Source organism: Notolepis coatsorum, assembly GCF_963971535.1.
Source record: "Notolepis coatsorum genome assembly, chromosome: 9".
NCBI classification, from domain to species: Eukaryota; Metazoa; Chordata; class Actinopteri; order Aulopiformes; family Paralepididae; genus Notolepis; species Notolepis coatsorum.
The window spans coordinates 128656262-128717209 of NC_140173.1; the positions used below are offsets into that span (position 1 = coordinate 128656262).

General features: G+C 43.8%; 4 protein-coding genes across 8 annotated transcripts in view; 3 read left to right on the forward strand and 1 right to left on the reverse strand.

The window, feature by feature from the left end:
* Positions 1 to 3887, forward strand: part of ndnfl (neuron-derived neurotrophic factor, like) — a gene marked incomplete at both ends in the record, with an annotated part of 7452 nt that extends 3565 nt beyond the window's left edge. Inside the window, 2 exons of the mRNA XM_084321263.1 lie at positions 35 to 159; positions 2416 to 3887. Coding sequence (XP_084177389.1) covers positions 35 to 159; positions 2416 to 3887 — 1597 coding nt within the window. The remainder of the gene's footprint in view (positions 1 to 34; positions 160 to 2415) is intronic.
* Positions 3888 to 8763: 4876 nt separating this feature from the next.
* dnajc9 (DnaJ (Hsp40) homolog, subfamily C, member 9) lies at positions 8764 to 14974 on the forward strand. The gene is made up of 5 exons (XM_084321366.1): positions 8764 to 9146; positions 10648 to 10788; positions 11790 to 12044; positions 13395 to 13481; positions 14604 to 14974. Exons 1-5 carry the CDS (start codon positions 8973 to 8975, stop codon positions 14706 to 14708), a joined length of 762 nt encoding a protein of 253 aa, XP_084177492.1. The 5' UTR covers positions 8764 to 8972; the 3' UTR covers positions 14709 to 14974.
* A 124-nt stretch (positions 14975 to 15098) lies between these two features.
* On the reverse strand, positions 15099 to 39507 carry fam149b1 (family with sequence similarity 149 member B1). Of its 3 annotated transcripts, XM_084321363.1 has the most exons (16): positions 39322 to 39507; positions 38640 to 38756; positions 35977 to 36124; positions 34652 to 34797; positions 34060 to 34203; positions 32768 to 32929; positions 31915 to 32096; positions 31354 to 31499; positions 27957 to 28025; positions 26996 to 27102; positions 25845 to 26078; positions 20646 to 20769; positions 19047 to 19175; positions 18668 to 18749; positions 18291 to 18428; positions 15099 to 16118 (listed from the first exon to the last, which is right to left on the reverse strand). In XM_084321363.1, the coding sequence occupies exons 1-16, from the start codon at positions 39366 to 39368 to the stop codon at positions 16036 to 16038; spliced, it is 2058 nt and encodes a 685-aa protein (XP_084177489.1). In that variant the 5' UTR covers positions 39369 to 39507; the 3' UTR covers positions 15099 to 16035. The 3 variants fall into 3 exon arrangements, with proteins under 3 accessions (XP_084177489.1, XP_084177490.1, XP_084177491.1); XM_084321364.1 differs by lacking the exon at positions 27957 to 28025; XM_084321365.1 differs by lacking the exon at positions 19047 to 19175.
* A 466-nt stretch (positions 39508 to 39973) lies between these two features.
* ecd (ecdysoneless homolog) lies at positions 39974 to 59122 on the forward strand. Of its 3 annotated transcripts, XR_014620095.1 has the most exons (15): positions 39974 to 40105; positions 40401 to 40633; positions 40751 to 40868; positions 42662 to 42749; positions 45219 to 45397; positions 45823 to 46015; positions 46826 to 46954; positions 47148 to 47273; positions 47400 to 47485; positions 49047 to 49150; positions 55267 to 55486; positions 56206 to 56273; positions 56393 to 56613; positions 56787 to 58125; positions 58208 to 59122. XR_014620095.1 is itself a non-coding variant. In XM_084321550.1 (14 exons), the coding sequence occupies exons 2-14, from the start codon at positions 40426 to 40428 to the stop codon at positions 57003 to 57005; spliced, it is 1959 nt and encodes a 652-aa protein (XP_084177676.1). In that variant the 5' UTR covers positions 39974 to 40105; positions 40401 to 40425; the 3' UTR covers positions 57006 to 59122. The 3 variants fall into 3 exon arrangements, 2 of the variants coding, with proteins under 2 accessions (XP_084177676.1, XP_084177677.1); XM_084321550.1 differs by having other exon boundaries at positions 56787 to 59122; XM_084321551.1 differs by having other exon boundaries at positions 56790 to 59122.
* The last annotated feature ends 1826 nt before the right edge of the window (positions 59123 to 60948 follow it).

Consider the following 60948-nt stretch of genomic DNA (forward strand, 5'->3'; position numbering starts at 1 on the left):
ATTACTTGATGTTATGAGCCATTTTTCTCCACAGGCTTTACTTCACACTGAAGAAGAAGGCCGCCGGGATGGAGGTGACCGTCAGTCCATGTGATCTGTCCATTGAGTGGAGCCTGGCCGCGCGAAACCTCAAGGACAAACCCCTTAAGAGTGTGCAATGTGAGTGAAAAAAAAACTATAATCGTGATCGCTTTATCTGATTATGCTAAATGGTTTATCCGTTATGATTTATCATAGGATAATTATAATCATACTGGACTAACAGGCAAAGAGATTAATGAGTGCACATTCCTAAGATGATTAATGTTATATTCATATCACCCACACAGTGGCAGCCCAGAGAGACTTTCTTTTTAAAAACCAATCCCTCTGAATCTCTTCAGCGCTAACCGCTAGATGCTGAATACAGTTTGTCTATCTTATCTCCTACAGAGAAAGTATTTGACTTCTTTGCTGCGCAAAACTTCAGAGTAAGGGGAGCCATTATATTCCTAAATGCCAACCACTATCTCTCTCTATCTCTTGAATGGAATAGGACTAATGTTCATGAATTGTGATCATATCTATTATCACATGAATGTCTTTCAATTAGTACAGCATTCTTACACTGACATACTGTTAAAAAAACACACACACACACACACACACACACACACACACACACACACACACACACACACACACACACACACACACACACACACACACACACACACACACACACACACACACACACACACACACACACACACACACACACACACACACACACACACACACACACACACACACACACACACACACACACACACACACACTTGTACAGTAATGTGGCAAAAACCACTGCCTAAATTCAGGTGTTGAACCAAATAGATACTGGCAGTGACATTCTCCGCATGCCAATAGTTGACTGTTTGACTCCCAACTCCTTTTTTTTAATCTACTTTTTCTCCCATTTTCTATTTTTCTCCCATCCCAATTTCGTATCGTCTAATTCTACCCTCCCCTGTCTCGAACGCTGTTAGGCCATGCCTCCCACAAGCCGGCTGCAATGTGGACTAAGCCTTACATCACGTGTCCCCTCCGGTACTCGAGGAAGCAGCCGTCGCATCTTTTCACCTGCACAGCGCGATCTCTCAGCGTCGGGGGTCTGCGTGGGAGGGACACGCCGCCCCCGTCGCTTCCTGATTCTGCTGTGCAGGCGCACCAACCGACCTGTAGGAGTCGCTGTCCACAACGTCCGATCCCCACCCATCAGCTTCCCACCCCCTAATACTGCCAATTGTATTAGTATGAACGACCAGCCAAGCTGATAGCAATGCGGAGAGCTGGGCTCGAACCCAGCGTCTCCTGCATTGGTGGCGAGCGCCTTGCCCACTACACCACCTAGCCGCCCCGACTCCCAACTCCTAAACACTGCACGGACTCTGGCGCAGTGTGCTATTACAATGTGTGTATACTATGTGTGTATACTATTATCGATAGAGCATGCACTGCCTATAATGTATTGCTATTGCTATTCTATTCTACTCTCTTTTTTTCCTACCCCCATGCTGCTATGAATTTCCCAAAGGGGATTAATAAAAACAAAGGGTACTTGACACTCTAGTTCTGTTTTACGTCTGTACAAGGCCTCCAAAATAAAAACCCATATGATGAAACGTCTGCTAGAATAGCGAAATTGATACATGGTGGCAAAACTGAAGTTGAGGTAACACACACTCCAAACTCAAATCTGTCTCATTTGTATTGCAATGAGACACTGTATTATTTGCAGCAAACACAAAAAAGGTAAAGACCTATTCTGCAAGCCTGTACCTTCCCTGGTTAAGTGAACAGGGTATCCTAGATGGTAAAACAGCATTATGAAGTTATAAAGTGACATATAAATGATTCAGCGGCTGGCTCACGGGTTCCCCATTGCAGGCCTGAATTATTCACTTTGATCACTTTGATTGTGTCAATCTATTAATAACATTTTCATTCAATCAATCACCTGCGCGGTGATTGATTGAATGAAAATGTTATTAACAGATTGCAGAATAGGTACAATACAGTACGGCTCAATACACACAATTGTTAAGGGGATGCAGACCAGAGAAATACTTTCGTCTTGTTTACATCAGAGTCCCTCATTTTCAATTCATAATGAATTGTAAGGGTGCAATTAGCACCGTGCAATCCATTCTTTGTGGATCTAGCCCTGCAGTCTCATTTGCGGAGACATATCTCAGCTTGAGAGATTTGAGGAGACACAAGCAAAAGTGTCTGGATGGTGAGATTTGATGAGACCTTTTTTTTATCAAAGACAAACCAGAGTTAGAATATATAGAGATAATAAATGCCCTTTATGTCTGAATGAGACTGACTACTGATAAGCTCTGTCTAACCATGTAGGTATTTTATTCTGAACAGGGAGCAGCAAGAAGAGCATGCCTGAAGTGTGGTGGAGAGGTCCCGGAGCAGAGGAGAAGATGTACAGCTTCACAGGCAATTCCCTAGACACCTACACGGGTCCGTCCTATGCCCCTGCTGCCATTTACATTCTGAGGCTGCGGTCAAAGGAGCAGGACACCAGAGCTATGGTGTACCTCCACGAGGGCCCTGGACTGTCGGGGGCCTTCCCTCTGCTTCCCCCCGACCCGCGGGTTCACACCCTGGGTGTGGGGATGACCAGCGTCACCCTCAGCTGGGCCCCCAGCGCCACCCTGACCAAGCTCCCGCACACCCAGCACAGCTACGATTACTGTGTCCTAGTCAACCCCGAGCACAACTACCCCAGCCTCTGTGCCGCCAAAGAGAGCGTCAGGAAGGAGAGGGAGAGAGATCAGAAACGACAGAAGAAGGAGAAGCGGAGGAAAGTGACCGTGTGGCCGATCCTGAAAGACTGGTGGTGGCAGCAGTGGGACACCTTCGCCGAGCCGCAGCGGTCCCCGGCCTCGGCGGCGCTCCCCGACCCGGCGTACGACGACCTCCGGTGTGTTTGTAAAGGGACGGAGAGCGTGTGCACCGTCTCCGAGCTCCTCCCCGACACCCGGTACTACTTTGACGTCTTCGCCATCGACAGGTTGAACGGGACCAGCGCGGCTTACGCCGGGACGTCCGCTCGCACGCACGAGGAGGCCCGGCCGGCCATCGCCCCGCTGAGAGAGGGCGAGCTGAGGTGGGTGACCTTTCGGGACGGAGAGACGGGCTCGGGTCAGTTCTTCAGCTTCCGCCCCCGTGGCGGGCAGCAGAGCGGCCTGCTCACCCTGCAGAGCTGCGGCGGGGGTCAAAAGGTCACGGTCACGGTGTCCAGTAGCGGCCAGGTCTTGACCTCTCAGGCTGTGGGGGAAGACCTGGCCCATATCTGGCTCCAGGGCAGCCCATCCTATCTCATACACCTGGAGAGAGAGGGAACCACGGCAGCCAAGGCCCTCGCTGCTGCTGCTGCTGCCGCCCCAGCTCTGCCAGGAGCTCTGAGGGGTTCTGTCAAGATGCAGACCTCCTCCGCGTACCACCGCAAAGGGGTCCCCTCGCTGCCCTCCACCCTACAGATCAAATCCTTCAACCGGCTGCGGACCTGCAAAAGCGTCACCTTGGCCTGGATGGGTACGGAGGAGAGGAGCCTGTACTGTGTGTACCGCCGCAGGCTGGGCAAGAGTGAGGGTGACGCCACAGCCTCCACTGCCACAGCGCCTTGCCTGGGGCCCGAGTCGCGCTCCGACACAGAGAGGGTTCTCTGTAAGTACTTCCAGGAGCTGAACCCTCGGCGAGCCGTCACCACAGCCGCGATCGGGGGCCTGGAGCCCGGGGAGACCTACGTGTTTGATGTCTATCTAATGAGACGCTGGGGTATTCCCATCAAGTATGCCAGCAAGATGGTCAGGACCAGGAAGGAATGCTGAGCTGCTGCCCCCTACAGGAGGTTTTTAGACACTCCTGGTCTGGGGAAGAGGATGCAGCAGACAAGAACTCCATACATAGAGTTGATCATATAAAGACTGATGATTGACCATTGCCGACACAAAGCCATTAAACTATGGCGGAGAGACTGTTAAGATAATGAGATATAGTGACCCCCTGGAGGGCTGTTGGTTATATTCAAACACTAGGCACGTGGCGTTACCTAGGTGGCTAGGCTACCTAGTGGTTAGGCTGTGGATGGTGAGAATATGAGAGGGACCCGCACACCAGCAACATTCATAACATTTACTATACAACTGCTGTGCTTTTGTCGTTCTTTTCTCTTCTGTTGTTGTTGATCATGATAATGATGTACCAGTTGTCCAAGTGCTTATTTCGTGTCCCGAGTACAACGGAGAGAAGAGGTTTTTGATGACAGAAAATAGAAAACAAAAATAACAACAACAACAACAACAACAAAGACTGTGCCAAATATGCAACAGAAACAGATGGTCTGTAATTGGACAGTAATACATCGGAGAGAGGAATCTACTGTGTATCTTTAATGATGCATATTGTACAGGCTTAAAAAAAACACAGATGGGTACAATCTAAAGATGCTTAGCTCAAAGTCTGTGTGTTTCCTTGTTGTTCTGCTGTAGCATGGAGCAGTGAAAAAGAGTTAGTGACTAGCCTTATTGTCTTTGATGTATTCTTGTGCTGCTTCAAATGCACCAATAAACACTAGGGTATCTGTAACTTGAAGTCCTTAACTCATTCCCTGCCAACAACGATTTAATACGCGTTTGTCCGCCAATCGTTGAACGCCAACCACGTATATATACGTTATTTGAGCATTATTTCTTTCATTCGCTATTTCCAATCGTTATCCATCCAGGGAGCCTGTGTAACCATAGGGAATGAGTCTGAGATCGCAAAAGTCTAATACCGCCGCCTGGTGGTATGCGGCCGATGTTGCACTCCCTTTGAGACTCTGTGTATGTGGCTGTGTGTCGAGGAAATTCATCCGGGCGTAGTTTTCTAGTAGCCTGGACCGAGGGCTCTACCCAATCGCATTGAATAGTTTTCGGGACCCCCGATTCATTATGCTGTGGTGGGCTGTGTCGTGGCCCAAATGGACATACGATCTACCGGATGGCAATCAAATAATTGGAATATTCTTTTTGGAATCTCACCAGCCACAGGTAAGAGCAATTTAACGTAAATTTCAGCTTGATCGTGCCTTGTTTTCATAGCCATCGCCCTGATCAGCGTATGTTGTACTAACAAATGCCATTATTGACAATCAATTAATCAGAAACGACCCCCCCCCCCCCTTTCATGCATTCATGATGGAACATAATATACCGATCATATGCATTTGAATTTTTTATTGTAGCGTGTATAGGGACGAAATGCCAATGGATTAAGTATAATATGCGTTGCAGCCTATTACTAGCCTCCCAGGAATTACCGTAAACCGCTCTAAAACCATACTTATATTCACCACGGTATAAAACGGGAATGTATGGATGGAAAAATTATTTATTTTTCACATCTTGAATGATAGATACTCGATGCCAAATGGGCCATAGTATTGCATCCATAGCTATAATATATATATATATATATATATATATATATATATATATATATATATATATATATATATATATATATATATATATATATATATATATATATATATTAGTGCTGTCAATCGATTCAAATATTTAATCGCGATTAATCACATGATTATCCATAGTTAACTCGCGTTAAAACGTTAGGAACTTGTTACATTCACACACACAAAGGCTGAGTAATCACACCCCCCCCCCCTCTCTCTCACACACACACACTCTCCCAGCTCTCTTTCTCACCCCCCTCTCTCTCTATATATATCTCACACACACACACACACACACACACACACACACACACACACACACACACACACACACACACACACACACACACACACACACACACACACACACACACACACACGCACACACACACACACACACATCAGAAACAAACATAGTATCAATGAGAGCATCAATAATACACCTGAGTGAAGTATAGTAAAAAAAAAAATTATAAAAAAAAGTTTAAATTTTTTTTTCTTTTTCTTTTCTTAAAAGTTAATCGTGAGTTAAAAAATTGTGGCGTTAATAGAATCGGGCGATAACGCGTTAATACCGCGTTAACTTTGACAGCCTTAATATATATAGTTATAGCCCTGCAAACAAGGTGAGCGACTCCATAGACACATAGCGTGTCAGCACATAGTGATATCCCGTTGCCAGCATGGCGATCAATGAGTTAATCAGTGAATGATGCATATTTTAGTTAGTTATGCAGAATTATTCATTTGTATTGGGGACCGATATGAGTAACGCTGTTAAGAAATTATGTCCTTGAATAGTTGCAATATTACCTACATAACAGTGACTTGAGTTGCGGATGTCAAGGGGTGGGTAGCAGGGGCAGATTTAGGATTGTAGGAGATCCGGGGCTTAGCCCAGATAGGTGCCCGCTTTTTTTTTTTTTGGGCCGGCGGTTTGGAGGGGGTCAGGCACGACCCCCTCCCCGGCATTTTTTTTTTTTAATTTAATGAACCTGTACGTGCAATTTCCTGCAATATAGAGCCTTCAATCTTGACCAATAAAGCTGCTCTTTTCACTATAAAACTCGGTTAACCATAACGTAGTTATGGTTAGATTTATATATTGGGGGGGGGATATATCATATTTTTCATATGATCAAAAAGTGGTGGAGCAAGAGCATACCTTTGCTCCCCCAAGTTCAATAGTGGGAGAGCAGAGATGCTCCGAATGCTCTTATGGCCAGGCGTCTATGATTCACTGATACAAAGTAAAATAGTGCAGTGCAATAAAATAGTTAGTAAAATAGAATAAAATAATGCAATAGTGCATTGCAATAAAATAGTTATCGTATTTTTTCGGGAGGCCGGTAAGGAGTGCATTACAGTAGTCGAGTTGGCTTGAGATAAAGGCATGGATCTGGTTTTCAGCGTCCTTTTGATTTATAAATGGCCGTACTTTAGCTATGTTTCTAAGGTGGAAGAATTAAGTTTTTGTCAACTTGTTGATTGTGATTTAAAGCTTAGGTCTGAGTCTACCATAACACCAAGACTTAACTCACTCAAATACAGTTAGCAGCTGGATAGACCACAGATGGAAATTAGCTTCTGCTAAATCTGGTGCAAACATATTTTCATGTAACAATGATGAATTGTCAAAAAAAAAAAAAAATCTTTTTTAAATAGATTCAGGGCTTTTCAGAAAACATTCGGGGCTTGAGCCCAAGTAGCCACCCCCTAGCCCCGCCCCTGGTGGGTAGCATGATGTAGGAGAGTACCTGCCTATTTGGGAATGTGTGGACCGATATGAGTAACGCTGTTAAGAAATGATGTCCTTGAATAGTTGCAATATTACCTACATAATAACAGTGACTTGAGTTGCTGAGGTCAAGGGGTGGGTAGCATGTAGGAGAGAGTACCTGCCTATTTGGGAATGTGTGTTTTATGTCTTGCTTCCATTGTGGCCATGAGGGGTCCCGCAGCAGGATTCATTTACCAGATAACTCTAAAACCCATTATGAAATAACTTCATATTGTTCAGACATGAGATCATCAGTTGGTATGGCTACAAGACAGCCAAAGTGCCAGGAAATCATAATTAGGCTATCATCTTCATAGTTAACGATCTGACTGGGAAGGTTAACGCTTACCTGATTTGATACTGTGTACAGTTGAGCCAAGGTAAGTATCCCCGATAGAATTGGTAGCGTATGCCCTCCGGCGAATGTCCGTGGACTGTGGACACAGCAGAACGCAGCCCGGGGCAGATTGCTCACAGGTCCAATAGCATAAAACCGCAGTGCCGCAGCCCCATACATAGGAGGGGTCTGTATACTGTGCGTTGGGGGCCTGTACTGTGCGTTGGGGGCCTGTACTGTGTGGTGCACTACTGCGCATGCGAGAAACAAAGTAAAGTAATTCTAATCTAGTCTAAGGGTTAAGTTTAGGCCCTCATCCAGAAGAGGTTAAGTTTATAGTAACAGTCAGGGCTGGTAATCCAATTGATATTCAGTTTAAGATAAAAATTCTAGTCTATAGACAATTGGTTGCATTGAATGCTTTATTTGGTTACACTCCTAATCCAATTGATATTCAGTTTAAGACACAAATATTTTGGACATTAGGTCCTATTTTCCGAATGTTACTTTATGTTTCTAGTGTCCTATATTATTATGTTACTTTGTTTCTCGCATGCGCAGTAGTGCACCGCACAGTACAGGCCCCTCTTATGTATGGGGCTGCGGCACTGCAGATATACCCTACTCCACAGGTCGGCTCAGGAGGGATTTCTTCACAGGGGGTAGTGAAAGGTGAGTGTAGCACAAAATATCCTATTCGTGACTGTGTATGCATGCCTTGCTTTTCAAAGCAAGGCATGCGTACACAGTCACGAAAGGGGCTAAAAATATATCCCTGTCTGAGACCTTGTAAAATGCAAATATCTACATTTATTTAACTGGATATTATATGTTATGATGATTGGAAAATGTTTCTGAGATTGGACATAATTTACAAATTAAATAAATTAAATAATGTATCATATTAGTATTTGCCCTTCATCAGAAACATTTTTAAACCGTAATTTGGTTAGATTTTATGATGAAATAATTACAACTAGAGTTCTGTCTACAACTTATGACGAATGCCAACGAAGGAAACCAATGGTAAAGCGTTTACGTATAGACGTAATCACGTAAGCTTACGCAGTCACACGTGACATGTGACGCTCATCACAAGCGCGCGCGCCAAATCATTTTGTAAACAAAGGAAGCTAGAAAAGGTAACGCTGGTTCGCTGTGTGGTTAGTTGACCATAGCAATTTGATCCACTTTTGTAACATTACATCAACTTAAAGAAGTACCGTTACGGTGTTGGTGGTGGCACGCAATACTGTGCTTTCCCGGCCAAAAGGCGGACTTCTAAACGTTAGCTTAATTTAGTATTCGGTCAATTCACTCAATAATCGCAGTTGCTAGCTAGCATGGGTCTGCTCGACCAGTGTCAAGAGCTGTTCAAGACCTCCAACCTGTACGAAGTGTTGGGGAGCTCGAAGGGGGCCACGGACGCGGAGATCCGGCGGGGTTACTACAAGGTGTCGCTGCAGGTCCACCCGGACCGGGCGGCCGAGGACCCGCAGGCCACAGAGAAATTCCAGGTATCTGTAGTCTGAATGAATGAATGAATGAAAACTTTATTTAACAGATTGCAGAATGGGTACAATACAGTACGGCTCAATACATACAATTGTTAAGGGGATGCAGACCTGAGAAAGACGTTTGTCTTGTTTCCATCAGGGTCCCCCATTTTCAATTCATATAGACATATATGACATACATGACATACAGATAGTCAGTACTGCTACATCTATACATTTATGACATACCAGATTTGCAAATACAGTACTGTTTGTGATACAGAAGGAGTCAAGAAAAGGGAGTATATACATTTGACGTAGAAACTGTACATTGGAGGTTGGGTGGGGGGGGTTGGGTACATTGGGATATTGACAACCATACTGGGTAATTTACATTGGAGGTGGTTGGGGGGGGGGGGGGGGCGGGGGGCATACTGTATAAACAAGTAACACTGTACATTGAGGGGGGGGGGGAGGAGACACTGTACAAACAAACACAATTGTACATTGAACTATTGACAAAACCATACTAGGTAAATGACTGTACATTGGAGGGGGTTGGAATGATTGGGTTAGGATATTTACAGGGGCCAGTGTTGAATTGCAGTCTCCCGTAGGTGTCCCTTGAGAGAGGTTTTGAAAGTGGGTAGTGATCCACATTCCTTTACAGCTTTGGGTAGGGCGTTCCACATTGATGTGGCATAATTGCGAAACGTGTTTAGTCCCTTATTTGAGCCGAATCTGGGTTTGACATGATTTGTGGAGCTCCCTCTGGTGTTGTGATCGTGGTATTCACTGACCTTTGGGAAGTATTTTGACATGTACATGGGTACCTTGGTCGTGTAGTGTATCTTGTAGACCAGGCCCATTGCAAGTTGTTGTACTCTGTCGTCTACTCTAAGCCATCCTAGGTTGTCGAAGTGGGCAGGGGTGAGGTGGGTTCTAGGAGTAAGGTCAAGCAGTAGTCTGACCAGTTTGTTTTGAGATGTTTGTAATTTTGTTTTTAGCGCCTTTGAGGTGCTTTGGTACCATGAGGTGCAAGCATAGTCGTAGTACCCCTGAATGAGTGCTCCTGCCAGAGTCTTCAGGGTGTTCTTGTTTACCAGAGAGGAGATCCGGTACAAGAATCGAGTTCGTTGGTTGACTTTTTTTATTACATTGGATGCCATTTTGTCACAGGAGAGATTAGCCTCTAGGATGGACCCCAGGTAGGTAATTTCATCTTTCCTTGTGACAATATTGTCACCCACTGTAACTGAGAAGCCGTCGGTCTTGCTGAGTTTGTTATTTGAACCGAAGAGAATGGACTCTGTTTTGCCCATGTGTAATGATAGTTTGTTATCAGCGAGCCATATGCAGATTCTGCCTAGTTCCAAGCTGAGTCGTCTCAAATACAATGAAATTATTAACACTAGCCGTGTGGATCATCATCATCACCGTTTATAATAATAACGCTACATATTGGTGCAAGTGTTGCATCTGACGCTGTGCCATTGATTGCCTCTCTACTCTTTTAATTAAGGTGCTGGGGAAATTGTATGCAGTGTTGAGTGACAAGGAGCAGAGGGCTGTGTACGATGAGCAGGGTGTGGTGGACGAGGAGAGTGACATGCTGAGCCAGGACCGATGCTGGGAGGACTACTGGAGGGTGCTTTTCCCTAAGGTAACAGTGGTTCCTATATCACCGGACAGGACAGGCCACCACAATATCAAACAGGAGGCCTACCACAAATAGCATGGCATGTATCAGATTATGTCAATAATAACCCACCAAGCTTTTACTTTGACACTTCCTGTTTTCTGACATCTTCCATGTTGTGTCACACAAGTTCACCTTGTGGTAAAACTAAACCATTAATCGCAAATGTAAAACTAAAGCATGAGAGTGCACATGGTAGGAGCCCGACAGCACGTTTGAGCATCAAAACACCTTACTACTACTACTACTACTCGACACACTCTAGCCTGCAGTACAGACCCCCTTTACCCTAAGAACATGTGGGACACCGCATGGAATCTCAATGACTCTGACTAGTAATGAGTCACACAGGTGTCAATCATTGGTCTTGTCCTCCATATAATGATCAAAGATCTTTGGTCATCACCTGAAGTGAGTCGAGCGTTTTCCAGGAATTTCATCTTGAGTGACATCATTGTTCAGTTCCAAGGTCATTGAGTTCTTATGGTCAGTGTTGTCAACGCGTCAAAATAGTATCGGCAGGCTTTCTAATTTCTTCTGTAACAATGTGGTTGATTTGATTCCCTCTGTCTGAGGCCACCCAGACTAATGCATGCTTGCATGGTACTATAAGGCACATTGAATATAAACATTATTATTATTAGTGGTAGTATGAATAATAATATAACTGCAGTACTTCTCACCAAATGGTTTGAATTGTAGTGAATTCAGGGGGCATCCGGGAATTGGTCTCTCAGACCACAGGCAACATCGCTAGCGGCAACTAAAAGGTCCGACCCATTAGCCAAGGGCTAGCGACTCTAGGCATCCGTGGTCATTACAGTATGAGTGCTAATAAAATCCTTCAACCATGACAAACTACTGAATATCTGTCAAAAACGGTTGATTTATTTTCTCTATACATACATACCAACTGATAATGTTATCTATATGCACCTGCTCTCTCTCTCTCTTTCATGCCTTAGATCACGGTGCAGGACATCCTGGAGTTTGAGAGCAAGTACAAGGGCTCTGAGGAGGAGCGAACGGATCTGATCCAGCTTTACAACCAGCACCAGGGAGACATGGACGTCATCACAGCCTCGGCCCTCTGCTGCTCCCAGGAGGACGAGCCCAGGCTCGGTGACATCATCCGCAGTGCCATCAAGTCGGGAGAAGTCACCGCTTACCCAGCCTTCACACAGGAGAGCAAGCGGAAGAAAAATGCCCGCAAGCGGAGGGTGAGGAGGACTATGTGTGGTCAGAGTACCAAACACGGCAGGGAAATTAGATGCATTCACCAGGGTTTCCGCGCTGATCCACGTGTCCGAGAAGATTTCAATGTCCCGGACAAATGGGACGAATTCCGGTCAAATATTTTTTTTTTTTTATTTTCCCAGTGGGCGATGGCCACTAGAACACTTTTTTGGTACACATCAGGTAACTTAGAATGAGCAGAAGTTGGAGGAAAGAGGGGAGACAGAGAGAAAAAGGGAAAAAAGAGGGAGAAGAAGAAAACATAAAAGATAAAATAAAAAATAAACAAACAAACAAAAATAAGACTCAATAATAAAAACAAAGACAAAATAAAACTAAGAGCCAAAAAAAAAATAAAAAAAAGGGGGACATCACATAGGGTCAGACATCGGTCAAATATGATCTGTGTTTATTGAGCTTATTGCAATAACATTATACCCAATGCTTGATGTCAATTAAAAAAAGTCGGTTACCATTTGTAATAATTAATTACATGAATCCATGACCTCCACTCTGTCTGCACTGCAGCAGCTTTCTCCACTCGTAGCACAACTCAGTTAGCCACAACTTCAGCGTATCCGTCCGTATCGATAGTAATACTTAACGTTACATTACCTCCACTCATGGAACGGTAGATTTCTTTGAGAAAAGGGTGTTTTGTTACAGCCAGGATGGCTCGGGTGTTTGGGTCCAAGTAGCACAAGCTAGCCACAAACGCCTCATGTGCGTCCATCCATCCGTATCAATAGTCTAGGAACGCTACACGACAATCGTACAAACACAAACCATTGGTTTTATCTTTTAGATAACTCTATGGTAGCTGTATTCCAACACAACAAACGTTTCATGGTAATGTTACTCCAGTCCATAGAATCCTTGTTAGTTTTCCTGACTCACACACACATCTCGTGAATCTAGTTGCATCGCAATGTAAAAACGCACACACACACGCCTCACAGGATTTCAGAGCGAGACTTCCGTTTGAGCTAGATTTCTGTTTCAGTGGCAATAAGCACTTTTAGTGGACGTACGTTACTTGGTAATCAAATAAAAATAAGAGGCAATTATTTTCAAAGGACATTATGAGCGGAGATCTTCAAATATGTCGGACTTCAACAGATCTTGGAAACCCTGGCATTCACGCTAACACACGTTCACATTTGGGTACACCTATGGACAGAATAGAAATGTCCACGACCACACAAGGCACATGACCATGCTGTATACAGTACACAACGTATACACACACACACACACACACACAGAGGAGCAGGCAGTACAAGTATTATTCCACTTGGACTGATCTCGGTGTCATGGTTGTGTTGCTCCTTCAGGCTGATAAAGAGAAACTGGAGGCTGAGGAGATGCAGGAGGAGATGGGACTCACCGACCAGGACGACAGTCTAGCCGTGATGATAAAGGTAACACACACACACCAGGGTTTCCCATTAATGACCTAGACTGGCGGCCCACCACAAAACAAATGTAATTAAATGATCTATTTTACAATTTTTTTTAAATATAAAGTTTGCCAATAGGGATGTATCAGTAGTAGTCGTAATAGTAATCCACTATATATATATATATATATTTCTTTTTTTATTATCTTTTTCCCCCTCCTTTTTTCCGATTTTTCTCCCATCCCACTGTTAGTCGTTATGCCAATTCCCAACCCCCTTCCTGGTTGTTGCGCACCCCCCCCCCCCCCCCCCCCCTCTCCTACTGTTGGTCCGGGAGGCCGGAGACTGTCACATGTTTTCCTCCGACACATGTGCAGCCAGCCGGCAGCCAGCCTGGCAGCGCAGATTCTCACCGGGAGAGTGTAACGTGTGGAAGGTCACACTACCTTTCTCCAGATCCTACCCTCGCTGAGCAGGCTCCCCGACCGAACTGTAGGGGTCGCTGTCCACAACGCCCAGGACCCACCCACGGCTTCCCTCCCCCTAACTCAGCCAAACGAGTTACCGGTAGTATAGCGATCAGCCCAGAGTCATTTTTTTTTTTTTCTAAAAAATAAACCAGTTAAACACAGGTAACCACTTTTGCTTCATTTCTTTGAAGGCTCAAATGTATGCTCTAGTCCAGTGGTTCCCAATCCTCTCCTCGAGACACCCCAGCCGTTCCATGTATTTGTTAAATTCCACCACCAGCACACCTGATTCAACTAATAAAGGGCTAGTTAAGTTGAATCGGGTGTGCTGGAGGTGGAATTTAACAAATACATTGAACGGCTGGGGTGCTTCGAGGAGAGGATTTGGAAGCACTAGTCTAGTCGATTTTGTGTTTTGAGCGCAAAGAGCGCATCATAGATCTAGCCTCTTTATTTTGCTCTCAAAGTGCACCAGATTGATGCATTTAACTTTAAAATGTATAAAAAAACAATTACGGGGGGGGATGCACCCGGACCCCCTTAGAGGGTCGGAGGTTCACCCCCCATAGTCTCTGAAAATCCTGTGGGAAACACTGCACGCTGTCTGTAACTGAAGGTGACCTAATACCAAAGAAACATCTCAATTCAAGTTCTTTTCTTCTCCTCCTTACAGCAAAGGCAGCAGTCCAGAGAGCAGAACTTTAACTCCTTCCTGTCTGACATGGAAGCTAAATATTCCAAAAAAGATTCCAAAAAAGGAGGGAGAGGAAAGAAGTGAAGACCTTTCTCGCATGTTGGTGGCCTCCTTTTTGTTTTGGAAAAAAACAGACTGTCAGAGTAATAAGAGCACTTCAAGCATATGGGGATAAACATCCTGATCATTGTCTCATTTGCATCCACATATATACTTTTTTTTTTTTTTTTACCTTACATTCAGCATCGTTCTGCTATACTAAAATTAAACATAGAACTACGGTTACATTTTTAATGTTAGGACTTCCAAATATGCAGGGGACAAAAGACTGAAATAAATATTTATTTCAACATTGTTTGTACACAACTCTGTATTCTTCTGTATAAAATACAAGCTTGAACTCAAAAAAGGGAAATGCATTAGACAACTTCGTATTTCGAGCTTTGTCACGTTTATAGCAGTGGTGTCCAACGTTCTGTTGGGACTGAGAGAAAGGGGGGAAAAGTAACTCGGTTCACCTGATGTTGGTGCCGTGTTTTAAGATGAGCTGCTAAAAAGAAATCATTGGCCCAGATGTCATGAAGGAATGGTTTTTAAAAACTGCATTACAGTGAATACTTTACTCTGTACAGGGCAAACACATCTTGAAAGGATACTCTTTTGAATGTGTAAAGTACAGGAAGGTACAGCTCTGAAAGCGGCACGCGGCACATACCGCAGTGTCTCTGCTGATACTTCACTAGTATTCTCTCGCATGTCTCCCATGGCTTAAATTTAAGCCCTAATCGCAGCAAAGGGATGGGCAGCCAAAATAATGTTGGGGGGGGTGGGGGGCGTTCCATTTAGATAACGTTCCATTTTAGATGGCGTTAAATCCCACTTCTGTCCTTGTGTGAAGCTTAGTCTCTGGCTTAGGAGTTGTTGCTTTTTGTTTTTACAGGGGAGTTATAAGTTGTGTCTGTATAAAAGATACAGTACAAAGCAGCTGAAGACGGCATTGTGTAAAAAGTGCTTTTTCTCCCTCTGGTTGGATGTGCAAGTCCCTGCATAGGATCTTTTACCAATACGGAGACAAACCAGCGGGCAATGCACAATATACAGTACACTGAGTGAGGTATAAATACAGTATATACATCCAAATCATACACGTAATACAAATGTACACATACAGTACATGCATGAAAACGGGGGGGGAGTTACTGCAGACCGTTGTCCGTCTTTGGCAGCTGCGTAAGCGGGAGTTTTCGAGGTACAAAAAAATGCCACTGATAAGTAAAATCACTGAAAGATAATACAAAATCAATTCTGCCACTGTAAAAAAAAAAAATGAAATGTTGAGGGCACAGACGGGAGTGTCGTGCCATGGTCAATCGAAGCCAAGGTGGTGGTGGAGGAGGTAGGTGGGGCGAAGCTACAAGCCAGGTCTGCTGCCTCTGGACGAGACGCCCCCTCGTGGGTACGGGCGGGACGGGACCGACACGGGCACCAGTAGAGCTGAGGGACAGCGAGAGGAGTTAAAGTGGCCGGACCACTGGAACCCAGCAGCACAATACAGTTTATTTGTTTATTAGCAAAGGATCCCCATTAACTGACGCCAAGACGTCAACTAGTCTCCCTGGGGTCCGAGACAACATTAAAACATTACAACATATACATCAAATTAATTTGTAAGGCCCGACAACACACGTTAATGTCCCCATGGGCCATACACGTCTTCTTTAAACAGGTCAAGAAGAAACTACAATAAGTCAAGTTAATTGCATATACATTGCAATTAAAACATAGCAAGACATACCAACCGAGGAAACACAACAACATTAACACACAAACAAATTATATCTATATATAAACATCAACGGTAACATATTGCATAACTCAACATTATCAATATTGGCTCACATGTAAGATTTTAATTTATTTTTGAAGCTTGCTACACCTCGTATGTCACTTGGAAGATAATTCCATGCCCTGATAGCCCTATATAAAACTGTTCTTGGCATACTGTTAGTATTTGCATGGGGTAGAATAATCTGCCCTCTGGTAAAATGCATGTGCACATTTGAGCTGTAAATTATTTTATCCGTGATATATTTAGGACTGTGGGTTGTGATCACTTTATGAAAACAAATTAATAAGTTGGCAGAAAGTCTTTTCTCAACACTCCGCCAACTAAGACGTTCATGCATTTGAACAACACTAGTCCTATATGAACAACCAAGAACGAGTCTTGCTGCCTTATTTTGTACCACTTGTAACCTATTTAGCAACTGTTTTGAAGCAGAAGCCCACAGTCCCATCACAAGAAGAGTTAACCTAGTGGGTCTAGTACTAAGATGGGTTTTCTACTGACCTGGACGTGGGGTATAGCGACAGGTTAACCCTTTACTATCACACAACCGATGGCGACCGTCGGTTGTGTGATAGTAAAGGGTTAACCTGTCGTGTGGCAGTGAAAGGGTTAAGATTGGTCTCTACTGATCTGGACCTGGGGTACAGTATTAACATGGGTCTCTACTGACCTGGGGTACAGTATTAAGATTGGTCTCTACTGATCTGGACCTGGGGTACAGTATTAACATGGGTCTCTACTGACCTGGGGTACAGTATTAAGATTGGTCTCTACTGACCTGGGGTACAGTATTAAGATGGGTCTCTACTGACCTGGACCTTGGGTACAGTATTAAGATGGGTCTCTACTGACCTGGGGTACAGTATTAAGATTGGTCTCTACTGATCTGGACCTGGGGTACAGTATTAAGATGGGTCTCTACTGACCTGGGGTACAGTATTAAGATGGGTCTCTACTGACCTGGACCTGGGGTACAGTATTAAGATGGGTCTCTACTGACCTGGGGTACAGTATTAAGATGGGTCTCTACTGACCTGGACCTGGGGTACAGTATTAAGATGGGTCTCTACTGACCTGGGGTACAGTATTAAGATGGGTCTCTACTGACCTGGACCTGGGGTACAGTATTAAGATGGGTCTCTACTGACCTGGGGTACAGTATTAAGATGGGTCTCTACTGACCTGGACCTGGGGTACAGTATTAAGATGGGTCTCTACTGACCTGGGGTACAGTATTAAGATGGGTCTCTACTGACCTGGACCTGGGGTACAGTATTAAGATGGGTCTCTACTGACCTGGGGTACAGTATTAAGATGGGTCTCTACTGACCTGGGGTACAGTATTAAGATGGGTCTCTACTGACCTGGGGTACAGTATTAAGATGGGTCTCTACTGACCTGGGGTACAGTATTAAGATGGGTCTCTACTCTCTACTGACCTGGGGTACAGTATTAAGATGGGTCTCTACTGACCTGGGGTACAGTATTAAGATGGGTCTCTACTGACCTGGGGTACAGTATTAAGATGGGTCTCTACTGACCTGGACCTGGGGTACAGTATTAAGATGGGTCTCTACTGACCTGGGGTACAGTATTAAGATGGGTCTCTACTGACCTGGACCTGGGGTACAGTATTAAGATGGGTCTCTACTCTCTACTGACCTGGACCTGGGGTACAGTATTAAGATGGGTCTCTACTGACCTGGGGTACAGTATTAAGATGGGTCTCTACTCTCTACTGACCTGGGGTACAGTATTAAGATGGGTCTCTACTGACCTGGACGTGGGGTACAGTATTAAGATGGGTCTCTACTGACCTGGACGTGGGCTCTGCGTGTCTGGTTCCTCCTCGTCCTCGATGGGCGAGTGGCCCAGGGGGTGATGGGAGAAGGAGTCCAGGAAGGAGGAGCTGCTGATGCCCAGGCTGATGCCAGTCACACCGATGCCCAGGGAGTCTGAGGAGGAGAAATGATTCATAAACTCTGTGTACAGTCATTGAACAGGTGTCAACAAGAAGAGGGTTCAAATAGGGCCAGGAAGATTGAGTGGTTTAGGATTAGTCATCATCCGTTGGTCGTTTTGTGATCGCTACTGTCTGTGGGACATGAAGCTTCAGCATAAAAGACGATACACCCAGAGGCAGAGATCATCCATGTAATGAATAGTGACCCGTGTCTGAGCAGGATGTACTGACCTGTGCCCACAGACGCCCTGCCTGGCCGGCCCGGTCCAATGTTATCCAACACTGTGAAGGAACGCCGGTATGGGGTGTCGGACTGAAAGCAAACCCACAGAGTTCAAGTTCACTGTGTTACACAAACCATATGAAGAAACAACGATATCGTGGGCCACCATACAAAACACCAATACGGGTCAACTATTGACAACCCCTATCGATTAGGCAACAGAGCTGCCAGTGCCGACACATTTTTCAACATTGTGGTGTAACTCGACGACACCTGGGATTTTCATTTCTACCTTCAGAATGAGCAAGATGGGAATAACAGGCAAAATCCAAAGCTCCGCTCCTATTACTAAAGGAAGGCAGATCAGATCGCTATTGCTCTTCCTACCCGGTATGTGTGAGTGGTGTTGGGGCGTGAAAAGACATCCAGTAGTAGGTGATGGCGATCCCGCGGGAGTGAGCTGGCAGCTTTGTCCGTCACAGCGCTGTGGGCACGGCTGGTTGAACCCCTGTGACGCTGGACGGACAGACAGACACACTCAGCCTACTGAAACTGATTTTTTTTTAATCCATTGGCCACAGTGGCTGGTAGGTTAATCAATACTTGAATTACTCTACCAGCTAATTAAAACCTTTGAATATAAAATAGTCTGGGTGTACATATTGGATTCAAAATTGGATCGATACAGAGAAGATGAACATGGCGTCGAAGTGATCCTTATTTTAAGAGTATGGAACTCTAACAACATTCCAGAACATACTGGAACATTCTAACTGTAAAAACGACATATTGGAATAATCTAGAACATCTAAAACATTCTTTGATATAGGGAACATTCTGGAATAACAGCAATACATGGCCAGACGTACAGCCAGATTATTCGGGGGAATAATCAACAGCATCTAGCTGCAGAATCACAGAACCACCACAGCAGCGACCGGCTGAGGACCGGTGGGCCCATATCGGAATAACATTTTTCACAACGGATCATCGCCCACCCATTTGACTGGCAAGAGGCCTGGGCAAATGTACGACTTGCATCAAGGAACCCGGACCATCAACAAATCAATCTTAACTATATTCACAGGACATACTTAACTCCTATAAGACTGAACAAAATGGGTCTTAAACAAGACTCCAAATGTTCCCTATGTATAAATGGGGACGAAGGGACATTTATGCACACCAGTTAAGATATTTTGGAAAGTGACCCAGCAATTAGCAAATCTCTTAACTCTGGATATACCTGTACACCCCTCTGTATTACTGCTAAATGATGTCTTTGAGCATGCAGTACCTCCACAGCTAAAGAGATTGGTTTTATCCGGTATCACAGTGGCTAAAAAGCTGATAGCATCACGATGGTTTCAACCGGAAAAGATTTGCCGGAAGGTCTGGACTCTTACATATCTCGATGTGATCTATCAAGAAATATCTACAGCAAGAATTTTGGGTCTCAATGAATCCAAAATGACATTGTGGTTAGAAGTGGTGGAGAGAATAAAAGCTAGCATATAATGGTAGTGTCTGGTTAGGAACAAGTTATAATGGTTGATTATCCAATGGGGGGTCCGGGAGGGGGGGGGTTCGAGCTGGAGCATATGTATGTAGGTTTTTAGATAACAGGTATTAGGGGTATATCCTGTATAAGACATTTGACTAAATGGTAATTTCATTGGATATGCACTGTGAATTAATGCTTGTATATCTTATCGTGTGTTGTCATGTTTGTTTATATGTCTGTTTAAAAAATACAAAAATAAAATACAACAAATAGTCTGGGTGTTGCTGGGTGCCTGCCAATGTGTCTAGTAGAGCAGACAAACGTACATTGCCAACCTTTGGATAGTGGCTTGTCTACCAGCCCCGGTTGTAACTGATAAGATAGGATATCCTGGCATGTCAGTGATGTACTGCTACTATCCCGGCGCTGAGGCAGTGTTTGTATGTAATAAGGGTTGGTATAATATGGTTTTAGTCCGTTACCTGTGTGGGTCTGTAGAGCTGTCCTGAGTGAGAGGACTCTGGGTCTCCGGTGCTGATGGGGGGGAGCAGAGTGGTTCTGCTCAGAGGCATCAGAGGAGAGGACAGGCGGTCACTGGCAGTGGGTCTGTGGAAAAGCATGCATCCACACCAGGGTAAGATTAGTTATTTATTTACACACCAGGGTAAGACGAGTTATTTATTTACATACCAGGGTAAGACTAGTTATTTATTTACACACCAGGGTAAGACAAGTTATTTATTTACACACCAGGGTAAGAAAAGTTATTTATTTACACACCAGGGTAAGACTAGTTATTTATTTACACACCAGGGTAAGAGGTGTTATTTATTTACATACCAGGGTAAGACTAGTTATTTATTTACACACCAGGGTAAGACGTGTTATTTATTTACATACCAGGGTAAGACAAGTTATTTATTTACACACCAGGGTAAGACTAGTTATTTATTTACACACCAGGGTAAGACGTGTTATTTATTTACACACCAGGGTAAGACAAGTTATTTATTTACACACCTGGGCCCTATTCCCCGTACCTGGTTCAACTAAGTCGATCAAAAGTCCCATTAGCCAGTGTTATGTACCATGAGCCTGATCATTCCTGTGTCACTGGGCATGCAGGTGAGGGCTACTAATTAGCTAATTGCTGCTGATTGGTTACCTGCTGGCAGGTTAAAACCAGCTGGCAGGTTAAAACCAGCCTTTCAGTCACACATGCAGCCTGTCTGTGGCTAGAGGGAGAGTTGTCACGTTCTTCTATCCTTTGTTCTTTAGTTTGTATCAGTAATTCATTGTTAGAGTAGTCTTTTTGGGTTAAACACAGGTTTTGGTGTCGGTTTGTAGATAGGTTGCGAGCCTTTGAGCCAGGGTCGTAACAGCCAGATTCAATTAACCCGATGATTGAAACGAGGCTATCCCTGTTCCTCGAACGCTGATTCACTCGTTAATTCGAACCAGACTTGATACTCAGGATAATTGCGCGCTGCCGCCTCACCTGAAAAGACAGCAGGTGTCGATTGCAGAAATCCTGATTTTCTAACGGCATTGATTGATTGATTGAAAACTTTATTAACAGATTGCAGAATGGGTACAATACAGTACGACTCAATAGCCTCGCCGACAAGTTAAATGCATATCTATAGGCAAATTTTAAGTCCCTCATTACCCCAATCAATCAGATTATATTTCTTTAAATGTGCCTGCTGGCAGTAGGCTTAATGGAATGAATAATGGAATGAGATCTTGCTAGCGAAAATAATTAGTTCAACTCTTTCAAAATAAGTAGATAAAAACAAGCCCAAAGAGTATCTAATTGATATGAATTAATAGATACTTATGAGGATATTTGTACTGTATGCACTTAGGTATCATGTACTATATAAATACATGGTTCTCAAAGTTTTCAAGGCGTGACCCCCAAAATAACGTGTCAGAGGCTTGGAGGCTATACAGTTTCACTATTAATCATCAGGTTTTAATCTGTTTCGGACATCATCCATACATGATACATACATTGATTAACCTTTGGTTTATACCAGTGACACCAGTCATGTTCATCACCCTCTTGTTCATCATCAGATAACAGTGCTTGAACAGATAAATGCATTTTCTCAAATTCATTCATCAAAACGTCCAAGGCTTGCAATTGCTCATTCACTTTTCTCAAGTCACGTCCACGTCATCAAATCCATCAAACAGTGCATCTCCTCAGACATTTTAATCCCAGTTACAATATCACAATAACGTGATACGAGTGACAATGATACAATTCAACAATCCACAGATTCAGATTCGTCATAATTCACATCCACAATCCACGCATAAAGACGCTTCAATTTATGCTTGAATGAAACACAATCCGGGCGCTCCGTTAAGCAAATACATCCACAGCGGAGAATATGAAACGAATCAGAGCCAAACGCCCGATAGGTTTCATTCATTAAAAATATCCCGCGGGATTCACATTTGGAATGCTCCGTTATTAACCCATTCTCTGCCACCACTTTGATCATCCTAAACCATTATCTGCCAGCGCTATTTGTCTATGGAGATGTTCACCTTCTTTGCAGGGCTATAACTTTTTAAATTGTATTGCTAAATTGACATTACTATGGCCCAATCAACATCAATTATCTATCGTTCAGGATGTAGGAACGTTTAACTTTTTCATTCACACATTCATACGAAAATACCGTCTAGAGTATAAATATGTTTTTATCGTTTTCTGCAGTATTTCATAGAACGTGAGATATAGGCATAAATGCATATATTAGATTATCAAATGCAGTTTGATACCGATCCATGCTATATTAAAAATGTAAACTGTACATGGTCCTAAACGTTACGACTGATCATCTGCGGGTGAACAGAGGGGGGGGGGGGGGGGTCGTTTATAATTCCGTGACCGACGTTAAATGATTTATGTAGTATGGGTGATATATTGATCAGAGCAGTTTGTATCGAAAATGATAAAGAAAAACGCTGAAACTCACGTCAGTCTCCTCGTACCGTTGGGCGATGAGAGTGGAACAAACAGATCCCAGTTATGTGGTGGGGGTCGAGGCGATCCAGTTCCGGTTTGTATAATACTAATATACGCCCAAATCATGTTGTTTATTGAGTTATGGCAACGATCCATGTCCGGGACGATAAACGAGTGGCCGGACGGAATTAGGGGACGGACCGAGCTGAAACGGGCATTTTCGGTTTGGCAACTCGCCGATCGGCCACCAGGTGGCAGTATTGAAGCGTTGCAGAGTTGTGATGGCTCCCGCAGCATATGACAAGGCTCCGTGGGTGAAATATGAATTCCATGACGAAAATATGAAATATGACCTTGAAACACGCTGTACAGCGATATTGGCAGACAACGCATGGCGGGCAATAACGCTGAACAGCGATTTTGGCGGGTAATGGGTTAAAATAACCACATGGTGTGTGTCGCGACTCGCGAGCGCCGTATAGCTATGACGTGCATTATTTAGGACAAAATAAATCCATAGGCTGAATATGATTTATTATCAGCATTTTAGGTCTATTATTTTACATTTCAAAAGCCCTCTCTAGAAAAACGAAGCACAAAAACATAATTCAGAATGGTATAATGGGATCTGTGAGGAAGGGAGCTGGCATTTTTTTGCGAGGGCGTGGCCAGTTTATCCAGCTAACTGAACTAAACCCTGCGCTGGAGCAGGTTCAAACTTTTTGATATGTTGCCATAGTGATTTAGACAAACGTGCTTCGGGGAACCGAAAAGTCGGACTTATGTCAAGTTATCCTGAAAATGATCCGGCTAACTCAGTTAGCCAGGTACGAGGAACGGCCCAGGGTAAGATGAGTTATTTATTTACACACCAGGTTAAGATGTGTTATTTATAGTGGTGGGACTCAATCAAAAAATGTTATCGAATTAATTCGAGACTTTAATCTAAATTAATCGCATTTTAAATGCATATCAATATTTGATGCGAAAAGCTAAATTGTTCAATTCAAATGGATTTTGGTATACGAGTGAATCAATATATACATGATACATACGTTTAAGCAGCAAAATCTTGTTTATTAGCTACTACACAGACCAACAGTCAGATCAATGCAATTTTAACAAAGTGCAGCAATTTTAGGAATAATATATATATAGCGCAAAGGACCTTTTCTCTTTTGAAAGGTAACAAAAGAGGTAACAGAGGTTTGAACACACTGAAGTAAAAGTTGTGTGTACTCACATTTCTGTTTAGTGGTTGCCAGATGCCTGTTTTTAAGTTCCAGCTGAGAGGTAGGAGCTGGAAAACATAACGGTTCCATAGCCTGAAGTCTTATAGTCATACAGGTCCAAAGTTTATAAAATCCCACAAAAAATGGGACAGTTTTTGTAACGTGTGTACCGCAATAATTCAGCGTGATTATCCAAAATGGCCGTCCACTGCCTTTATTTTGCCTCTCGAGTCAAAACAAAGGACTTCTTCGTCTTCTTGTGTCACCTTCCCCCACTCTGAGCGCCCGTCTGGGATCGCTTTCGGAACAGACGCTCCTTGGCTACAATGGTGGTCAATAATATTCAGCTGTGACTGGTCATTGGTCAGTTCAGGACCATTCACAACTGGACGTCACTCGTCCGAACGGCTTGTCAAATGACACTTGCCGGATGTTTCGTCTTCTAACTCGAGACCCGAAGCACGCAATACGTTGAGTGGGGTGACGATCGAAAGGCGGAAAATTCAACTTTCCAACAATGTATTGGTTGATAGGCGAAAACGAAAAGCCGACAGACGAGAGCAAAGTGCCGCAACGTGGTTTCATTTTTTCTGTAGTTAATTAATCGAAACGAACGCGATAAAGTCCCAGCCCTAGTTATTTATTTACACACCAGGGTAAGACGTGTTATTTATTTACACACCTGGGTAAGACTTATTATTTATTTACACACCAGGGTAAGATTGCCCATGTGTGTGGGGGAAATATTTCAAACCCCGTCTTTTAAAAAGAGACAGAGATCACAACGTGAAAATTATGAAAGTGTTGCTCAACACCAAGTTACATAAGGAGTTACAGGGGTGCTCCTTTTCGACATCCAGCCCCTGGTAATTGTTCGTCATGCATGTATTCACCCAGTGTAACGTTTACTGGTACACAAAACCTGAATTACTCTTTCTCCCTACAGTTCAAGGCAAGTTCATCTTTTAAGTTGTTCATAGAGAACACTCCTTCCCCCACAATTTCTACAGAACAGAACGTCACGAGGCACAAGTTGAAAGGCAGATTTTCAAAGTAATCTCTCTCAAGAGGGAAAGAGGGTAGAGGTAAACAGAGGAGAACAGGGACTAGCTGGAGGTTCGGTGTACCCCTGCTGTTAAAGGGATGCTCCATCCATTTTAAGAGGCCTATCTGATATGTAACCAAACTGGTCATTTCAATAAAAAAAAAAAGGAAATTATGGAGGTATGCTGCATGACTGTAAAATCTCTAGTAACAAACCAAAGGCTTCTAAAAGTGGGTGGAGCATCCCTTTAAACTCAGACGTAAAACTCCTGGTTCAGTCAATTGGGTCATTTAGCAGCACTGGAAAATCGGTCTTTCAGACTCATGAATGATGTTGAATTTGACTTGATGAAATGGAATAATTTAATTGATTGCACTGTACAATAAAAACTATAAATCACAATGTTTTATAAACTCACAGACGTGTCCCACGGATGACCTCATCCATGGAGCCCGCTATGCTGGACTGGGCCAGGCTGGGAACCAGAGGCAGGAGGGTGCGTGGGGGAGGGTTCCTGCGTCGCGCCGACTGCGCTGGGCGGGACAGGGAGGACGAGCTCTGTTCCAGAGCCCGGCGTGGGCGGGGCTTGCTGGAGGGGATGATGCTGGAGGCTGGCCTGTGAGACGTCCTCTCCACCCGCTCCTCTGGGTCCCTGCAGGGAGGAGGGGACAGTGACTCACTACCTACCATGCTGCCACCTGGCTGGGGAGTACACTGCCCACAATGTGGCATTTTGAACATGTCCAAAACTATACTCATTGACGTAATGTCCCTTTACTGTGTGTACCACACTGCTGCTGTGCCATGGATGGACTCCTTCCACCAGTACATCCATCAACTAATGCTCTATTGTGCTGCTGCTACTTCCCAATCTACCCAGTTCCAGACTGGTTCTGGTTTAGTGAACATGCTGTAGTAATAGGGATGGGCGTGAGTACTCGTAGCTATGAGAAAAATAAAATAAAAATATCGAAATGATAAATGTTTATGAAAAAAAAATATATATATATATATATTTTTTTTTACATATATTTTCACATGTATGTGTAAGATTATAACTGTTTGTTGGTTTCCTTAAACATATATATGTGAATGGACAAAAAGAGATCTTTGATCTCCTGGTCAAATAAAGAATTCAATTTCTTTTTCTTTTAAAGTTTTTCCCCCTTTTCGAGTAATACACGATCAATCGAGTATAGCATGTGATCAATCGATCTGGATTTTTCTTTAAAATGCCCATCCCTATGTAGTAAGCAAATATATACTTACACTGAGTGAAGGGAGCGAGAGAGAGCGTTCCATAACTCCATCTTCACCTGTATGGAGTTTCTCCCAGTTTATTTTGTGACTAAATATGGCATGATATTATAAAAGTGTGTTTTTCACATGGTTTCTATTTTGCACTGAGCAGCACCCAGCTGCCCTGTCTCTTTGATATTTCTCTCTGTCACTTAGTAACAGTGCTACCCAACCGTTCACTCAGAACCCAGATTCAGAATCACAATATGAAGAGCAGACTTGTCATGTTAAGCCAACAAATTGCTTGCTGGTGAAATGTTCTGTTCTTACTGGGTTCTGTCCAGAGCAACAAGGTTCCTCTGCTGCAGCGGAATGCCGTGAATCACTACGAGGTCATTGAAGTTATGATGAGTCACTACGACTGGTACCCTGCTGGCCTGGGGGGTGGCAGAGAGAGAGGGGGGGCAGGAGGGAGAGAGACAGAACAGGAGGGAGAGAGGGGGGCAGGAGGGAGAGAGAGCGAGAGAACAGAAGGGAGAGACAGAACAGGAGGGAGAGAGGGGGCAGGAGGGAGAGAGAGCGAGAGAACAGAAGGGAGAGACAGAGAACAGGAGGGAGGGAGAGACAGAACATGAGAGAGAGACAGAGCAGGGGGAGATAAGGGAGGGATGTAAAAAAGAGTAGAAAGATAAAGGGAAGGGAGGAAGGAAAGAGTAGAGGGATGAATGGAGGAAGAGATGAGAGAGAAAGTAGAGACATGTAGGGAGAAATTATGGGAATGAGAATTAAGGAAAGCAAATGGATGGAGAGAGAGAGAGTGTGAAAGAACCAGAAGAATGGAGGGGAGGAGGAAGAGGAGGTGAGTGAGAGAGGAGAAGGGGACAGGGTGAAATAGAGAAGTAAGTTTAGATACATAATGATTCAACAATGTGTAGTAAACCCTGAACGAAGCTGCTATTCAACATGCTTTGAATTCAGGAGGACCTCACAAAGACTACACCACTCAATAGAAACAACACTATATATATATATATATATATATACAACAAAAAATTACAACAATAACAAACATTTGATAAAAGCAACTAAAAAGCCATTCAAGACATTCTTATTGTGAGAAAGTAAGAAAGAAATAACAGGCAAGGACAACGTGATTCACATAAGAAAACTTGTAAAGAAAATTCAACAGTTGATTAAAAAGATTAACAATGGCAATGCTTTGGTGTTAATCAACAGGCACAGGCACATTCAGTACGCCGCCGCTTTGGCTCTAAGTAAGGGAGTTACATACAGCGGGTGGCTTTTTCTGCTTTTTCGTTTTCCGTCTGGACTTGTGCTTTGAGCCCCTTGACTTTGTGTTCTTTGAAGGAAAGAAATATAGCATGGCCAAAGAAGGAGGAGTAGTGGATGAAGACAGAAGAAAGGAAGAAAGAAAAAGAAAGAAAGAAAGAAAGAAAGAAAGAAAGAAAGAAAGAAAGAAAGAAAGAAAGAAAGAAAGAAAGAAAGAAAGAAAGAAAGAAAGAAAGAAAGAAAGAAAGAAGCCGATAAGGACAGAGAGTAAAGAGAGAAGGGAAGAAAAGAGTGGTACAAGTTAATGAAGTAGCAGCATTCAAAGAGAGTGAAAAGAACTAGACAGAGGTGAACAAACAGATGACTATCTAGTGCAGCGGTTCTCAAACTACGGGTCGCGGGTAGGTGACAGTGGCAACTAAAAAGAAACTGCGATCGAGTTTTCCACCCGGCAGCTGTGTGTATTTGCCATGTCTCGCCCATTCATCAACGGAGGCCGACACACGTATTCCAATACACATCTCACTACACCCTGCGCATTTATAATCGCGGGAGGGGGGTCTGTGTGTAACCTGGACTCGCAATGGATATATATATATATATATAAAAAAAAAATTATCCACTTTTTTTTCTCCCCATTTTCAATTGTTCTCCCATCCCAATTTCGTATATCCAATTCTTCCCTCCCCCGTTGAACGTTGCTAGACTATGCCTCCCACAGGTCGGCTGTAGTGAGGACAGAAGCCTTGCATCACGTGTCCCCTCCGGTACACGAGGAGGCAGCCTGTCGCATCTTTTCACCGCAGCAGCTCAAACTCTCAGTGGCGAGGAGTAACGCGTGGGAGGCTCACGCTGCCCCCGTCACTTCCTGCTTCCGTCGCACCGCGTCACCAAACCGACCTGTAGGAGTCGCTGTCCACAACGTCAAATCCCCACCCACCGGCTTTCCCACCCTCTTAACACTTGCCAATTGTGTTAGTATGAACGACCGGCCAGCCGGTAGCAACGCCGAGAGCTGGGCTCGAACCCAGCGTCCCCTGCGTTAGAGGCGAGCGCCTTGCCCACTGCGCCAATCAGCCGCCCCACAATGGATAGGTTTGTTGTCAGAAGGGTTGCTGGTTGGCTACAATGAAATGGGCTCTGCGCATAACCAGCTGCTATACCTCACTGAGGTGGCAGAGTATTCGCCTTTGTTAACTCGGAGAAGTGCGGATTTTCCTTGCAGACAAAAACAACACATTGCTAGAGAAATGTGCTGATAATGATCTGGAAACTCCGTTAGTGGCACTCCAGGATAATCAGCAGAGATTTGGGGGTATTTACTCAGCTTGATGGCTTGTTGTAGGAACAGAATGCAGGAGGCGCTCAATCATCTTTCGTGTGACGAGCTACTGAAAGTCAAGTTCACTGGACAGGCCCTCGCAAAGTTCTGGATATCAGTCCGGAACGAGTACCCAGTGTTGTGTAATGCTGCGCTGAGAAAGCGTGTCCCCTTCACATCAACATACCTCTGTGAGGCCGGATTTTCAGAGTAGAAGCGGATCTCTGCCAAAGCGCACATGAGCGCATTTTCTTTTCATGTTCTGGCAACATATTTTGTCTAAATATGCCTTGTTTTATAAATGTGTATACAGAAACAATTCCATTCTAATAATAGATTGCTAACGCTGTGGCGTCCTTGACGAAGACGGACAGGAGCGCTTGGATTGGTCCCCTGGCGCGGCTCACGTTGACGCCTGTCTGCTCCCGGCTGCCCTTGGGGGGGAAGGACGACGGGATGGGTTAATCGCAGATACGAATTGCATGCATCGCATGTGTGCCGATTGATGACCTCTGAGCAGGTCCTAAATTATTATTATTATTATTATTATTGGTTGATAATATTCATTCATTTCATTGATAACATAGTGCTGTAATTTCATTTTCGAAACAACGTGTGCTTTTATTTTGATATTCCTTATTTCCACGTTGAAATTACACGATACATTAACTCATTCAACGCCAGTCACGAGTATAGTCGGGTTTTGGTCGTTATTTCTTTTATTAGCTATATCCATTCATTTTCATCCATCCAGCCTGATGTTATCATTGGGAATGGGTCTGAGCTCGCAAAAGGGCAAATACCGCCGCCTACGCCTTCCAGTTGGTATTGCACTCCATTAGAAATGGTGTAGTTTCTTTTCTGGGATGAGCCGTGCGGGCGCGGTTTAAATACTCAGGCGAGGTAGGCCTTTACAACGATGGCATGGAACAGTAACCCCGCCCGCCCGTTCATGTGTAACGCTCGGTAATGTGGGACGGACCTCCACGCTCTGTAATGTGGGACGGACCTCCACGAGCAGTATTTGGAATGGCGATCAGATAATTGGATTATTTCTTTTGCATTACATCAGATACCAGGTAAGGACTCTATATATAAAATCTTGCGTTGATCTGATATTTCTTTCTACCCCGATCGAAGCTGTCTCTGTGTGTGTGTGTGGCTGTGTGCCGTTGAGTGGGAGGAGGTGGCGGGGGAGCCCTCGCGCTACGAGGACCATTTCATTCTTGCATGAGGAAGGATAATAATGATAATCTAGCGTTGATTTCAGGAAGATTCGATAATCAGGTGAAAAATGACAACGTGTTTAGTGTATTACACTAAAGGGCTATTATCGCGTCTTTTCCTGGGATTACTAAGAATCACCAAAACTATTCATATTCAAAACAATATAAATGAAAAAACAATCCGTTTTGTACATGTTGACTGGAAGCAACTCACCTGACAATCGACGGGTGTATTAGACCCATAGCTATAATATAAGATATATTTTAAGCACTCGCAAGTGAACAAAGCGCCCCATTGACTTACAGCACTGGCGTTCTATACAGAAGGTAAACAGCGACCCCTGGCCGTGAATGTGTTAATGTATCGTGTAATTTCAACGTGGAATTAAGGAATATCAAAATAAAAGCACACGTTGTTGAACTTGATCATGCATATTTATTAGAGCACTATGTTATCAATACACATTTATAAAACTAGGCATATTTAGCCAAAATATATTGCCAGAAACTTTCAAACGTTTTTTTTTTTTTTTACTTGTCACCTACCCACAACCCCACTTTGGGTCGCGACCCGTAGTTTGAGAACCGCTGGTCTAGTCCAATGTTTGCCAACAGAATACTAACTGTTCCCGTACGTCATTCACTTCAACACAGCCAATTCAGGAAATCTGTGACTTTATCAATTGAGAATAGACTGTCGTCATTTCACTTCCTTAATTACCGCCAGTGTCAAAGTACTTCCCGTCTGAATTGAGTGCACTGAAAGCAAACTTAGCCAAACCCCTGGATGGACTCCCCTAGGGCCCCTGGGGATACCCCCCCCCCCCCCAGCCCACTCCAGGTCCACTGACCTGGGACTGCAGGCCAGCGGTGAGCTGGGGCACTCTGGTCAGGCCCAGCTTGGGAAGCACAGTGGGCAGGGCGGACAGCAGCACTAAGGGGTGGTTCTGGGGGTCTGGCTGCACGGGGCTGAAGTTAACACAGTCCTTCTCTTCATCTGCCAAACCACAGTGAGAAGGATTAGTACACGTCCTACTACTGTAGCAATTCAATTACAGACGGAACCAGATCACTGTCTGAACTTGACCCATCTTAAACTCCGCCTCCTCTTTTCATGATCCAATCACGACTAGTCCTAGTCCTAGGAAGGCAGCGGTTATGATCGGAGGATCAAGAAAAGAGGGCAGAGTTTGAGATAGGTCAATTCAATCTGGGTATTTGCAACAAGACATGCCGTACATCCCTTTATAATGTTGATAGCACCAGTGCTCTAGTTTCTCCGGTTGTGACGGCAAATCCCAATACACACACCCACGCGTCATATTTCTTTCGCTACGTGAATCCGTTTGCGTATCAACCTACGGTAGACTAGATTTATACATATCCCACTGCATCAGCCAGTCCGTCTGCACCTGAAACACAGCCCTCCCAGTGGCGATGCACCAGCTCCTCCATCCAGCCCACCAGCTGTCGCCACATGTCGTCGAACAGCAGGTCCAGGACGGTCTGTCGGCGGCAGCGGTACGGGGAGACGGGAGGCAGGCAGCGGCGGCGCCGACACGCCTCCGGACCCTCGCGCTCCCACTCGTCATCCCTGCACACAGCGGGCCAAAGCACGGTCTGAGAATCCTGGGGGGGTTGTTCTGAACTCTGCTTGTTTCACCAGGGTTTCACAGCACAGTGACTAGTTGAGCAGCTGAAGTGATCGACTAAAGAGAAGAAGTAGACCTCAGTCATGATAAGAGGACTTCCACATGCAGCGGTGACAGTCGACATCAGTAGCAACAGCAGCCTACTTACTATACATTTTCATAGTGTTGCATTTCCTACCAGTGTGGTTCAGTGCCGTGAACACAGCTCACTGGCTGTGGCCGTTACTCGATTCACAAGCCCCCTGTTATGACAATAAGATAAGCTGGTGCTGCTGACGTAATGTAATAACTCACCTGTTATGAGAATAAGATAACCTGGTGCTGACGTAATGTAATAACTCACAGGTCCCTGTTATGAGAATAAGATAACCCGGTGCTGATGTAATGTAATAACTCACCTGTTATGAGAATAAGATAACCTGGTGCTGATGTAATGTAATAACTCACCTGTTATGAGAATAAGATAACCTGGTGCTGACATAATGTAATAACTCACAAGCCCCCTGTTATGAGAATAAGATAACCTGGTGCTGATGACGTAATGTAATAACTCACAGGTCCCTGTTATGAGAATAAGATACCCTGGTGCTGATGACGTAATGTAATAACTCACAGGTCCCTGCAGTCGAAGGCAAGATACTCCTCCACCAAACCCTCGGCTTCAATCACCCAGGGCCTGTCATGACTCCTGGAGCCACTAGGGGTGCCAGGGGGGACATCTGACTCCGCTGCAGAAGACTTGGACAGCACTGCTCTCCTACCCTGTATGCTCAACCTGGACCACAAGACACAGACACTCATGACATTGCAATGGTGACACATGTGCTTGCATTTACATACATACGGTATATAGGTGCAGCTCAATACATTTGAATATCGTGGAAAAGTTCTTTTATTTCAGTCATTCAATTCAAAAAGCGAAGCTGTCATAGATTATAGATTGATTACACACAAAGTGAAATATTTCAAGCCTTTATTTGTTATAATTTGGATGATTATGGTTTACAGCCCAAATTTCAGTATCTGAGAAAGTTTGAATATTACACAAGACCAATAAAAAAAGGGAAATTTGAATATGTTCATGTGTGTTCACTCCGTACTTGGTTGGGACTCCTTTTGCACAAATTACTGCATCAATACAGTGAAATATATTGACTTTTCCACGATATTCTAATTTATTGAGCTGCACCTGTATATACACAAACACACACTGTGTGCCCACAGGCGAGCAACGTATTGGCAGACAAATTTACACCTCTGTGTCAACTTCCTTGTGTCATCGATATTGTTTGATTAGAAGTTATCAGCCAGAGGCATCCACTACTAACCTATACTCGTTAACAGCTGCTACTTATCAAGACCAAGCCACAGCGCTGATTTGTGACTTAACAGGACTGACCGACTTGGTTGTTTGACAAGCCACAGTATCTAGGTCACAAAACCGCAAAGCCAACCAGCAGCCATCCATAATTGATGCGATACCAGCAGTCAGCCAGCCACACATACAGGTTTCTTTCAGCCATACATATTACGGACTCAGTCAGTCGGAGAGGCACTGTAAGATTTATTGCAGTTTTTTTTTTTTTTTTACTAATTAAGCACCAAGGTTGCGGTTACAGCTCGTGTTTTCAAGATCAGTGTGCTCTTAGAAGGATGTGAGGACAACTATGACAGAAAAAAGATTCACTCTGATCTTATTCCGTGTGGCACGGCCTAATTAAGGCAAATAACTGTAAAAGACTGGATTGAACCACGCACAGCGGTCCTTAAAAAAAAGAAACCAGGGTGCAAGTTCTGTATCTCGCTAACTTTCTTGGTCTGGGAAACTGGGCCGGGACAGAAACGTTGTGATCGGGGCGTCTCTGTTCACTCCGTGCCACGGTCAGTAGAGCTGCTAGAACTCACTCTGCGCCGCCTCCGTCTTTATCCTGCGCACTGATGTCACTGTCCTCGCCTGCTGCTGGTTGGCTACCGGACGTCCCCTTCCCCGAGGTGGCGTACCACTGGAAGCCCTCATCACTAGGACACACTAGCTGTGTTCCCAGGATCCTGTAGGACACAGACACAGACACAGAGACACAAACAGAGACACAGAGACACACACACAGACACAGAGACACACACACAGACACAGAGACACACACGCACACAGAAGGTAGAACACAGATTAGGCTGTTGATTCATTAAAGCCCTGAATCAATCTAATTGAGGGGAACATTAATTAACAAGCTCCTGTGTTTGTGAATAAGCAGCCTGTCAGGGTACATTTACCACAGTGGGAATGAGCCTCAGGAGGTTTTAACAGCAGATCAATACATGGTAAGCAGCATAGCACCTTTTACGTTTAAAAAGTATTTGCTTTTGAAACAATGATTCTTTACTGGGGGAAGAACCTCAGAGGTCAAACCAGGAACAAGAATTCATGATTGGCTAGATTTGATCGCTGCTTTGTCTGACTACAAGGTTGAAAGGTCAGGGGTCAGGAGGTCGGGTTCACCTGAGATGTGGGAACCTGGCAGCCCACTGCTGACACTCGTCCTGCAGCCCCCGCACCCCGTCCCCGCCACCCCTCCCCTCGTACAGGACCTCATCGATCTCCTCGAACATCTGCTGTACCTGCCGAGACGCCGCCTTGTCAAACTCCTGAGGGATGGAGAGAGGGAGAGAGGGAGAGAGAGAGAGAGAGAGAGAGAGAGAGAGAGAGAGAGAGAGAGAGAGAGTCAATCCTCTACAAGCCCTATCCCAGCAGGCATTTTGCTTTTCAAGCCGTTCATCGATTACAGGCAGCACATGTCTAAGCTTTGTTTATCAGGCTACAGCTTGCCCCCTAGAGTGTGAATAAGACCAAATATGTAGCAAAGGGAATGTCAAGCGTTAGACCTAAATTGTCATGTACATGCATGAAAACCCTGTTCTTTATCTTTGCATGCGTTTTGCTTTACCCCCAGGCCGTCTGAATCCTCATTTATCAATATTCCAGGCAATCGCTACACTTTATCTTATCCGCCCTTCATCATTCTTGCTGTTATTTTTGTTGTGGATGATGCCATCTTGCTTGTTATTTGTCATTGGAGGGATACTGACATGAATAATAACTAATTAATTAATAATGAATCAATCATATTTCTTTAACTGCACAGTCTGTGCTTTAAACATAAATTTGAGTTCGTCACCAACGCCGGAGATGCTGGGTTCGAGCCCAGCTCCCGGCGTTGTCACCAGCTTGGCTGGCCGTTCACACTAATACAATTGGCAGTATTAGGGGGTGGGGAAAGCTGGCGGGTGGGTCCTGGGCGTTGTGGACAGCGACCCCTACAGTTCGGTTGGGGCGCCTGCTCAGCGAGGGTAGGATCTAGAGAGAGGTAGTGCGGCCTCCCACACGTTACACTCTCCCAGTGAGAATCTGAGCGGCCAGGCTGGCTGCCGGCTGGCTGCACATGCATCGGAGGAAAGCATGTGACAGTCTCCGGCCTCTCGGACCAACAGTAGGGGGGGTGCGCAACAACCAGGAAGGGGGTTGGGAATTGGCATAACGACTAACAGTGGGATGGGAAGAAAATCGGAAAAAGGAGGGGGAAAAAGATAATAATAAATAATAATAAAATAAAATAAAAAATTGACAAAAGACAGACGAGTGTGTGTGTGTGTGTGTGCGTGTGTGTGTGAGTGTGAGTGTGAGTGTGTGTGTGTGTGAGTGTGTGTGCGTGTGTGAGTGCGCGTGTGTTAACGTAGCAGCGTAACCCTGTCGGAGTCTGTGTAACCTATACATCTCCTTGAAGGATTCCCCATCTCTGGATGGGGAAACGGGGGGGTGAGACTCACATCGTAGCCCCAGGAGAAGACAGAGCTCCTCTCCGTGGACACCCCTGTCCCGGTGTAGCTGTGGATCCCGGACCACGACTGTGTGGTGTCCCCCGCGATGACCGTGGTGGGACAGTCCGACTGACCCGAGGCCACAGACGTCTCGGAGCTAAAAGGGAAAGAGAGGCTGTAGGTTTCTGGGGTTCTTTCTGGGCCATTTTTATTGGGTTTTCAAATTATACTGCAGTCACATACAGTACGACAAATAGGAAAATAGACAATCAATTATGTAGACACGTGCACACACACACACACACACACACACACACACACACACACACACACACACACACACACACACACACACACACACACACACACACACACACACACACACACACACACACACACACACACACACACACACACACACACACACACACACACACACACACAGTCTACAGTGGCTGTCATTTTATTATCGGCCGATATCGGCATTAAAATGTGATATCGGAAAATATCGGTATCGGTTTAAAAAAATATATATATATATATTTTTTTTTACATTTCTATAGAAATGATGTCCGATATTATCGGCCTACCGATATTATCGGCATTAAAATGTGATATCGGTTGATATCGGTATCGGAAATTAAGAGTTGGACAATATCGGTATATCGGTATCGGTAAAAAAGCCAATATCGAGCATCCCTAGTTGCAACAGTCATAGGTTGACCTGGGCCTCCCTCTAAGCCGTCTAACCCCTGAAACAGATTGGAAGACATAAAAGGCACACTGGACTGGACGGCATCCGCTTCACTCCGTCCACACCGGAATCACAACCGGCATGGAACTGCAGCGTGCGGATGGGTAGGGATAAAAATCCACGTCAAGGCTATTTTCCTGGCATGGCTGTGACTCTAGCAGCGACTCCAGGATATGTTAAAAAAAGACTGTGCCTGGTGTGTTTGCTCTATTAGCGCCTCTCACGTCCGGCCATTCCGACCCGGCTTCCTCTGTTTCAGGGGTAAGAATATTGATCTAATATTGATCTAATTTCAAGTATTGTGCTTATGGACCCACAGCTTTGTTATGTGGCTTAGGAGCACCATTGATTCCGCCCCAAGATGTAACTGCGATTTGGCACTCTCTCTCTCTCTGACTGTTGACAAAGAGTAGGCATTAGGCAATGGTTTCCATGTGGAAAATAACAAGGAAATGACGCAAGTAATCTAATCTAATCGGTTGCCTCATTATTCAATCCTTTATCTGCACATATCTGAGGGAGGGAAGGAATGTGATATCAATTAATCCACTGCCTTCAGGCGTCTTGTTTCACATATCCAGAGCCTTGAGAATCAGTGGTCCGTTCAGCAGGGTGTAACATTACAGAACGCCAAGATAGGAGAGGGTAAAACAGAGCATCGTGTGTGTGTGTGTGCGTGTGTGTGTGTGTGTGTGTGTGTGTGTGTGTGTGTGTGTGTGTGTGTGTGTGTGTGTGTGTGTTGTGCAGTTGGGGAGTCATTTCAGCTCTTAAGCCACGGTCACATTGATTGCATGAATGCGTTGCTCTCCAACAGAAATGAATTCCTTTCGATTTGAGAGTATCCCGTTACTGATGCATCCTTGCATTGCCGATGTGTTGCGTACGTTGCATTTCAGCTAGTGATCCTACTTTTGCGTTGAAACGGATGCTTGAGCTAAAACGGGTGTTGTTGTTTGCTATATTTCTGCCATGTTGTCATGATATATAATTGTATCAGTGAATCAAAGTTGCAAAGAGAATATATTGAAACACTCTACCAAGCAGCAACGTTTTAGGCTGGAAGTGGATATAGACTAACGAACCAGACTGAATTTCACGAGTAGTAGTTTATGTTTAGTTTTCATCACAGGCATAATAACTCAAATCTAAATAAAAATGTTCATCAAGAATTAACAGCACATAGGCGGCTAGGTGGCGCAGCGGTCTAAGCGCTCGTCACCAACGCGTGAGACACCGGTATCGAATCCGGCTGTCAGCGTTGCCTCCGGCTTGGGCCGGCCGTCATACTGACTCAATTGGCAGAGTCAGCGGGAGGGGAGTCAATGGGTGGTAATCTGGTTGTTGTAAACAGCGACTCCTACAGGTCGGTCAGGGCGCCTGCACAGCAAGGACAGGAGATGTCGAGGGCAGTGTGAGCCTCCCACACGTTACACCTCGCCAATGAGAGTCCACGCTGGCAGGTGAAAAATAAGTGGCTGGCTGCCTCCACATGTATCGGCGGGGACATGCGATAGATTCTTCAACACTCCCTATGACCGACCAGTGGGGGGCACATGCGAGCAACGATCAAGACAGGGGAGGGGGGAATTGGCACGACTAAATTCAAATTGGGATGGGAGAAAAACAGAAAAAGGAGAAAAAGTGGATACAAAAAAAATTAATTAACCGCACATTTGGTCAATAGCCACTCCTGACCTGTTTCCGTTGGAGATATGGGATCTTTGCATTAGACTCTGCATGTAGAGAATGTGATATAGTATCAGTGTGACTGCGGCCTTATAGGCTTGCAGTTCTGCTGCCGCTCTGCCTAGGACGACTGTGAAAGATTCACCCGCCTCAACGAGCCTAAATCTGGAGGCTGCAGGGTCTGTATGTCTGTCTGGTTTATTGTGCACAACCCAACCCAGCTCGCTGGTACCTGTCGTGAGTGGAGACAGCCTCCTGGAGGTCATGCAGGAAGTGATGAGCGGCCTGATGGTCATCTGCTTCCTCTGGGAGAGGGTGGTGGTCAAGGCTGCTCCGTGACAGACCACGACTACCAGCACAGAAACACGAGGATATCAATTAAACATTGAATAATATTGTGTGATCAGAAACATGGTGGGTTGCTGCTCAGAATCTTTGATAGCCACACACAATCATTTAACTGCAACATCATGCACACAATAAGCATTGTTTTGCCTTGTGTTGAGACTTGTGTCTGTGGTGGGGATTGTGTAGTGGTGAATACATTACAAGCATTCTACAATTCCAGTGAAAAACAATACTGTGCATGCTTGTGTACACCACCCAATTAATCTTGGCATGACAGCATCAATATCATTCTCGTTTTACACCATCACACGATCGTAGTCAACGTAGTAACGCACCTCACTTTCCCCCAGCATTGAGTTACAACAACAATCACTCACCGACACTGACAGCTAGTCATCATGACCTTGTTTATCGTTACAGATCATGTAGGCTTATATTGTGCATTCTGACATTGTATCGAAGGTTAGCTAACATGATACAATAATAATACGTCTTTGTATTTACGTGGTACTCATGTATAGCCAACGTAACGTGACTTACTACTTATTTAATTACAAGCTACTCACATCTCTAATTTGTGCGATACAGGCCGCCTGTTGTATCGCGAAATCATTTTCCTTTGCTCCGTTTTAGAGGCTTAAAGCCTCCTCTCTCTCATGATGCTCGCCTCCGATCCCTGGACTCGCTGTTGCCTCTTTTCACCGTGAGCACAGAAAGAAACACCACCTCGCCTTGAAAACATATTTCTTATGATAAACGATCAACTCCTAATGACTGTCTCGAATCAGCTAAACGCCACGCAACAACAATAACAAAGGGTGTCATGGATACAGAAGTTGGTATATTCCCGCATGGACTCATGGGAAAGAGAGTTCAGACAACCATTGAATCACCTTTCCTCATTTTGAATGTTCACTACAACTCCCGGCCTCCACCGCAAAACTGTAGTTGTTGCGCTGCTGAAATCTATCCGCCTGTGACCGCGGCACTATGGCTCAACTCGCAACACAGTAAGTATCATATAATTAACTCATAGATAATTATATATATTATTTAATAGAACACTATATTTTTAAATAATTTCAATTTATTTTTAAAGTTTTTTTTTAATCTCGGAATAATAACGACTTAGTGACGATACGTGCAATGTAGTCAGTAGGAACCATTAGTGATTTGCACAATTTGATAGTCGAAAACATTGCACTCGAGGACACAAACACAGGGTGAAACGGCGTGACAACGATATAGCTGCTTTTGACATTTGGAAACTGTATCGATTTCTCCGGACATCAAAATCTCATCCTTATATCCTCGTCTCTTTTATTATTGTCACACTCACTTCGTTATCCGGTAACAGTACTGTATATTTGAATATCGTATATGTCACACATGTAACATTACTAAATACCTGTATGTCATGTATGTCCCTATGCCATACATGTCATGTATGTCATAAATGTCACTATGAATTGAAAATGGGGGACCCTGATGTAAACAAGACAAACGTCTTTCTCTGGTCTGCATCCCCTTAACAATTGTGTGTATTGAGCCGTACTGTATTGTACCCATTCTGCAATCTGTTAAATAAAGTTTTCATTCATTCATTCATTCATTCATTCATTCATTCATTCATTCATTTTTACAGGTAAATTCCAGCGTGTTCCACCACCATGGACCTACTGTCTCGAAGAGTGGTGCAGGAAGACGTGGTCCTGTACACACTGTTCCTCGTACAGCCCGATGATGGTTCCAATCCACAAGCCACTGAGCAACGTCTGACACAGCTGGCAGAGGAGATTCTGGCAAAGGTCGCTCCACACCTCATGCAGTACATCTGGCAACATCAGCCATTCAACCTGAAATACCACCCCGAGAAAGGTACACGCTAGTTAATATAGCAGAGGTTAATGCTTTTTTAAAGGCTATTAATTTAAAGGTCTAGTATTATGATTGTGATTTGGTCAAAGGCTGACTTGGGTTCTTCTTTGTTGACAGGAGATGTCCCTGCTCACCTTGGAGGTAGCACTCAGTTCGGTGACAACATGGAGGATGAGTGGTTCATCGTTTACCTCCTGCAACAGATCACGGCAGCCTTCCCACAGTTGGCAGCCAGGTGAATCACTTTTCTGTTATTGGTTTATCTTTCATTAATGAATGAATGAATGAATGAATGAATGAGAACTTTAATTAACAGATTGCAGAATGGGTACAATACAGTACGGCTCAATACACACAATTGTTAAGGGGATGCAGACCAGAGAAAGACGTTTGTCTTGTTTACATCAGGGTCCCCCATTTTCAATTCATAGTGACATTTATGACATACACAACATACATGACATTTATGGCATACAGGTATTTATTTAGTACTGTTACATTTGTGACATATACGATATGCAAATATACAGTACTGTTACCCATATATCCTGACAGAGAGTATACATATGATGGGGAGGAGACTGTACATTAGGAGGGGGTGGGTGGGTGGGTGGGAGAGAAATATACATACGGTGGGGAGAGAATATATACATGCGGTGGGGAGGAGACTGTCTATTAGGAGGGGGTGGGGGTAAATATTACTTACTAGATATTATTCTCATAGTACTATTCATTTGTTGTTGGGGTTAAATCGTGACCCAAGGGGACAGGGTTTGTACAGCACGTAAACAAACCTATTCTTGGCCTGCCGGTGAGAATTTTTACGGCAACATTTCAGTCAGGCAACTCGCCTAAATAATTTGTATTCAGAATAAATGTAAATACATTTTATCATGGTGCTGCCATCAAGGACCTGGCATGTTTCTGAATCACTCCCCCCGCTAAGCATAATTTAAAGCCAGCCAAACATAAGCACAGGGAGTGATCAATTATACCCCCTCCCGGGGAAACCATACAATATATAATTATAAAGCCTTCTCGGACCATGAGAAACGAAGCTCGCAGGTGGATGCTGGGGTGGTGGTGGGAGTGAAAGTAATGCACAGGGAAGCATCCGCAGCAGAGAGGCAGCTAGGTGACACATCGCCACTTGGTGATGCATGATGCAGCGCCACTGGAGTTGACTGCCTGAACTAGCTTCACAGGCTTCGCATCATGTCAAGAAATACTGGCATTTACTCCGTTTAGTAGTTTAGAGCCTTCGACTTTCTGTGCAGAGTCCGTATGCTGCGCCCCCGGAAGCTCTTGCACACACAACACAATTTACCACAATAGTTTCTATTTTTCTGAGATTAAATACTTTTGTCTTTCAAAACCACTCTCAAAGAACACCTACGGGAGACTGCTATTCGAAACTGGCCCCTGTAAATGTCCTAACCCAACCCCCTCCAATGTACAGTAATTTACCTAATATGGTTTTGTCAATATTCCAATGTACAGTTTTGCTTGTTTGTACAGTGTTTCCCCCCCCCAACCCCCTCCAACGTACAGAAAATTACCTAGTATGGTTGTCAATATTCCAATGTACAGTTTTGCTTGTACAGTTGCACAGTGTTTCCCCCCCCCAACCCCTCCTACCCAACCCCACCCAACCTCCTCCAATGTACAGTTTTTACGTCAAATGTATATACTCCCTTTTCTGGACTCTTTTGGTATCACAAACGGTACTGTATTTGCAAATCTGGTATGTCATAAATTTATAGATGTAGCAGTACTGTCTATCTGTATGTCATGTATGTCATATATGTCCTGATGAATTGAAAATGGGGGACCCTGATGTAAACAAGACGAAAGTCTTTCTCTGGTCTGCATCCCCTTAACAATTGTGTGTATTGAACTGTACTGTATTGTACCCATTCTGCAATCTGTTAATAAAGTTTTCAATCAATCAATCAATCAATCAATCAATCAATGATGGGTTTTTTCTTCTAATTTCCACTTAATTTAGATTTAAATGTCTGTGCACAGGATTGAGGATAACGATGGGGAGTTTGTTCTGATTGAAGCAGCAGACTACCTTCCCAAGTGGCTGAATCCAGAGAGCAGTGATAACAGGGTGAGATGTGCGGTTAGTTGGTTACAAGGAGGAAGGTTTTGGTCCAGCGATTGTGATCCATGCATCGCTTATCAAACTGCAGTGTTCCTCTTGGACTGTTTTCAGGGGTGGTGGTTTTAGTTTTGCAATAGACGTGTGTCCTGATTGAAAGGGTTACTGTCGAGTAAATATTGGTTATATCCATCTATTATATATATATATATGGGGTGACGTGACAGTGGCTCAGGAGGTAAAGAGGTCGTCTGGTAATCGGAAGGTTCCCGGGTTCGATTCCCGCTCCTCCCGGTCAGTGCGTCGAAGTGTCCTTGAACAAGACACTTAACCCCTAATTGCCTCTGCCGTCGGTGTGTGAATGTGTGAGTGAATGTGTGGAACAAAAAATTGTTAATCGCTTTGGATAAGAGCGCTGTATAAAATGTAAATGTGTAGTGCCATGAGAACTACAAGTGAATGCACTTGGAATACAGTTGGTTGGGTTATAGTTTGTTAAGCTTGATGATTGGCTGCCCCGCAAAGGCAGTGATAGGGGCAACACTGAACCATTCATGTACTCTGCTGTCTATACAGGTGCAGCTCGATAAATTAGAATATTGTGGAAAAGTTATTTTATTTCAGTAATTCAAAAAGCGAAACTCTCGTAGATTATACATTCATTACACACAAAGTGAAATTTTTCAAGCCTTTATTTGTTTTAATTTAGATGATTATGTCTTACAGCTCATGAAAGCCCAAAATTCTGTATCACCAATAAAAAATTTAAAATAGATGTATTTTTCTTTTGTATATAGAAATGTCGGCCTTCTGAAAAGTATTTTCATATATGTTCACTCAGTAACGGAACGTAGACCAATCTCGGTCACTCTCTTTGTCTGTAGACCAAATTCGGTCACGCCCCATTTTGCGCGACATCCAGGCTTTTTTTACTGTCAGCGTTTGGGAATTTCATGTCGACAGCTAGGTGAAGTGAAATTATACTTATTTTAGAATATATATATCAAATTTCATGAGTATTCATCTATATTTAGTCATCTAAAGACTATTAGATATGAACGTATGTTATGTACCAGTAAAAAGTGGGAATCTCAAGAATGTGTTTTGGGCGACGGTGTTTACAAGTGTGCGGGTACTCCGGGTAGCCTCTCTAATCAATTTAACGTTATAGACAACACTTTCTGTTGTCAGTAGATGGCAGCATTGGTTTAAAAGGTGAAAATGTTATGACTACAAAATGACTACAAATCCCAAGACATTTATCACCTAGTTCACAGGTGATGATCAACACCTCTACCAACAACACGGTCACAGTAGGTGATGAATCCATACAGGAAGTCAACTCCTTCACTTACCTAGGCAGCATCTTGGATAAGAAGGGCGGCACAGATGGCGATGTCACAGCCAGAGTAGGCAAAGCCAGAGCAGCCTTCATCATTCTGAAGAACATCTGGTCCTCCAAGGACATCGCCATGACAATCAAAGTGCGGCTCTTCAATTCAAATGTAAAATCCGTCCTTCTCTACGCTTCAGAGACTTGGAGAATGACGAAAAGAACATTGCAGAAGATACAGACCTTTATAAACAGCTGTCTGAAACGCATCTTTGGAATCCGGTGGCCAAACAAAATCAAGAATGAGGAACTATGGCTGAAAGGAAGACAGGAACCAATGGAGAAGCAGATCCTGAGACGAAAGTGGGGATGGATAGGCCACACTTTGAGGAAACCGGCTACCAGTACTACACGCCAGGCCCTGACTTGGAATCCCCAGGGGAAGCGGAAGAGAGGGCGGCCTAAGAACACCTGGAGGCGGGACACTGAGGCAGAGCTCAAGAGACGAGGAACTACCTGGGGGGAGGCAGAAAGGACAGCCTAAAGCCGTGTTGGATGGAGAAAAGTCGTAGATGGCCTATGCTCCATTGGGAGCGATGGGCCTAAGTAAGTAAGTCACAGGTCAGCACCGGATTAGGAAAACGTGATCTGAACAGCGTTTTAACTATTAATGCAACCTGAATATAGTGACAGAGAATGGTCACCTAATTATCTTAACAAAAGTGCATCATTAGCATTATGTTTGTTGTATAAAGGGGAACATAATGGTACAATTTAAGATTTTAATGTTATCCGCATATAAAGGACAAATAAAACATAGTTAATTTGTAAGAAACCTCAATGAAAACGGCGCAGGGTAAGTTATATTCGCTATTGTTATAAAAATGTGATGGAATCCTATAAAAATGTGGACGCATTTGGTCACCGTGACGTGTTACTTGGTTGGGGGCTCCTTTTGCATAAATTACTGCATCAATACAGCTAAATATATAGACTTGTCCACGATATTCTAATTTATTGAGCTGCACCTGTATATCTTATCTTATGCCCCATTCCTGTTTATCCGTGTAACCATCTGTATTCTAGCCTGTGTAATGTTTTTATTTCCTTCTGTATTCATCTTTCCTCTCGTTTTCCCCCGTCAGGTGTTCTTCCATAAGGGGGAGCTGCACATCCTGCCCTGCCCGTCCCGGTCCAGTGCAGTGGGCTTTCCCAGAGACGTGGTGCCCAGCGTGGCCCAAGCTCTGGCCCTGCTCTCCTCCCACACACAGGCTTGCCTGGCTGACCCCAAGATCCGCTCAGCCCTGGGGAAACGCCTGGAGGGGTGAGAGAGAATCACTTGATACTACATCATGTCAAGTTATCGTTATGTTTAGAAAAGGAGGCATACTTGTATAATAATAATAATAATAATAATAATAATAATAGATTGAATTTGTAATGCACTTTTTGTTCGCTGGGATCCCAAAGTGCTACACTACAGGGTTAAAAACAGTTAAAAAAAATATATAGTTATTAGTAAAAACAAATAAAATACAGAATAAAAATAAGATAAAAATAGAACATAGTTAATTAAAAACATAGTATAAACAGAAAATGAAAAAACAGCAGCACTAGAAAATAAAAATAAAAAGCCAGGTAGGTTTTCAGGCCTGCTTTAAAAGAGTCCAGGCTCTGTATGATATAGTACCAAAGTAGCGATGGATTATGAATATATGATATATATAGCTGTGTGTGTGTTTCTCCCAGATACCCAGAGAAGATTTCAGCTGGACTCCACCATGCCCACTGCTTCCTGCCTGCAGGTGTTGGCATGGTGTTGTCACATCGACCAGACCTGATAGCCCCAGCAGTATCGGCGTTCTACCTGCGGGACCCAGTGGACCTCCAGGCCTGTCGGAGCTTCAAGACCTTTCCCCCTGACACACGTGTCCTCACATCGGTATACATTGTCTCGGGTCCATCCATAGTTGGCCAGCTCGTTCATGCAGGTTCAGCTTGCTTACATATACAGTAGCTGCATAAGCAAGCTGGGCCGCTGTTCTGGCAAGGACATTTCTGATATACACGTATATTGGTTATCATTTGGACAATTTCCCAATAATCGACGTGAGAAAAAGGCAAAGGTGACAAGCCTAATAAACGCCATCTTAGGTTCACCTCATTTGGAAAATCTGTTTTAATCTTATTTAATTTAAAACTTTAGTCGTGGTGGCATGTTTTGATCACAGCTTCTAATAACATTTTTATTTGATTGTCCTTTATTCATATAAGTTATTCTATTTACATCTCTTTTGCAAGCGATATCTTGTGTGAATATTGTAACAGTCTGTGGGTTATCATAATAATATACTGTTGTCTGTGATTATTGTCACAGCTAGTGGGTTATCATAATAATAATAATGCTGCTGTCAGTGAATATTGTCACTGCCAGTGGGTTATTATCATCATAATGTACTGCTATCTATGAATATTGTCACAGCCAGTGGGTTATTATCATCATAATGTACTGCTATCTATGAATATTGTCACAGCCAGTGGGTTATCATAATAATGTACTGTTGTCTGTATCCCCCCCCCCCCCCATATTTATTTATATTCAGTTCAAATTGTATTGCCTATATTTATGTCTTTCTAACTATTACCATGCCCATACCTGTGCCTCCCCTTCCCCCTCCCCATGCTACTATGACGCCGGCTGCATTTCCCCCAAGGAGATCAATAATAAAGGAACATCTTATCGTATCTACAGGTCAGGTTTACCCGCTGCCTGTATGCTCAGCTACAGCAGCAACAGTTCATATCAGACCGAAGGAGTGGCTTCACCTTACCCGCCCGCTCTGATCCCCACTACCGAGCCCATGAGCTGGGCATGAAGCTGGTGAGCCTGCCCCCACCTCCTCTACTGACCACCAGCACCTTATTTCTGATCATCTCTTGGAATAAGAAAATCACACATTTTATTTGAATTATGTGGCAAAAAAAGGGGTTACCTTAATCTCTCTCTCTCCTCTCTCTCTGTGTGTGTGTGTGTGTGTCTGTGTCTGTGTGTGTCTGTGTGTCACCACTCCCAGGCCCATGGCTTTGAGATCCTCTGCTCCAGGTGCACACAGCCGTCTTCAGAGCCTGATGCCCCGGTCAGCTGTAACCCTCAGTGGAAGAGCTTCCTGGACAGTCTGAAGAGGAACGGATACTTCCAGGTCAGTTGCTAATCTCTAGCAGGGAAGTGAACCGGAAGGCTATTGTAGGCCATAACAACAACAAAAAAAGAGACTGTGTTTGAACTATCCCACCGGTTGAAAAGCTGAACGTTGTGTTTGATACAGGGGCAACTGGAGGGCTCCGCCCACTACAGAGAGCTGATGACGTCGGCGGAACACTTCTTCAAACAGTCGGTCTCCTCGTCACAAAGGTGAGGTATGTGTGTGTGTGTGTGCTGTAGGGCTGACCCCTATTCAGGGCTGTACGCTAAGCTTTTTCACTAGGGGCACACTTGCCCCTAAATGAGAAATTTAGGGGCAAAAAATATTTTTTAGGGGCACATTTTTAAATAACAATTTTACCATTATTTATATCGATTGTTTTTTATTTAAAAAAAAAGAATTTTTTTTATTTTATATAATTTTTTTTTAATAAAATATATATATTATATAATCATTCTTGTAGTTGTATTATCTGCGAGACATCGCCACCACGCAACAAGTCTAAATGCTCGCTATATGCAACCAGCTCCACTGTCTGTGTGTACTGAGTAGCCTCCAGCTACGGCCAGGATTCTCCGGCGCTGCAGCTGGTCCCTATTGACTATATTCAGCGTGCCCTCAGCTCAAATACGCATCGACTCAGTGTTATAAGACATTGATATCAGGACGGAGCTATCTGAACTATTTAGTTTAATGGGACGTTTCGTTTTGAACAGTAAGCTAACGCAAGCTATCATGCACTACTAGACTTACTGGAGCATTTGTTGATAGCTATCAGTAGCTAGCCGGCTGGCAGGCTCACCGAGGTCCCAGTGTTTACAACAGCCACGGGCTGGAGGAGGAGCAGACGCCGTAGCTCGCTGATTATACCTGCTGAGTGCTCACTGCTCAGCTCGCGTGAGTGACGTCATCGCGTCATCACACGCCTTGGATAATTTAGGAGTGAAATGCGAATCCAAGGCTTGAAAGCACTACTCGCAAGCCCGCCCCCAGATAATATTTACCAATCGCAACGGCCAATTAAAGGGGCAATTCGCGACGATATCATCGCACTGTACAGCCCTGCTATTAGTCGATTAGTCTACTAATCGGTTGAAAGGAGCCATAGTCGACTGCCAACCTCTTAGTCGAATACAAAAATATATATATATATATATATATATATTATAAATAATTTTTTTTATTTTTTATCATTCTTTCCAAAAGAAAAGAGGCCTAGAAGTGTGGCTAACGCTAATGGCACGCATACCAGAGGCTAACTGCCTACGAAAACAGGCACAGAGGCACTGAAAGAGGATTTCACCCATCTAATGAACACACTAGACTAGACAAATATCAAGATGTATCCATCAGTGGACCAATTGCATGCTTTTGCAGAGGACAAGAAGCCTTCAGTCGACTCCTTCAGACATTAAGCACCCCCCACAGCCCAAATGGAATGATACAAAATATATTATATATTATACTTTTTTTTTTTTTTTTTTTTTTTTTTTTTTTTTATACTAATAGTCGACTAACGGCACATTTTGGCCAATCAAAGTCGACTATCCAAATCCTTAGTCGGGGACAGCCCTAGTGTGCTGCATTATCCTTGTTCATTATTCAACTGCTTGTTGTATCCGAATATGGATCTGTTTACTTTATTTGCATATTTTAAATTTGTTATGCTTTTCATTTGTATCCAAATATGGATCTGTTTACGTTGTGTGTGTTGTGTGCGTGTGTGTGTGTTGTGTGTGTGTGTGTGTGTGTGTGTGTGGGTGGCTCCAGCTGCAAGGCCCCAGGGGAGGAGGTCCTCCAGCTGCTACAGAGCTGTCCTCCCTTCAACCTGGAGGAGCTCAGGAGACAAGAGGCTCGGCTCCCCCCAGAGGACAGTGAGTGGAAGTGCACCTCATTAGACCAGACCAGGCTTTCCTAACTTTGGGGGTCATAAATGGAATCCCTTGAAAAATTCCTAATTGAACAAAAAATTACTTTAACAATATTTGTCCATTATTATTATTCTCCTGACAACAAAAACGTCTGCCAACAGCTGTTTGACTGCACAGAAGCCACTGTGACAGCTATGCAGCTTGCCTACAACCAGATCACGGTTTCCGCTAGAAAGAATTGGTGCCTGTCCACGTGTGTGCGGGAATATTCCAATGTCCTGGACAAATGAGATAAATTCCAGTCAAATATAATTTATTTATTGAGCTTATTGCAATAACGTTATACCTGATGCTTAATACCTATTGTCAATCAAAATAATCACAGTTACCATTTGTAATAAAAATTAACGTTACATTACCTCCACTCTGGCTGCACTGTTTGGGTCCATGTGTAGCACAACTCAGTTAGCCACAATTTCAGTGTGTCCGTCTGCACTGCAACAGCTCTCTCTTTCTCTTTCTCTTTCTCGCTCTCTCTCTCTCTCTCCTTTCTCTCTCTCTCTCTCTCTCTCTCTCTCTCTCTCTCTCTCTCTCTCTCTCTCTCTCTCTCTCTCTCTCTCTCTCTCTCTCTCTCTCTCCACTCATTGAATGGCAGATTTGTTGAGGTGCAGCCAGGATGGCTCTGGTATTTGGGTCCATGTAGCACAACATACGTAGGCGTGTCAGTCTAGGTTCTGAACGTTATGCAAAGTACAATTTTGGATACATGCAAACACAAACCATTGTTTTTATCTTTTAGATAATGCTAATGTAGCTGTATACCAATGTATGTCCTGGCTCACACACACACACACACACACGCAATCTCCCAAATCCAGCTGCATCGGAAGGTAAACACACATGCCTCAAGGGATTTCAGAGCGAGACTCCTATTTGCGCTAGATTCCTGTTTCAGTGGCAAAAACAAGCACTTTTAGTGGACGTACGGTACTTGGTAACCAAATACAAATAAGAGAGACATATTTTCACAGGACATCATGACCGGAGAGATTTTAATATGTCAGACTTCAACGGGTAAAAAAAACGGTAATTACAGGATAATGGAAATTGTTTATTAATAAGTAAACCTCCAACATGAAAGACACAATTTCCATGTGTTAAATGCTGGCGTCACAGGAATTCTTCAGCCTATATATATATAGATATGGGGTCATCTGTGGGGAAACATTTTTGGGAACTGGAGTTCTATATCCATAGACGAATAACCATGTAGTTTAAGTTTAAGTTTATCTATTTACTTTTTACCCAGGCAGGGACAGTGCACATTAATCAACATCTTCAGTTTCCACATCAATGTAAATGTGCCAGAATTAGCTAATGAGCTAGTAATAACCATGGCTGTATAGAAGGACACAGACTAGTCTCTGGAGCACATGCAGTACATAAACTCCCTGGTTCTGATCAAGCAACCTGATGATGACTGAGATCAATGTGTTATGTCTAGGGATGCACCGATCCGACTTTTTCAGTCCCGATACCGATACCTGGGCTTTGGGTATCGGCCGATACCGAGTACCGATCCAATACCCATTGTTCAATTAATAAACTGTATGCCTCACAGTGTGGAAGAGACTGGGATCATTATTTTGTGCAAGGCAACATCAGGCTTGACTTAAAACATTACTTTCCTAACTTAGTGAAACAAAATGTAACAAATTAAAATATAAATGTACTGAATTGCTATTTATTATTAAAATTAAATACAAAAAATTCTCCGATACCCGATCTAGCTATTTTAGTCATATCGGGGCTGATATCCAATATCAATATCGGATTGGTGCATCCCTAGTTATGTCACACTCCTACACAGCTCTCTGCCTGTACATCACAGCTCTGCCCCAAGTGCCATATAACTAACAGTTCACTGACCTCCACCACCAAATGAGCTTGACAGTGTGCCAATAACCTTGAATCACTATGTATACTATAACACATATTAAGCTGAACATTTACGAGTTATGCAGTGATATAGTTATCAGAAAAGTAAACAATATATTTTCTGCGGAAGGAAACTATACCTTTATGGCCATGTTCATTGTCATTTCCATGGACACAAGTGACTAAACATGGCGTTGAAGTAAGATTTTCAAATGTCTTTTAAAAAGTAGACTCAAATAGATATGAGGAAGACTTAATAAAACATTATTTATTCATTATGTTAAGGGAAATAAAAGATATGTGTCTTTTAGTCCACAATATGAGATCCACGATTGTCGACTGTCCACGTTCAATTTACCGGTAATTTGATTCTACAACGCATCTCAATGCAGCTCAATAATATATTACATCCTCAATGTTTTCAATCAGTACAAGCAGTCAGATAAATTAACTCTTTTATTTAGAAAGTTCTTAAATCAGAATGTCAACATAAATGTCTTTACATACATTTTATTAAATTGTAAATACAAATAAATACATAGTATATGCCTAGTCTACCTACATTTGTGTGTGAATTCCTTTCCGTTCTCAAAAACAACCTGAGCTGTAATCTACATGTGTTTTCTTTTCACTTGGCAGCTTTAAGACAGGGCACGTCCTGAATGTGGCAAACATCACACATTTGACTTTGAGTCTGAACACAGCAGACAACAAAACTGCACACTGAGATAGAAATGCAGTAATGTCTAATAAACATTAACATGTAGGCCTAACCTCCTCAAATCTTCTCATGTTCTCCCTTCCCTTCCCCTCTCTCCTCCCCTCCCCTCTCATCTCCTCTACTCCTCTCCTTCCCTCTCTACTCTCCTGCTCCCATCTCCCCTCTCCTCTACTCCTCTCTTCTCTACTCCTCACCTCCTCTACTCCCCTGCTCCCCTCTCTCCTCACCTCTCCTCTACTCCCCTGTTCCCCTCCTTTCCTCTACTCCCCTGCTCCCTTCTCTCCTCACCTCTCCTCTCCTCCCCTGCTCCCCTCTCTCCTCTCCTCCCATATCTCCTCTCCTCCCCTGCTCCCCTCTCCTATCTCCTCTCCTCTCCTCCCCTATCTCCTCTCCTCCCCTGCTCCCCTCTCCTATCTCCTCTCCTCCCCTGCTCCCCTCTCCTCTCCGCCCCTGCTCCCCTCTCTCCTCTCCTCCCCTATCTCCTCTCCTCCCCTGCTCCCCTCTCCTATCTCCTCTCCTCCCCTGCTCCCCTCTCCTATCTCCTCTCCTCCCCTGCTCCCCTCTCCTCTCCGCCCCTGCTCCCCTCTCTCCTCTCCTCCCCTATCTCCTCTCCTCCCCTGCTCCCCTCTCCTATCTCCTCTCCTCCCCTGCTCCCCTCTCCTATCTCCTCTCCTCCCCTGCTCCCCTCTCCTCTCCTCCCCTGCTCCCCTCTTCTCTACTCCTCCCATCTCTCCTCTTCTCTACTCCTCCCCTCTCTCCTCTACTCCCCTGTTTTCCCTTCCCCTACCCCCTCCCCTCTACTCCTCCTCCCCTCCCTGCTCTCCTCTCCTCTGCTCCCATCTATCCTCTCCTCCCCCCTCTCCTCTCATCTACTCCTCTCCTTTCCTCTCCTCTGCTCCCCTCCACTCTCTTCTCTCTCCTCTCCTATCCTCTCCTCTACTCCCTTCTCTCCTCTCCTCCCCTCTCTCATCTCCTCTACTCCCATGCTCTCCTCTCCTCCCCTGCTCCCCTCTTCTCTACTCCTCACCTCTCCTCTATTCCCCTGTTCCCCTCTCTCCTCCCCTGCTCCCCTCTTCTCTACTCCTCACCTCCTCTATTCCCCTGTTCCCCTCTCTCCTCCCCTGCTCCCCTCTTCTCTACTCCTCACCTCTCCTCTATTCCCCTGTTCCCCTCTCTCCTCCCCTGCTCCCCTCTTCTCTACTCCTCACCTCTCCTCTATTCCCCTGTTCCCCTCTCTCCTAACCTGCTCCCATCTTCTCTACTCCTCACCTCTCCTCTATTCCCCTGTTCCCCTGTTCCCCTCTCTCCTCTCCTCTTCTCTACTCCTCTCCTCCCCTCTTCTCTACTCCTCCCATCTCTTCTCTCCTCTACTCCTCTCCTCTGCTCTGCTCCCCTCCCTTCTCTCCTCTCCTCCCCTCTATCCTCTCCTCTTATCTCCTCCTCCCCTCTCTCATCTCATCTACTCGTCCCCACTCTCCTCTTCTCTACTCCTCCCATCTCTTCTCTCCTCTACTCCTCTCCTCTACTCCTCCTCACTGCCAAAGCTACTTTGAACCACACACAGCTAATTATTTTACACAGTGAAACCAATATCCTCTTCTGTTTTATAAAACAAGGAGTAATCTTTAACATGAGATGATTAAAAAATAATATTTTGTGTGTGTAGGTTGTTAATACTTCCTACAAGGATTAATGTTTAACACAAGACAATTAAAAAAACGATTGGCTTGTGTATGTAGTTGTTTTTTCAACTGCAAAACTCTGTCAACATCTGCAATATATATATATATATATATATATATTAGGGATGCTCGATATTGGCTTTTTTACCGATACCGATATTCCGATATTGTCCAACTCTTAATTTCCGATACCGATATCAACCGATACCGATATATGCAGGGTTTCCCCGTCCAAAAAACTGAATAATTTCAGGTAACTAATAATTTCACTGGATATATATATAACAAATATTGTTATTGTTTTTAATTTTTTTTAAACCGATACCGATATTTTCCGATATCACATTTTACTGCCGATATCGGCCGATAATATCGGTCGGCCGATAATATCGGACATCCCTAATATATATATATATATATATATATATATATATACATCATCTGTTTTATCTAATAAGTTAACAGTCTGTTCACTTCACTCCAATAATTTTTATTGCAGCAAAATGGGATTGTCAATCCAAAAGTATTATAATAATGAATACTTAGCGGGAATGTATCGATATAATATCGGCATGCAAAATATCGCAACATATCACTCTATCCCACGATTCCCACTCCTAATGAGTAGGGCCTAATCTCCAAAGAACACTACAGGTAATTCACACACATTTCAAAGTAACGCTGACCTGGTTGGTTTCACTCAAAGTTTCATGCTGGATAAAGTCCATCTAGTGGGTCACATGGGGCAGGTAAGACCGCTATATAGCTGTTAATTTCTACTAGAAACATGAACATAAACATGTTCTACTCAACAGAAGAGAATCTTATCATAAGCCGAGATAAGCGCTGACAGCCTAGCCATGCTGCTTCTGGGTGCGTCTCTACGCCCAGTGATTCTCCTCTGAACTGACCATTTCTGACCTTCTCTGTCCGCGTCTGGTATATTTATGAATTCTAATTAAACGAAAAATACATGAGGTTATGCTGTAGATTTGACTAGTATTTAATTTTTTTTAAATTTTTAATATGTTTTTGTAGATTTTTATTGCATTTTTACTACCGGGCAGTCCGGTATAGAGAGAGGGAGAGGAGGAAATGGGAGACAGAGCAGGGGAAGACATTCGGCAAAGAACGGAGGGTCCGGGAATCGAACCCGGGTCGGCCGTGCCGCGACGCAGCACATTACGTGGTTCGCCACTTGGGTGCCCCGATTTGACAGTATATCAGAAGCAACGTCACTCAACTGCATTATAACATAATATATATTTAATGCTCGCCAGTAATGGTCTGATAAATGTTTTACAACCCCGGCTTGTCAGGAGTAACATTATGAGATGAACAGACTTAAAACATTATCTTATTGCAGAAAACAGATTATGTTTATAATTATTAATTATGTACATTTATGTAGTTGTGTGTGTTAAAGTGGCACTATGCAATTTGTTGAACATTGTTTCATGTGCAATTGGCCAGTTTGTAATGCACACTAAATAATCTGATGAGCTTTCATATAAACTCTGTGAATAATTACATAATTCCTGTTTTTCCTTTTTATTGGTATATTTTCTTCTTCAGTTACACAGATATTGTGATGTATTGTAGATACAATTTCTTGCAATATATAGATTATCACAGATATGGTGATATTATCGTTATTGAGGGCCAAATATTGGTATGGTATTGTGAGTAACTCATATCGTCCCACCCCTATTTGATATGTTGTTGGGCTCTAATTTGCCTCCTCTCTGTGCTTGCTCCCTGCCTCTGTTCCTCTCCAGGTGACAGCTGGTTGGATCTTTCAGCTCAGGACTTGGAGCGCATGTTGGAGGAGAGATGTGGGAGAGGCCTGGGTGTCGGAGGCCAAGACGCCCGTTCTACCGGACAGAAGAGGGAGGAGACGGAGACGGAGGAGGCCAGTTACACCCTGGTGGCAGTGACCCAGAGCATGAAGACTTTCATCAATGCCATGTCTTCTCATGAGGGGGCTGAACTACCCTGGTGAGACTGACTGACTGATATAGTCCATGGTTTCTTAAACTGAGATTTTTTTTCTTTTTCTGGTGTGGGTCCCAGGCTCGTTGAAACACATCACAAACATTACTACTGTTGTCTTGTGGGGTCCCACCAGAAGGAGGCCAGGGACCCATTGTGGGCCCCATAGTTTTATACAGGATACAGTCCATATTGTTCATTGGCCATTGCATTAGTCAATACTGATTGATCGAGTCATTGTCTCTCAGAGCTTAGTTAGAGCGCTCTTGTTCGCTTATTACATAGTATAATTAGGAATTGATCTCTTCACATATCCCAAAAAACACATACATGTACACATTTCACCAGAGGTCTTAACGACTCCTCAACAGAGCTGTCGCTGGGGTTTGGAGCCTGTGGACTTTGAGTTATTGGGATGGGTCTCTCTGAACACGTGCCCCCCCTGCCACCACTTGGTTAATGTATACTGCCTCTAGTTAGTGATGGAAAGGCTGTTATCTCTCAGGAGGACAGTCCTGGTCCTCAGCGGTAATACAAAGCAAAAGCACAGCTATTTGACACCTACACATGCCTGAAAAAGGTGTCACACTGACTGAAGCATTTCTCTCTGAATCAATACTACCACTAATCTGTAACTTTGCCTTTGTCATATCCACCTGTCATAAAGATTAGTACCGGTACTCGGGGTCGCCGAATACCTCACCATGTCTCTTCCCTCCTACTAGGAGCCGTTCAAACGAGCCCTTCAAGTTGGACCCCGACTCCATGGCCAGTGCAGTGGACAGGCTACTAGGTTTGTTGACATTGTGTGGAAAAACTATTTGCGACGGTAAATGTTGCTTTAGCCCAAGCCACTACAGTATCTTCCTCTTCCTCTTCGCACATACTATAAATGCTATCCAATTATTTCAGGTGGTGAAGAAGAGGAGTTGGATTCAGATGATTTTGATGATGATGATGATGATGATGAGGAGGAGGAGGAAGAGGATAAAGAAGGAGATGAAGAAGAGGAAACGCTGTCTGGGCCACCGGGAGAGGAAGGGGCTGACGCTGTGAATAGTCTCAGAAGATACATGGATCAAATGGACCAGGAGCTGCTGGGCACCAACATTGGACAGAGCTTCACTCAGAAGGTACATTGATGATCTCCATCGTAATGTTTTATCTCTTTCTGAATAAAAAATCAATTCAATCCAAAGCATAATGAAATAATACATAGGCCAATATTAATACAAATATTGTGTTATCTCACTGTGGCATGTTTTGAAATTGATCCTATAAAGTGTTAATATCCATCTCCTTTCAGCAGGAGGGCGATCAGGCAGGCCTGGTCAACGGATCCCCTCATCCCCCCGGGGAAGGGTTGACTGAGGAAGAGGAGGAGATCCAGCCACTGGATGTGGACCTCAACCTGATCACCAACCTCTTGGAGTCCCTCAGCTCCCAGGCCGGGCTCGCCGGACCAGCCTCCAACCTGCTGCAGAGTCTGGGCATCCACCTGCCCCCCAATACAGACCGCTCATAATACACATGCAAAGGGGGGGATAATTTACGCTGGGTTCAGATTAACAGCACTCTGGTTGGCATCGGTCAGGCTGGGCAGCATGTCATGTTCAGTCTAGTTCGCCTTGTATTTTCTAAATTGAAAGAGGGGGAATTTGTCCTTAACCCTTTCGCTACCACACTATAGAAAATTACAGAATTGCTGCAAATAGCATATCAGAAAACAGCCCTTGTACTTGTTGTACAGAGAAAAAGAAGGGTCTAATTTTGATAGGCTCAACATCCAGATTGAAAGTTTCCATCAACGTTGACACTGGCAGATTTTCTCTCATTGAAATGTAATGATATCTGGTTTGCCGTCTACCTTCATAATGTAAACAAGCTTCTTCATTGGAGTGTTGATATGCTATTCCTGGCCAGCTTCTACCAAGTTATCATCAAGCTGTTTAGTAGGGCAGAGGTGGCCTGGAGGTTGGGAAGGTGGGCTTGTGACTGGAAGGCCGTCGGTTTGATCCCCCGGACGGGCAGGAAAAATCTGGGTGTGGAAGTGAATGAATAATGTTCTCCTGTCCATCAAGACCAAACACTGAAGAGCAATTGCTCCAGTGGGGCTGCTCAGTGGCCAACAGTGTCAGACTGTGGTTGAACTGGATGCGTGAACACTTAAGGCAACTAACTTGTGCTTCCGCGTTTTTCTGATTGGCCAGCGCTCTCCTTCGTGAATACCAGCCGCTCTACGCTCGTTCCCTACGCCGGAGACATTTTTAGAAAAACACAAAGCCGCCATCTTTAATGTCTCGCATAGGTAATATTAATACCGCGGCATTATGCATTCGTAATCCCCCCTACATAATAACCACGCAGGTTAATCATCAAAGGTTAATAATAATAACCACGCAGGTTAATTAGCAACGCTCGCACAATACCTAGGTTAATAATAAGTAGGCAATTGGCACAAGTGTAAATTATACATTCGTCACTCAGTTTTAACATCGACGCACTTAGCTCAACTCCTTCGCCAGCTTGCTGTGGAGCCTATGGTCACAAGTTCAAATCACTTCAATTATTATTATTATTTTTTTTTTTTTACGTTTAATTAATTTATCATCTCTATATAAACGTAACTAGCTATTCATATCGTTGTAATGTAGTTAATCAATCAATCATGTAACCTACTGTACCTGTGCTTTTACTGTACCTCTGCTTTGGCCTACAGCACAGCAGGTAATGTAGTTAATCAATCAATCATGTAACCTACTGTACCTCTGCTTTGGCTGGCCTACAGCACAGCAGGTAATAAAATGCATTAACAACACCCCTTAGATCATGTAACCTACTGTACCTCTGCGCTGGCTTGCACGTTGTAATGTAGTTAATCAATCAATCATGTAACCTGGTGTGAACGTATGTACTGTAACTGAGTGTGAAGCGGGGGTGTTGCTGAAACAAGAACAAGGAGACAACGTCTCTTTAATCATCTACTTTCATGACCTTAAATTGATGTACAGTAATACACAGAACACCGTAACGTCCCTGAACATGCACATTACACTTGAGTCCCATGTTTTGACCATGTTTATTGCAACAATGAATTATGCTGACCAAAGCTCTCTGTGACTTGTTTGAATCCTTATTCAACAACAATGGAGTACCATGACTTCTGAATATGAGCTATAATCTGGTGTTGGCTAGACAGGCCATACTTGTAAGTAGAAGAAATGCATTGTAGGGTTTGGTCTTTTCGTAGGCTTTGTTGACATCATGGGTGCCACCAGAGTTTGGGCATTCAATGAGAATTTCATTCAATATCCGTTTATACTCGATAAATACACTTGAGTAGTCATGTTGTGTTATTTTTTTTGCAAGTTAGTTTTTCACAAATAACAAAAAAAAGAGACGACTCAAGAATTTATAAACATTATAGAAATCCCTCCTAATTATTGAGCCTTGGCTTATTGAGCCATGTGTCTGAAATAATATGTTGATGTTTTATGAATCATCATCACATCAGCAGCTATTTTTATTTATGCTGAAGTTGAAAGAGTCCATTTTGTAACGTTTTAATGTGTCTGTTAAAAAATTACTTTTGAAATAAAGATTTTTGCAAAACGAATGTCCCAAACATAATAATGCATGTTTACAAATAAAGTAGTATTTTCTATATGAAAAATTAAATATGTATATCTGTTCTTTTATTTTAATTATTTTCAGCTCTTTAAGATTCAATGCTGGGCATAGAAATCTATTAAAGAAGATGTAAGCAGATTCTGTCCTCATTGTTGCTCAATAACTCCGTAGTTTAACATTAACTGTCCCTCTCAGACCATGTGAGATAAATTGAGTGAATTGCACACAAAAAAGCATGTGGAGGTAAAAACTGCTGTTCAGTCCAGAGACAAATATCCACACAACTGTTCTGTACTGTAATTGTTGACCCACTATTGTTTCACATTTGTACTGCTAGGTTTGTTGAGAGCAGTAGGCTACTGTCAGCCACTATGCCCATACATTATGTCTGATTATCACATGTCTTCACAACAATGAAAGGATTATGGTAGAACATTTACGAAGTGGTTCTTTAAGTGCTGCTTAATTTTCTAATAGCATGTACAGGTAGCAGAGAAACCAACAAGGTTACCTCAGGTGGTGGCTGGCTGCAAGGTGTAAACTGGATAACTAGCATTCTTTTGAAAAATAGATTTGTAAAAAGTAGTTGTAGATTGATGGTGCCTAAAGGCCACCTTTGAGCCCAGCAACTGTAAGGCAATAATCCTGTCCAGAAAGAGGAATCCATCTTGCCCTGAATTCTTTGGGAGCACTAAAATCAAGCTCAGTGAGCAGCTGGGACTTCTAGGACTGTGTATTGACAGAAAACTCCAGTGGAACAGCCATCTGTCTTAACATCTGCAAACGTACTGGACAATGTCTTGGAGCAATGCGGAAGTTGGCCAACAAGCTTGATCCTGGAGGCAGAGCCAACGTCTACAAAACCCAGGCCGGGAGTGTCATGGAATACTCCTGCCTCGCCTGGATGAATGTCTCACAAACCACACTTAGACAGCTAGATATCATCCAGAAAAAGGCACTAAAAATCATTGGTGTGGAATGGATGAGGACTATGCCCTAAAGGTTTATACCATCGCCAACAGTTGCAGCACACCAGATGCACACCCTCAACTGCCCAGCAGACCTGAAAGCACTGCTAACCTCAGCTCATGTCCCAGGACTAACACATGGAGGTTACCACCAAGGCATGCCCTGTCACTACCCAGGACTAACACCTGGAGGTTACCACCAAGGCATGCCCTGTCACTACCCAGGACTAACACCTGGAGGTTACCACCAAGGCATGCCCTGTCACTACCCAGGACTAACACCTGGAGGTTACCACCAAGGCATGCCCTGTCACTCCCCAGCACTAACACTGTTGCTTTGACAGGAGCTTTCTTCACTCTGCTATAACAACATGGAACAGCCTTCCCCTGCTATTGTTGGAAACATCACATAGAGTAGTGTTCATGCCTTCAAGAAGAGACTGAACAAACACCTCCTCCGTCTGAGACAGGAATCCTAAAGGACTCTCACACACACACACACACACACACACACACACACACACACACACACACACACACGTCACACACACACACCATCAGCTCCATATATATTCCTATAGTAGCTGCAGGTCAGTGATTGGCTCTGTGAATGATAAAAAAATAAAATAAAACTGCTAAATCTGCTAAAGCAGCAAAGGTGTAGTTTTGCTACATTTGCGAAAATCTACCTGCTAATATCAGTCAAGAAAGTAGAACGTCATGCAGAGATACTACACCTGGGTTTAGCACGCTACAGAATACATCCACCTGTAAGCCTGGCCTTCAGACATGAATATTTAGGAGAATATCTAAGGACATTTAAACATCCTTATTACATACGCCAATTGATAACACTTTTTTCTTTATAAC

Bases quoted from the DNA above. Each gene is read 5' to 3' on its own strand.
- dnajc9 (XM_084321366.1), top strand. From the start codon at position 8,973: ATGGGTCTGCTCGACCAGTGTCAAGAGCTGTTCAAGACCTCCAACCTG. The intron at 10,789-11,789 runs GTAACAGTGGTT...TTCATGCCTTAG, and splicing joins GGAGGGTGCTTTTCCCTAAG to ATCACGGTGCAGGACATCCT. The intron at 12,045-13,394 runs GTGAGGAGGACT...TTGCTCCTTCAG, and splicing joins AAAATGCCCGCAAGCGGAGG to GCTGATAAAGAGAAACTGGA.
- fam149b1 (XM_084321363.1), bottom strand. From the start codon at position 39,368: ATGATTTCGCGATACAACAGGCGGCCTGTATCGCACAAATTAGAGAT. The intron at 34,798-35,976 runs GTGAGTCTCACC...TCCATCCCTCAG, and splicing joins TCTTCTCCTGGGGCTACGAT to GAGTTTGACAAGGCGGCGTC. The intron at 34,204-34,651 runs GTGAACCCGACC...TGTGTCCTACAG, and splicing joins GCCAGGTTCCCACATCTCAG to GATCCTGGGAACACAGCTAG.
- ecd (XM_084321550.1), top strand. From the start codon at position 40,426: ATGGACCTACTGTCTCGAAGAGTGGTGCAGGAAGACGTGGTCCTGTAC. The intron at 49,151-55,266 runs GTGAGTGGAAGT...GTTCCTCTCCAG, and splicing joins TCGGCTCCCCCCAGAGGACA to GTGACAGCTGGTTGGATCTT. The intron at 55,487-56,205 runs GTGAGACTGACT...CCCTCCTACTAG, and splicing joins GAGGGGGCTGAACTACCCTG to GAGCCGTTCAAACGAGCCCT.